Below are 71,633 nucleotides of genomic sequence, written 5' to 3'. Positions count from 1 at the left end.
ATATCTGATAGGGGGCTGATATCCAAAATATATAGGGAACTCATACAACTCAACAGCCAAAAAAAAAAAATTCCCACCCAAATAATCCAATTAAAAAATGGGCAGGGACTTCCCTGGTGGTGCAGTGGTTGACTCCGCACTCCCAATGCAGGGGGTCTGGGTTCGATCCCTGGTCAGGGAACTAGATCCCACATGCATGCCGCAACTAAGAGTTCACATGCCACAAATAAGGAGCTCATGTGCCACAACCAAGGAGCTGGAGAGCCACAACTAAGGAGCCTGGGAGCTGCAACTAAGGAGCATGCCTGCCACAACTAAGACCCAGTGCAACCAAATAAATAAGTAAATAAATATATTTTTTTAAATGGGCAAAGGGTCAGAATAGATGAATAGACATTTTTCCAAAAGATATTCACATGGCCAACAGGTACCTGAAAAGGTGCACAGCATGACTAATCATCAGGAAAATGCATTTCAAAACTAAAATGAGATATCACCTCACACCTGTTAGAATAGCTATTACCAAAAAGACAGGAGCTAAGTGCTGGTGAAAATGTGGGAAAGAGGGAACTCTTGCTCACTGTTGATGGGAATGTAAATTGGTGAAGCCACTATGGAAAACAGTATGGCAATTCCTCAAAAAATTAAAAATAGAACAACTATATGATCCAACAGTTCTACTTTTGGATATATACCTGAAGAAAATGAAATCACTATGTTTGAAACTGAGCAGGACCCTACAGGGTCTTCCTGGGGAAAGACACCAACCTGTGTCCTCCATCTCTTATTTAAAAAAAAAAAAAACTTTAGCCTCCTAGGCCTTCCAAAGAGCAAATATAATCAGAAATACAGAAACAAAGGAAAGCAATCAAGCAAGAGAAAATAATAATAGTTTAACTATAAAACAAAGTCAATGACCTTTAATTTCTCCTCAGAAGCTATAGATAATATCCTGATCCAGATCTTTGAGTTGTTTTTCAGATATTAAAACCCCCACAAGATGGAAGAAGTTGACTGCTTGCTGAGCACTAGCATGTAACCCCCAGATGAGCTGGAGTGTGAAGATTGATAATGCTGACCTCTGTAACCTCATCTGATTGCCTCACCACCCACCAATAAGAAAATTGTCTGTGAGCTGATCACACACTCCACAATCCTTTCCCTCACTTTGTCTTTTAAAACTCTTCCCTAGGGACTTCCCTGGCAGTCCAGTGGTTAAGACTCCGTGCTTCCATTTCAGGAGGCACGAGTTCGATCCCTGGTCAGGGATCTAAGATCCCACATGCTGTGTGATGCGGGAAAGAAAGGAAGAGAGAGAGAGAAAGAAAGAAGGGAAGAAAGAAAGGAAGGAAAGGAAGGAAGGAAGGAAGAAAAAAAAGAAAGAAAAAGCCGTTTCCTAAAAGCCATCAGGGAGTTCAGGTTTTCTGAGTATTAGCTGCTTGTTCTCCTTGCTTGTCACCCTGCAATAAATGTTGTACTTTTCTTCACCAAAACCCCGTGTCAGTAGATTGGCTTTGCTGCAGGCAAATAGACCCAAGTTTGGTTTGGTAACGTCTTAAAGAGATATCTGCACATCCACATTCATTAGAGCATTATTTACATTAGCAAGGACATGGAAACAACCTAAGTGTTCATCAATGGATGAATGGATAAAGAAATTATTATACACACAAGTGCACGTGCATGCGCACATGCACGCACACACACACACAGAATGGAATATTATTCAGCCATTAAAAAGGAACTCCTGGGCTTCCCTGGTGGCTCAGTGGTTGAGAGTCCGCCTGCCGATGCAGGGGACGTGGGTTCGTGCCCCGGTCCAGGAAGATCCCACATGCCGTGGAGCAGCTGGGCCCGTGAGCCATGGCTGCTCAGCCTGCACGTCCGGAGCCTGTGCTCCGCAACGGGAGAGGCCACAACAGTGAGAGGCCCGTGTACCGCAAAAAAAAAAAAAAAGGAACTCCTGGTTGCCATATGATCCAGCAATCCCACTCCTAGGCATCTATCTAGACAAAACTATAATTCAAAAAGATACATGTGGGCTTCCCTGGTGGCACAGTGGTTGAGAGTCCACCTGCCAATGCAAGGGACGCGGGTTCGTGCCCCAGTCCGGGAAGATCCCACATGCCGCGGAGAGGCTGGGCCCGTGAGCCATGGCTGCTGAGCCTGCGTGTCCGGAGCCTGTGCTCTGCAACGGGAGAGGCCAGAACAGTGAGAGGCCTGCCTACTGCAAAAAAAAAAAAAAAAAGATACATGTATCCCAATGTTCATTGAAACACTATTTACAATAACCAAGACATGGAAACAACCTAAATGTCCACCAAAAGATGAACGGATAAAGAAGATGTGGTGCATATATACAATGGAATTACTATTCAGCCATAAAGAATGAAATACTGCCATTTGCAGCAACATGGATGGACCCAGAGATTATCATACTAAGTGAAGGAAGTCAGAAAAAGGATGACAAATACCATATGATATCACTTATATGTGGAATCTAAAATATGACACAAATGAACCTAACGATGAAACAGAAACAGATTCACACACAGAGAGAACAGACTTGTGGTTGCCAAGGGGGAAGGGGGAGGGGGAAGAGAAGGATTGGGAGTTTGGGATTAACAGATGCAAACTATTATATACAGAATGGATAAACAACAAGCTCCTACTATATAGCACAAGGAACTATATTCAATATCCTCTGATAAACCATAGTGGAAAAGAATATATGTGTATAACTGAATCACTTTGCTGTATAGCAGAAATTAACATTGTAAATTAACTATACTTCAATAAAATAAATTTTAAAAAAGAGAGAGAGAGATGCCAGAGACGTTACTTTCTCTCCCTACCAGGTGAGGTCACAGTGAGAAGGTGGCCATCTACAAGCCAGAAAGGGACAGCTATCACCAGAAACCGACCATCGACCATGCTAGCATCCTGATCTTGAACTTCCATCCTCCAGAACTGTGAGAAATAAATTTCTGTTTCTCTGGAGGACCCTGACGGATGCAGCCATCTCAGCTTTTTGAGGATTTACTAAGTGTCAGTCACTAATTCTACAGGGGAAAATGGAGTGAGAGTCTGAGCCACCCCAGAGAAGTGCCACACCCAGTGAGGTAGTGGGCAAACGTCAATGGGATCCCAATTAAAGGACTTGAAGTATTCTCCAAGGCCCAGATATTAGAAAAGGAGAGACGGTTCTCTGTTTTACTTAACATGCCATATTAGACATGTGATTGAGAACTGATTATTACTCTGGGCTTTAGTCATGTGTTAGTAAAAAGGTATTACATTTTGTCTTGAGGAATAAATTGAAATACATGCACAATGAACAGTAAATTTTGTCTGTGATGTTTATGTAGGTATACTGATCCAGGTGTGCCAGACTGACATTATGCAGTAGATACCTGTGACAAAAACATTTACTGTTCACCGATGATCCCACCCACATTTCCCTGCTGCCTTTCAGTTAGACAGGTCATGTGACTAGTCCCGGCCAATGGGTTGTGAGTAGAAATGACTGTGTCAAACCCTAGACCACAACAGAGAAAAAGGAAAGTGAGTTCTCCATGCCCTTTCTTCCCGCATGGCAACAATGGGAGCCCTCTTGTTTCTCATGTTACAGCCACAAGATGTTGGTGTGTGAGCCGTGCAGTGTCTACGTGGAGCGAACCTCCCACAGATCTTCAATGGACATTAAATGTAAGCAAGTGGGAAACGTAGTTGTATTAATCCATTGAGATTTGAGGGTTGTAATATGTTACTGCGTCATAGCCCAGTCCATCTTGACCAAATACAACTGTGGATGTCACTAGGTGTAGAGATGCAAATCCCTGGAGTCACCTTTGGAAGTAGACCATGGCTTATAGAAAACAGGTTGGGGAAGCCTCTTCAGGAGTGAACGTTTAAATGCTAATTAGACTGGGGATGAGGTTGCACAGCCTTCCAGCTGGTTTTACCTAAATCATGACTAGTCACTCCTTAGGCAATTTTCTGGAATGGTATATGAGAGTAACAGAGAAAAGTTTCTCATATATCTTGTGAAGTCTATGGGTGGGACTGATGTACTCCATGTTAATACTGAAGCCCAGTTGCAGATATAATTATGAACATCATGTGAGGGCATACATTATGGAATAATAAGTCAATTGTAAGCAAAAGTTGACGTGACCATAGTTGTTCTTATTGGCTGACAGACAGAAGTGTCTGGATCACAATGCCAACTTATCCCTTTAAGAAACTTCTTGAGCAGATGAGACACACTGCTAAAGAATCTTTGAAAATGAGACAGACTTTAATGTTGTAAGTGACCCCAGATGAAAATTTGAGTGGCAGAGGTTTTTTTTTGACACCTCAATCTCTTTATGATGGCAATAATTGGCATGAGTCCCTGCCTTGGTTGCATTCTGGGGTCATGCACAGGAGAGCGGGAATATGTTCCACTGGACTGAAAGTCTTGTTGGTGATGGGTGCTCCCAGGCTAGAGCATCCCAACAGAGAGCCTGTAGCAAATGGCTATGCAAGATAGGAATCAAAGGCGGGAGAGAGAAAAGGTCTCTGTGGGAGTCATCAAACGTCATGCTGGGAAAGGTTGCCTCTGATCAGAAACAAGATGTGAAAACTTGGTTTGTAATGATCCCAAAGCTGTCAGCAGCAATGAGGCAGTGGGAAAAAGCCTGAGAAAGCCACCTTTGGCTTGCGGACCTGGAGGGAGAGTGATGTTGGAAGCCTTAGCAGATTATTGCAAATGACATCAGTAATGTGAAGAAACTGATGGGCCACTAGGGGCAGGGGTGGGAAGATACCTGGACAAACTGTCACTGCTAGAGTGTGGTGGAGGCTGCTTCAAGCCCTGGTATGAAATCTAGTGCGTAGGGCGGGCCACCAAAACCTGGGGAAATAGGCACCCCCAGCAAGGTGGCACACTCCTACTGCTAGTTTACAGTAATTACTCCTGCAGAACAATTCTAAATTCATGAAGATATTGCTCATTATGTTTAGAATTTGTAATCACTAGCCATCCCTCCCAATGGATTCCATTTAATGGAATCACATGGGAAGGCATGAATTGCTTGAGAGTATCAGTTCTGAAATGAGCAGCAAGTGTACTGGAAAGGCCACCGTTGTCCACTTAAAACAGAGGCTGTGAACAAGGGCCTCAGAGATACTGGTATCGTGGTGAAGGAGAATTAATGACAACAAAACAGAAAGTGATAAGAAAAAGGTCAAAATGTGTCAGTAGGTGTGCCCTCTAAGACTTATACGTAGAGTGGCAAACAGAATTATCTAAACTATTTAAGGTGAAGTTTGGTGGATCTCTTGCTGTTGGATTCTGATCTCCTTCAGTAGCCTGGTGGCATAGTGGAGAGGGTTCATTGTGGAGGACTGGGCTTTAGTACCCTGAATAAAATCAAAAAAAGGAATAAGCTATTCAAATGTAACTGCAGACCTCCACGATATTGTGCACCAGAGGGAAAAATATTAATGCTTATTGATGAGAGTTTTGTACTGCGAAATTAAATACAGTTAAATACTACCTGTAATATGGGTAGTATTAGTACATTTATAGTATGACTTTATTTCCTGATGTAATAAGCCTTATGAGTCATGTACTTTTTCCAAGTTCTGTTTGCACAACAAAGTTCGGGCTGTATTTGAGATGTAGTGGCCAACTAAAGCAGGCACCGTTGATGCCCTATCTAATATCCCCTAGACTCACTTCTGAGTTCACCTGCAGCTGTGGTAAAGAGCTTCCAGTGTGATTGCAGCTCCCCATTCCAAGTGCCTGCTTCTCTGCCTGAGAGCTGTCTGAAGCATCAGGGGAATTTGCTGAGACACACACAGGAGCAACTCAAAGGATAAGACAGTTAATGTTCCAGAAACAGGGTTTCCCTGGTGGCGCAGTGGTTAAGAATCCACCTGCCAATGCAGGGGACACGGGTTCAATCCCTGGTCCAGGAATAGCAACTAAGCCCATGCGCCACAAACTACTGAGCCTGCGCTGCAGAGCCCATGAGCCACAACTACTGAGCCCACGTGCCACAACTAGTGAAGCCGGCGCACCTAGAGGCCACGCTCCGCAACAAGAGAAGCCACCGCAGTGAGAAGCCCGTGCACTGCAGTGAAGAGTAGCTCCCGCTCGCTGCAACTAGAGAAAGCTTGCACACAGCAACGAAGACCCAACACAGCCAAAAATAAATAAATAAACATTTGGGGAAAAAAAAAGTTCCAGAAACAATTCCTGAGAGTTGGGGAAGGGAGAATGCTGGATTACTGCCCCAGCCTCCCAGCCTGCAGTGGAACAATTCTGAGATGCCCTCTACACAGTCTCTCAGAGAGTAATCAGAACAGTTAAGCCCTGGGACTTCCCTGGTGGCACAGTGGATAAGACTCCGTGCTCCCAGTGCAGGGGGGCCCAGGTTCGATCCCTGGTCAGGGAACAAGATCCCACATGCATGCCACAACTAAGGAGCCTGCAAGCCACAACTAAGGAGCCCATGTGCTGCAACTAAGAAGCCCGCCTGCTGCAAGTAACACCCTGTGCAACCAAATAAATTTATAAAAAGAACAATTGAGCCCTAATCATGCACTGTGCTAATCTGCTCATTAATGCACTGTTTCTTAGCCTTTCTACCTTCCCTGTCTCATTTTCCCCACACCCACATGTGCTTCCTGGGATCACCTGGACCCAAGTCCCTGTATCAGGGTCTGTATTAGTCAGGTTTCTCCGGAGAAATAGAACCAGTAGGATAGATAGATCAATCTATTTCTCTATATCCATATCTATAACTCCACGTCTATAGCTATATATCTATATCGACATCCACATCTATATCTATGTATCTATATAGAAAGATTATAAGGAAATAGCTCACGTGATTATGGAGGCTAGCAAGTCTAAAATCTGCAGAGCAAATGTTGCAGTTCAAGGCCAAAAGCAGGCAGGCTGCTACAGGCCCAGGAAGAGTCAATACGCCAGTGCAATGGCTGTCGGGCAGGAGAATTCTCCATTACTCAGGGGAAGGTCAACGTTTTGTTATATTCAGGACTTCAGCTGAATAGATGAGGCCCACCCACAACATAGAGGGCAATCTGCTTTACTCAGTCTACTAGTTTATATGTTAATTTTATCCCAAAATACCCTCACAAAATACTCAGGATAACATTTAACCAAATATCTGGGCATCCTGTGGTCCAGTCTAGTTGACACACAAAATTAACCATTACAGGGTCCGATTTGGGGGAAATCCAAACCAAGGCACCAAGCATAGCTCATCAATTTGGAGAAGTGCCCCTTGTAACGAGAGTAGAAACCTCTAAGGAGAGTGTTTTATGTGGACCATACACCTCAGGAACCATACGTGCACTCTCTGACCCCTTGTCCACATTCCAACACATAGGCTTCTGGCCCACATTAAGGAGGCATTTTGGCCAGAAGGGAAAACCAGACCTGGTGTTGCTGTCCATGAATTTGAGACAGAAAGACTCCTGGTCCAGGATGGAATGAAAGCTTTGCTGTGTGGACTCTGCCTGACAATTGCCCTAATATTCAGTTACATTTTGTCCCTCTCTGGACCAGGCACTTAGTCCCACTAATAGGGTGGTCCACCGATTGCTTACACCACCTACCTACACCATCTTGCGTTGCTCCTGGTTGAGCCCAAAGCAAGCGCCAGTAGCTTAACCGGCCCCCATTGGTGTTGCTGTCCGTGGTCCTGACTGAAGGAACAAGCCTCTGCGTTGACACCTGTTTTGCTGTCCATGGTGCTGCCTAATGATTTTTTTAAAATAAATTTATTTTATTTATTTATTTTTGGCTGCGTTGGGTCTTCATTACTGTGCACGGGCTTTCTCTAGTTGCGGTGAGTGGGGGTTACTCTTCACTGTGGTGCGCCTGCTTCTCATTGCAGTGGCTTCTCTTGCTGCAGAGCATGGGCTCTAGGTGTGTGGGCTTCAGTAGTTGTGGCACCCAGGCTCCGTAGTTGTGGCTCATGGACTCTACAGCGCAGCCTCAGTAGTTGTGGCACACAGGCTTTGTTGTTTCATGACAATGTGGGATCTTCCCAGACCAGGGCTCGAACCCATGTCCCCTGCAGTGGCAGGCGGATTCTTAACCAGTGTGCCACCAGGGAAGTCCAATGATTCTTTTTTTATGCTCAGGTAAGATGCTGCATATTGAAAGGGCAGGTTTTTGAAACATAGACTAGAATTCAATGATAAACATAAGATTTTGGCTCTTGCTGATGTGTGTTATAGGATTTAGTGCTCTGGTGTATGTGTCCCCATTCAAACTGAAGAATCAGTATTTTCTTGCTGCCCCATATTCCCAGAACAGGTTCTAGGATTTAGCACAGTTGATGGGAAAGAGCAGAGCTAAATAGAGAGCAACCAGGGCTGAAGCTTGCAGGCTATTAACCACATCAGGGGAGTCACGATCCTTTGGAAACCCCTGGTTTGGAATTTTCCTCTTTTTGACTTCCTATGTCCAACCTAGCAGAAAGTCTTGTGGATTCTATCTTCTAAATAGCTCTTAGATTAGGCTACTTCATCTCACCTCTGCCAACACTTCCGACAATGATGACCATCACCACTACTACCATCACTACCTTCACTCTTCTAATTACCATTATTTCTTGCTGGGATCATCCCTTTAGGATAAAAATTTCAAAGTGGAATAACTAAGTGGAAGTATAGGTACGTTGTTTAAGGGTTTGATAGAATATCTGTACCAAGGTGCATTTCCACCAACCTTGTAAAAGAGGGCCAGAGCCACTTTCAGGTGGCAAAAGAGCTATCGGCAATACATTTCAATTAAAGATTGACCAAAAGAAATACATTAAAAAACTAAACAGGGAGTTCCCTGGTGGTCTAGCGGTTAGAATTCGGCACTTTCACTGCCGTGACCTGGGTTCAATCCCTGGCGGGGAAACTGAGATCCTGCAAGCCAAAATTAATTAATTAATCAATCAATTAAGTAAGTAAAAAACATAAAAAAGCTAATGCTTACAGAGCACGGCTGGGCAAGTGTATGTGGTGCTTTAAAACAAACCTGCTTTAAAAGATCACAAAAACAAAAACAAAAACAAACCTTTTGTGGTACGTTCTGTTTTCAGATGGAATAATGAGACACAGGTCAAGAAACTTGCCCAAGTTCAGACAAGACCCTCGGAGAAGGTCAGGTAAGCTTTCTGAGACCACACAGCAAGCCAGTGGCGCAGCAAATACTGTAGCCGATGTTTGTCTCCCCCTCTCCTGCCAAGAACTGCCAGGGGTCCCTGAGAAAGCAGAAGATGGGGAAGAGGGAAGGGAGAAGGCTGCGTCTGCGCGCGTGCTGGGAAGCGGGGGCTTCCAGGGCTGAAGGGTCGCCATAGCGGGTGTGATGCAATCACGCCCGTGCTGCGTCAAAGGGCGGCTCCAGGGATGCGGGGACTGCAGTAGAGCTGGTCCCCACCGCCGTCCACCTCGCCCCTGCCGCCCACCGCGGCTAACCCGGCAGGCAACCGCTGCCGCTGGCCTTCGTCCAGCGTCAGGACCACCGCCCCGGAGCCACCAGCGACCCCGACAACATCTCTCAGCCACCGGCGACCCTGACAACTGCCCCCAGGTACCGGCGGTCCCTGACAACCACTCCGAGCCACCGGTAACCCCTGACAACCGCCGCCAGCCGCCCCCCCCTCCCCGGGCGCCCGGGGGGCGCCATGAAGTCGGCGGTGAGCACGCGCGGTGGGGTGTCTGGCGGCCGCGGGGGTGGCTGCTGGGGCGGGGGGCGAGGAGGCGGGGGGCGAGGAGGCGGAGGAGGAGGCGGGGGCAAAGGAGGAGGCGGGGGCAAAGGAGCAGGAGGCGATGGCGGCGGCCAGGGGGGCAAGGGCGGCTTCGGAGCGCGGACGCGCGGCTTCGGAGGCGGCAGGGGCCGGGGGCGCGGTGGCGGAGACGGCAGGGACCGCGGAGGCGGCGGGCAGCGGCGTGGCGTGGCCAAGAGCAAGAACCGCCGCAGGAAGGGGGTCACCACGGTATCCGTGGAACCGCACCGGCACGAGGGGGTCTTCATCTACCGCGGAGCGGAGGACGCTCTGGTCACACTGAACATGGTGCCCGGCCAGTCAGTGTACGGCGAGCGGCGGGTCACGGTGACCGAGGGCGGCGTGAAACAGGAGTACCGCACGTGGAACCCCTTCCGCTCCAAACTGGCCGCGGCCATACTGGGCGGGGTCGACCAGATTCACATCAAGCCCAAGTCCAAAGTGCTCTACCTGGGGGCCGCCTCGGGGACCACCGTCTCCCACGTCTCCGACATCATCGGCCCTGATGGCCTAGTCTACGCGGTCGAGTTCTCCCACCGCGCCGGCCGCGATCTGGTCAACGTGGCCAAGAAGAGAACCAACATCATCCCAGTCCTCGAAGACGCCCGGCACCCCCTCAAGTACCGCATGCTCATCGGGATGGTGGACGTGATCTTTGCTGATGTGGCCCAGCCAGACCAGTCCCGCATCGTGGCTCTGAATGCCCACACCTTCCTGCGCAACGGGGGCCACTTCCTCATTTCCATCAAGGCCAATTGCATCGACTCCACCGCCTCGGCAGAGGCGGTGTTTGCTTCTGAGGTGAGGAAGTTGCAGCAGGAGAATTTGAAGCCTCAAGAGCAGCTGACCCTGGAGCCCTATGAGAGGGACCACGCTGTGGTCGTCGGGGTCTATCGGCCCCTTCCCAAGAGCGCCAACAAGTAGCAACCCAGCTCGGGCTGTCCCTGAGATAATGCCTGAGACTGTGCTGTGTTCAGTGTTACTATATGTGTGTTTTCTTTGTGCACCGCTTTTCTATTAAATGGCATAAAGAAACAGTACCCAGGTGTATCAGTGAGGCCAGACTCAGTTATCCCCAAATCTCCAAATCCCTCCCCGCAAACTCTAAAATAGCCAAGATAACAGGTGATAGGGGTCCATCAGGGATCAGCCTGGGGACTGTGCTTACTCCAATCACTCAGGGTCCTGACTCTTTGGGGCCCCTCTTCACTCGACACAGGGGCAGGGAAAGAGAGCTGGGAAAATAATGAGCTTATAAAATCCCCTTTGGAACTGAGGGGACAGTTCTTACACATTGACCATGTCACGTGACCAAGCCTGACTCCAGGGAGTAGCATTGGATATTGATGGACAGTAGTATAGTCTAACACACCCAATCTGCCTGACTCCAAGCCAGAGTCCTAACCATAATATATATTTAGTACTTTACTCTTCAAGGAAGCCCTTTTGCATTCCCTAGTCTGTGTAATCAGCACACCAGCCCCAAGATGGCTTTGTTACCATTACCCTTTTACAGGGGAAGCCACAGAGCTTCTGAAGGTAAAGTGGTTGCACAGCCAGTAAGGAGGTAGAACTTAACTGCCAGGCTTTGCGCCTCTAAATTCACTGCCATTTCCTGTACACTAATGGGATCTTACCTCTCCCCGACATGGCCCACGCTGAACAGACCACAAGTCCTAACACAAGGACACACACATAGAGCAGGGCCCTCTGGCTTCTCTGTGTCCTTTCTCTGCCTCCCTGTGCCACCCTTTTCTTAGATTTCAAAATAACAAAACAAGGCAGGGAGGTAGGATGTGAGTCCACCTCAAAAAGTATTCCCACCACAAGGCATAACACACCCAAAGTGGCATCACCAAGTGTCTCAGAAATAACCAGAAAAATGACTCCCAGAAACTATCTGTCTCTGAAGGGCATTTCCTGCAGGCCCTGAATCCCAGTCCATTCAATTCTGGCTCTCAAAAGCAGCCCAAAGGGAGCAGGAGAGTGAACAATCCCAGGAGAGCTGGCAATGTTCCAAAACCAAGACTCAAAAAGGCCTTTCATTTATTCATTCACTCATCCACTCAAGAAATCCCCATTGCCAATTGCCAACGTCATCGACATTGCATCCGGGAATGATTGCTCCCTAATCCGTCATTTGGAGAGTGGGTCTACCTTCCTGAAGATGTGCTTGGATAGAGGTTATGGTTAGTTTACGTTTTCTGAGGGCATACTTCCTTCATACAATAAGAAGATAAGTCAGATTTCTAAAGGGCAGCCACCCCTTCTACTACTCCTCTCCCTTTCCCACAATGCACACACAAAAGCTATTCCATACAGTGCAGGGGGAGAGCTACAGTTCAGATTTGCTGGCCAGACTGACTCAGGAAGAAGAGGGTGAACGGACTAAATGTCTGCAAAACCCTGAACCAGGCATTTCCACAAACAATGTGAGATCTTCATTAAAACCCTGCAAAGCGAGGATCATTATTTCTATTTAACAGAGGAGGAAACTGCAGTTCAGAGAGATGACATGACTTGCTTAAGATCCCCCAGTAAGTCTCACAGCCAGAAACCAAACCCACAGGAGTCTGACTCCAAAATCTATGGCCTTTCCACTGAGGTCTATGCTGGCTCCCTTACTTTGAAAAGCCCTCTCTCCAGTCCTAGGCTAATTGATTCATTGCTGGGATGAAAGCCTGAGGCTAGGAATGGACTCCCAGGAAACAGGATGATTCCTTCTGGAATCTTAAAGGGTCCAGTCCTTCCTTAGAGGCAGATCAGTCTCAATAAGGAGCTCTTGGAGCCTCCTTACAAGGTGTCTGTCCCTCCAGATCTGGGAAATGGCAGGGAAAACTTGGCCTCTTTCCTTGGTGTGAGCATTCCTACATACAGAGAAAATTTATAGTCAACGTTTGAAGCTGCTTGAAGTGGGAACGTCAGTAGAGACATGGCATGAAAAAAAACCTCCTGAAGAATGTCTCTGAGCTGCAGACGGGTTCCCGGGCCAATGGAACAACATGGTAAGTCCCAGGAGAAACATAGGAATAAGGACTAAGGGAACATAGGAGGGAAGCTGAAACCTGGTTTTGGAGGATGGGGGGGTGAAGTATGGGACTGTAGTTCCAGTGGGCAGTGAGGTTCAGGACATACGTAGCAGTGACACCCGGCACCTGACCTGCTTGGGTTCCCAGAGGCATTAAATTGGGGTCCCTAGGCGTCTTAGACTGCTGCGGCTACCCTAACAAAATACCAGTCTGCATGCCTTAGGCAATAGACATTTACCTTCTCACAGTCCTGGAGCCTGGAAGTCCAGGGTCAGGGTACCAGCAGGGTTGGTTTCTGGTGAAGCCTCTCTCCTTGGCTTGTTAATGGCTGCCTTCTCCCTGGGTCCACACATGGCCTTTTCTCTGCGTGCACAAGGAGAGGGAGAGAGACTGAGAGAGAGGGGAGGAGAGAGAGATCGCTGGTCTCTTCCTCTTCTTAGAAGCACTCCAGCCCTCTCAAATTACAGCCCCACCCTTATGACCTCCCGGAACCTTAATTACCTCCTTAGAGGCCCTATCTCCAATACAGTCACATTTGAGAGTTAGAGCTTCAACATTTTGATTTGGGGGAATACAATTCAGCCCATAACACTAGGGCTGGATGGGAACTTTCAGCTAAAATGCCCATCTTGCTGGCTTTTGGAAAGCAACGTGCAACTGAAGTTCCTGCACAAAGCTCTGAGTGTTATCCCTTTCTCCCAACTTTCCTCTTATTGTCAGTGTAAAATACCCGAGAATTACCAGTTAACATAGAGGCCGTGGGTTGGAGCAGGCGGTGGGTGGGGTGAGGAGTGATGGGGAGGGAACTTAGTTGAGCTTCTAAGAGAATTGGTTCAACCTGGGAATTGGTTCAGCTGGGTGGAATTTGCTGCTGAGTTTCAGAGAATCAGCAGCCTGACAAGAGCCACGGTTGAGCCCAGCCCAGCAGGTGCAGTGAGGCTGGAGGCCGATGCTCAAAGACAGGGTGAGGTGGACCCTGACTCAAAGAGAGTCAGCAGGAACCAGTGGGAAGAACACACAGACCCCACCTACCGCCTACCCTCACCGTGATGTCCCTCAGCCTCCTCCACCCCGACGCCCCTTGGGATAAGGGGAGGAAGAATGGGGAGGGAAAAGAAAACAAAAGGGCCTTTTTTTTTTTTTTTTTTTTCCGGTACGCGGGCCTCTCACTGTTGCGGCCTCTCCCGTTGCGGAGCACAGGCTCCGGACGCGCAGGCTCAGCGGCCACGGCTCACGGGCCCAGCCGCTCCGCAGCATGTGGGATCTTCCCGGACCGGGGCACAAACCCGTGTCCCCTGCCTCGGCAGGCGGACTCTCAACCACTGCGCCACCAGGGAAGCCCAAAAGGGACTGTTTTAAACCGGAAGAAACCAACTTCTTTTCAACAGGCAATTTCCCTCCCAGCTGCAGTCCTGCTACCAAGCAAGATGCTTTAACCACATCGGAGCCGCAGTGAGTATGTTTGGACTCTGCAACACTCGTATTTGTCAAGCACTTATGATGTCCCAGGCATAGAGATAAGCATTTATTTGATTGCAAAAAGTGTTGTTCTTAAATTAATAACGGGAACAAACTTAGCAGAAGATACTGAAAGATAAATGTTCAGGTTAACATTTGCTGTAAAATGCACACCGGTGTCAGAGCTGCCGGAAATGTCTGTGTGGCCTGGAGCGAGAGAGCACGTGAGACCCCTGGCCAGTGCCCTGCCCCTTTCTCTTCCCACCGCTGGTTCTGCCCCACCTCCTGAAGGGGCTCACACGCATGTCTGTAGACTCCCAGCCCTCAAATCCAAGATCCGACCCCCTGCTCTTCAAACAGCCTCCTTTAAGCCCCTTGGGACTGGAGTTGTAAACTGGGAGCGTGGTACCTTCTTGGGAGGACTGGCCTGGGGAAGATTGCTGGAAGCGGACTTGGGCTGTTCAGGCTGGGTGCCCGGTGCCCAGTGCAGGATCTAGAAGGTGGTGGCGTGGGCTTCTGGGGGCACGGCCCTCGGCCCGTATGGACCCCTTGCCCCATGGGGCAAGGTGCAGGCAGAGGAAGGCCAGAGCGCAGCCCTGTACGTGTGGGACCCAGGGCAGGGGCCCTGGCTGACCAGGTCTGAGAGTGGCCCCTTGGCCCGTCCACTCAACCAAATCTCAGTGTTCCTCCTTAAGGAAGCCAGTCTAACTCTTCCAAGTAGTCTTCCTGGCTCTTGGGCTCACAGGAAATTCCTCTTGATTCACGTTCTGAGGGAGACAACATTTACCGCGCACGTAGTATGTTCCAGGTGCCTCCAGACACCTTGTTTCACTTAATTCCCATAACACCCCCTGGGAGGCAAGTGTTATCCTCCCTGATATCACAGATGAGGAAGCTGAGGCTCAGGAAAGTGACAGGAATCACCCAGGTGTGATGGAGCTGGAGAATGGACGATCTGGGATGTCCTGGAGCAGAACTGTACGTATTCATTCTCTAAATCAGTGAAATTAAAACCAGACGCTCTGGGGGAAGGCCTGGCATTGGTGTTTTCGGTAAGTCCCCCAGGTGATTCTAATGTGCATCCAGGGCTGACACCACTATTTAAAACCCCATACCACTCTTGCTGTTGATTGGGAAAGGCAGATTTAGGACAGTACTTTGAATAACTGGAAGATGACAGCTGAGCTTTTCTGCAGGGTCTCTGGGACAGCCCAGGATGCCCCCTGAGATTCCTAAGAGAAGGAGGGTTGAAATCTGTGACTGAAGACAAAGTTACTGGTATTCCTGCCTCTTTGGTCCCTGATTGAGCGCTGCCCACGGATCTTGTTTGTAAGGAGCTCAGCTGAGCTGGGAGAGAGAGCTGAGCTGCCAGGTGTGGGAGGAGCTCAAGAGGCAAGGAGCCAAAAATGAGAGTTCAGTCTTTAATCATATACTGTGATGGAATAAGCAAAAGGCTAAAACTGGAGAAAGTGCCAACTCCCCTGTTCCATATTCTCACATGGAAAGGCGCCCCAGCCGAGGGTCGGGGGATCAGAGCTCCTTGGGGATGTCTTACTGCTGAAGGCACCCTTGAAAATAAGGCTCCAACATTTTACAGACCCTGAGGCTGCTGGTGAGGGGACAAACAGGGAAGGCTCTGGGTGGAAAAGTCTTCAAGGTTCTCCCTTCCCCCACAAGGAGGCAGAAGTCCTCAGATCAAAACCTATGGAGGACTTCCTTGGTTGTCCAGTGGTAAGACTCAGTGCTTCCCCTGCAGGGGGCACGGGTTTCCCTGGTTGGGGAACTAAGATCCTGCATGCCGCACGCAGCCAAACACACACACACACAAAACAAACCTGTGGAATGAAGGTGACGGGTAGGAATGTAAATTTACCTGCTGAGGGCCCTGAGTCCTTGACTGCAAAGCCCCTTCAGAAACCGAAGTGCGCTGGCTGTGCCCCAGGTCTGGTGTGAGGAGGGTGGCTTCCCCTAGTCCCACCAGCTGTGCCGTCTGAAGCCTTCCTAATCGCCTGTGGTCAGGCCTGAGAAATCAGTCACACGTGATTTTTTTTTTTTTTTAGAGAGCTTTTTTTCTCTTTTTTAAAATTTATTTATTGGCTGCATTGGGTCTTCGTTGCTGCATGCGGGCTTTCTCTAGTTGCGGCGAGCGGGGGCTACTCTTTGCTGCAGAGCACGTGCTCTAGGCACCCAGGCTTCAGTATTGGTGGCTCGTGGGCTCTAGAGCGCAGGCTCAGTAGTTGTGGTGCACGGGCTTAGTTGCTCCGCAGCATGTGGGATCTTCCCGGACCAGGGCTGGAGCCTGTGTCCCCTGCATTGGCAGGTGGACATTCCCTGCACCACCAGGGAAGCCCCCCATGTGTTTCGTATGTAAGTTGTCAAATGGAAACAGCCTCCAGTACATGCTACTAACACCACTTTCCTACTTCTCCTAAGGCCACACATCCATTGGCACATGACCTACCTTCCACGTTGTCAGGTGACTGAAGCTTCACTTCTCCATAACATGAATTGCCATCCTTCCATCCTCTGATGACAGTTTTTTTGCCACCTGCTGCCAGTCCCTAATCCAGGGCCTCATTATTTAGGTTTCTATTCTTCAGCGGCATCCACTGCTGGTACTAACGTCTATATCAGTTGGGATGGGTGTATCAGATGGGTTAGGCGGTGGTAACAAACTCCCAAAGTCTGTGCCTAAATGAACAGTTTGTTTTCTTCCTCACACTATACTACCTTCATTATTTTGTGGGTGGTTGAGGAAGAGGGGCCTCTGTTAATTTTAGTCATTTAGGGATCCAGGCTAACAGAGTAGCCACCATCTTGAATGCTGCTGGCTGTCAAGAGGGAAAAGATGGCTCCGGAAAGTCTCAGGTGATTAAGTGCTCTAGCCATGACATGGTAGTTCCAACCACAGCTCACTCACTAGTTGGCCAGAACCAGTCATATGAACCTTTTCAACCACGAGGGAGCCTGGAAGTACAATCCTACTGTGTTGGAAAGGTGGAATAAAGATCTCTGCTGAACAACATTAATGATGAACACAAGAAGATCATATGTAGGGTAAGAAATTTTCCTCAGGGACTTCCCTTGCAGTCCAGTGATTAGGGATCTGTACTTACACTGCAGGGGGCACAGATTCAACCCCTGGTTGGGGAGCTAAGATCCTACATGCCAAGTGGGGAAGGAAGGGAGGGAGGGAGGGAAGAAAGAAACAAATTTGCCTGAGATCATATGCCTAGTGACTAAGAGCAGAATTTGAAACCATGCTCCAGAATACTTGCTTTTAATCACTACTCTACACTGCCTCCCAAGCCATTAGCAAATATTTTTTTTTTCCTATTTTTGGCCACGCCACGCGGCTTGTGGGACCTTAGTTCTCTGATCAGGGGTTGAACCCGCGCCCCCTGCACTGGCAGCGCTGAGTCTTAACCACTGGACCACCAGGGAAGTCCAGCAAATAGATTTTTACGTCATTGTCATGTAACTTAATTGTTATGCTTTGAGAATGTGGCCTTATTTTTTGAAATTTATTGACTTATTCTATGATCTTGTACATGATCAATTTTTGTACATACGCCATGTGTGCTTGAGAATAACGTGCACCCTCTCATTGCTGGATGCAGAATTCAATGTATGTCCATTAGGTCAAGCTTAACCATGGTGTTCAAACCTATTTTGCCGATTTTCTGTTTGCTTGAACTATCAATACTTGAGTGAGGTGTTGAAATCTCTCACTGTGATGACAATTTCATGCCTTAAAGTTTCATCACTTGTAGATTTATTTTCTATTTATTTAGCTATTTTATTACTTGCATATATATTTTAAACTGTGATGTCTTCTTGGTTCACTTTATGATTACATAATGACCCCATTCCTAATGATGACTTTTGTTTTCAAGTTTATTTTGCTTAATATAGCTACGTAAGTTTCCTTTTGGTTAGTGTTTGCCTGACCTTTTTTTACCCTTCTGATTTCAAACCTTCCAGGTCCTTTTACTCTAACGTCTATTACAAAAAGCATATAGGTGTTGTTTTCCTTTTAAACCAATCTCCTTTAATTGGCAAACTTAAGTCTACTTTCTTGGATTCTCAATGCCCAAACTTGGCTCTTGGTGTGTGAAAGATCCTAGGACATCTCTAATCTGAAGTTTGCTCTTAGACTAAGAGGTTTCTTTTTTTTTTTTTTTTTTTTGCAGTATGCGGGCCTCTCACTGTTGTGGCCTCTCCCGTTGCAGAGCACAGGCTCAGCGGCCATGGCTCACGGGCCTAGCTGCTCCGCGGCATGTGGGATCCTCCTGGACCGGGGCACAAACCCGTGTCCCCTGCATCGGCAGGCGGACTCTCAACCACTGCGCCACCACGGAAGCCCTTTTTTTTTTTTAATTAAAACATTTTTTCCAGCTTTATTATGATATGTCTAAGATTCAAGATAGCCTTCCTTTATTCACAGCACTGGGAAAATGTCAGACAAAAGCAGTATTATGGAAAGGAACCCAGGAAAAAACACAATGTCAGTAATTTAGTTTTCTTAAGTGTCTAGAATTGGTTGAACTATAAATTTCATAATTAGAGTCAGGAGAGCAAATAGGGTATGTTGACAGAAGTGTGAGTGGCTATTGTGTCCACCATTCTAGAGGCCATTAGGAACATTTGTGATTCATGGGAAGAGGTCAAAATATCAACATCAACAGGAGTTTGGAAGAAGTTGGTTCCCATCTTTATGGATGACTTTGAGGGGTTCAGGACTTCAATGAAGGAAGTAACTGCAGATGTGATGGAAAATAGCAAGAGAACTAGAATTAGAAGTGGAGCCTGAAGATGTGACTGAATTGCTGCAATCTCATGATAAAATGTTAATGGATGGGGAGAGAGTGGTTTCTTGAGATGGAATCTACACCTGGTGAAGATTATTCAAACAACAAAGCATTTAGAATATTACTTAAACTTAGTTGATAAAACACTGGCATGGTTTGAGAGGACCGACTCCAATTTCAAAAGAAGTTTCACTGTGGGTAAAGTGCTACCAAACAGCACTGACGCTACAGAGAAATCACTGTGAAAGGAAGACTCAATTAATGCAGTTAACTTCATTGTTGTCTAATTTTAAGAAATTTCCACAGCTACCCCAGCCTTCAGGAACCACCACCCTGATCAGTCAGCAGCCATCAACATGGAGGCAAGACATTCCACCAGCAAGAGATTACGACTCCCTGAAAGCTCAGATCATGATGGTTAGCATTTTTCAGCAATATTTTAAAATGAAGGTATGTACATTTTTTGACATAATGATATTGCACACTTAATAGACTACAGTATGGTATAAACCTCTTACATGCACTGGGAAAACAAAAAAACTCACATCACTCGCTTTATTGCAGTGGCCTGGAACAAGCCCGAAATATCTGAGGTATGCCTGTAGTAGTTCTAGAAAGCCTTAAAGCTGGGAGGGATGGAGGACTGGGAAATGAAAAAAAGGGTATTACTGTATGAGCCCACTTACAATGACAACTGTAGAAAAAATAAATTGAATCTAGTGACAGAAAGCATTGGTTGACAGGGGCTGGGGCTGGGAAGGGACAGCCTAGGGCGGAGGCCAAGGGAACTTTTTGGAATGATGGAAATATCTTAGAAGGGTGGTTACCTGGGTGTATAAACATATTTACTTAAATATACCATTAAATATTATTATACTTAAAACCATACCTCAATAAAGTTGATTACAAAAAATAAAGAGGTCCAAAGCCAAAAGTAAACAAAAATCAGTAGTAGCAGTTACAAATTCACTGAAATCTGTTTTTTTCTTTTTTTTTGAGGCATTAAACAGATGTCCTGAAAACCGCCAAGAGGTGTTCTAGGAAATCTGAAAACACAAGGTATCAGGATTCTTTATTCAAATTGTTAAAATATGATACCTAAAACCAAAACAAAACAAAAACAAAAACCTACGTAACACATATTCACTTAACTTTTTCAAGTTCAGGGCCTTGAATTTCCTGAATGGCATGTTTAATATATGATAAAAGTTGGATTTTCCCCCACCAAAGAAGTTGGAGGTAACAGACTCCAAACTCTAGCTAGAGAAAAATAAGCAAATTGAGCTCTTCAGTCCAAAAGAACATGCCTTCATGGTATTGATGATTTTTGTTACTGTTTCTAGAAACTGCAAAGGTCACTTTTATAGCCCTGGCTGGAGGTGTGCACTTATTTACCTCAATGTAAGTAAGTGTACTGGTGTATCGTTGACCTCTGGGAAAAGCAACATTAAATACCAATTTTTTATGTAAAGAAGGAGGTATAATCCCAGAGATGAGGAGTCAGGTTTTCCAAGTTTATTTTAGAAAACAGAAACAAAAACAAAACTTAAAAACTCTCAAAATCAGAAGCATAGGAATATCTTAAAATAGTTTATAAAGCTTTTTGCATAGGAGATCAAGACTTCAGGTGCAGAAACATTAACAATGTTTGTTCGATACCCAATACACTCCACTGAGGAACGTGTCAATAGAAAAGAGACGTCTTCCTTTCAAAATGTATACACCAGCTCTGTGTATAGAAGTCAGTATAAGCCCTTTTCTTTCCCTCCTGAAATACCCGAACTGATCTCCCTGTGCTACGCGGCTGCTTCCCACTAGCTAACTATAAATTTATTTTGAATGACGCACTTAAACTACGCATGTAGCCTGCAACTACGGTTGACCCTTGGACAACCTGGGGAGTTTGGGGGCCTGATCCTCCGCACAGTTGAAAATCCACGTATAACTTAAGAGCTGGCCCTCTGCGTCCGGTTCGGTTCCTCTGCACCTGCGGGTTCAACCAATCTCGGATCACGTAGTACTGCAGTATTTACTACAGAAAAAAATCTGCATGTATGTGGACCCGTACAGTGCAACCCGTGTAGCTCAAGGGTCAACTGTACTTTTGCTCTTCAGTAGCTTATTTCCAGTCGCTTGCAATGCACTTGGAGAGCTAAAGTATAGCTCAATCTAGTATTTCCACACCAAACTTGTAATCTTTCCCTTAGTCACTTAACACTTTTTTCATCCTACTGAAAAATTTTTTTAAAACAAAGGATATGTACCTTCACAAGTTACCTGGCCTTCATGTTTTCAACCATTCCTATATGCCTGGAGTCTAGCCAATCAGTTTGAAAACACAGAAATCAATTTTCCAACTTAATTCCTCACATATTACAGAACACCATAGAAGCTTTTACAAGAACAACACTAAGAGATGTTGTCTATTAAAAGCAAAGAAATGAAGTTTTGGTTTAGAGAAAAGCGTGTGTGACATAACCCTTAACAAACTGTGGTAAGAAAGTACTGCACGTGTTCCGGCATCTCTGCTGGGAGCGCATCTAAGGGCCACTCTGCTGTCAACATCCATTTTTGGCATAGGACACCAAGGCCACGGTTCAAGGAAAAGCAAAGCTCTTCACATGTTAATAAACGTAAGGCTTAAATTTCAGGAAGGTTTGCATTGCATCTCTGCTAAACTAACATTTGTGCTTTCTAAGGCTGGGGAGAGGAAAGTGGGGAAAAACTTCAATTACATCTTATAAAGGGAGACTAGATAGATAAACACACTTCCTCTACAATTAATTCACTCAATAAGTATTTTTTACTGAATGCCTTCTCTGTGCCAGGTACTGGGAATACAGAGGTGAGCAAGAATTCACGATGTCCTTTCTCTCAGTTTACATTCTACTGTAGTTGATTTAATTAAACCCTTATATTTATTTGAAGTGGAAATGTGGGAATACAATATATAAACAATAAAAAGATAACACAGTAAACAACTTAAGAGAATTTATTTGCAAAGTAGGAGATAAAAATCATGATTTTAACATTTATTTAGAATATGAACAAAACTAGAAAAAGTTAAAACTACAGAAAAGAAGGTAGAGAGTACTGAAGTTGGCTCAGTGGCCACATAATACAAACAAGCGAAACCCAAGTTTCCTTCATGCAAATAAGCCATAAGGAAAAGAGAACAGGAATGTTTATAGAACAGACCACAACAAGTATTTTAAAAATTTACATAAGAAACTGTACATAAATGAAAAAATAAATTAGACAATTTACAAGAAATGTTTTATAGGTTATAATAGGCTATAACTTAGTTTATTATGAATAAAATTTGTAGCACATCATACATTTTTACATCACAGATTCAGTGTTAGAATAATTCCAACATGACAGAGCTCAGACTTGGCAAGAACACTGCAACAGATAGAGTAAGGCAACTTAAACGGAAATGGCTTGTATAAGTAAAATTAACACAAACATCTTCTAGGTATGATCTGATCTGTAACTGGGCAGAATTAAGACAAATGCCACTCAATTTCGGTTAAAAAGTCAAAGTTTCATTGTAGTTCAAATAAAAAGTCAAAGCATACAATGTATTAAAAAAATGATAAAACCATCTTAACCTGACTTACATCCATGTTCCATTAATTGTATTTAGGACAAGGAGACCAGAATATTAATGTTAGGTCTATAAAGTTATCTTTTGTTTCTAAATGTAAACTAAAAAGGGCACCTCAGAAAAAAAGTGGCAGATTTCAAAATGGCTTAATACTCGTGACAACTATCAACTGTGCCAGGTATGAGATCCGTATGATTCAGAGACACAACATAAAGCTAAAATAATCTCAAACTATCTGCATTATTTATGTACATTTTACAAATTATACAAAACTGAAATGTTTTCTTTGAAAGCTACTGGAACTGTAGGTACTGCCATGTATGAAAGATGTTGAGAAATAGAAAAAAAATCAGCACTATCTTAGACTTGAAATATAGTTGCACATTTATACAATTCAAAACCTTGGATTTTAACTTTATTCACTCCTTTGAAAAATACATTTCTCATTAGTTCTTTTAAACACAAAATTACTGGCCGCTATAGCAAAAAGACTGAAAATCTAAAAAGAGAAACAGTCTTTTGACTACACAAAGAGACAGACTGTAAAGAATTTGGTTTTTTTCTTAAGGAAAAAAAAACTGATTTCCTCTCAAACACATCATTCAGTACAAACTGTAGTACCTGAAGTCCCAACATCAACTCACTGCTACATTTATTAAGCTGGAAATATCAGACACATGTACAACCTGATTATTCTCAGGCAATCCTAAGGATAAAGGTTTTTAGGTCTTTATCGTACTTGATGTAGATGACTACAATCCATGATATTTCAACTCACTTAGAGATAATTAAAATTGTGTTTTATAAATCCCACTATGAATTGTGTTTGACAAAGGCAATAATTCTAGGAGGGGTTTATCCCACATCTATCCCAACTCACAATGATCAGAAATAAGAAACAGCTTAAAGAAAAGGGCTATTAAAAAAATCCCAAATAAATCTAACATTCAAACATCCATAAATTTAGTGGTATGTTTCTTTTTGTACAACGGAAAAGTTATAATAATGCCCATATAATTTTGAAGTTATAGCACAATAAAAATTCCAGATAGCTTTACAGATTAAAGCGCACGCGCACACACACACACCCTTGATATTACTTTAAGGTATATCTACTACTTGGCCATTACAGGCAATAACAAAACATTATGAGAGAATAACTACTACCATTCTATGGTGAGAATCCAAAAGCTAGTACCTCTCAACATGTATCAACACAAATAAAATGAACTCTAAAACATGATGCCACATATCTGAACAAATTGTTTTTGTCACTTCAAATGCTGCCATGAATGGAGCAACTAACTGTCTTTTGGGACAGTCTGCTTTTCATGGAACCCTTGTTTTCAATAGGCTATTAAAATACCTCAAAGGAAGAAAAATAATTACTCACTTTTTGGGGTCTTTGCTCATCAGTTACTAGGCTCAGTAGAAATATAAAGCTACGGTCTCAAATATTGAAAACAGGCAGTAATATAGATAAAGAACATTACTTTCTGAGATTATCTGATGACAGAAACAAAGTTGGCTGAATTCCTTCTCTATTAGAATAGAACACCCTAAAATAAACAAACTTATTGGGAAAATAGGACATCATTGACATTTCATGGCAAATCATCATGTTAAATAAGGTCAAAGAGTATTATGACAAAAATGCAGTACGTTTCTAATATTTTGTTTATACATACCACAAAACAGTAAGTTAAATGCAAAATAACACATACTCATTTTTCTGGTGATCATCCAGTTTTTACATGGCTTTAGAAGAGGGAAAGTTTCTAAACTACATTCTCAAGTGCAACAGACTAAAAAGCATAAAGTGCTCAATAGAGAAAAAACAAAATATTAAAATATGAAACATTTTGCATATAACAAGCAGAGTGGTTATAAAGGACATTTGGAAACTACTGCCTTGCTAAGCTTTCCACCCAAAAATGCGACCTGAGAAATCAAGGCAAGATGCCTTGATTCAAGGCCAGATGGACTGCTCTTAGAAGGCAAGATACCGCTGGACATAGAGGAAAACCTTTTCCCTTTGAGCTGCCTCATTTTTCTTACGGAAGTGGACTTTCAGGAACTGGTACTGAGAATACAACCATCACATCTGCACGCAAAGGTAAAAAACTCAGGAATCTTCACAGTCTAATATTTGGCAAACAATCTGAACCTCTAGAAGGACTGTCAAGACGCCACATATATTACTGGCAATAGCGCTAACTTTACCTAAACTAAGAGTCCACCTATTTAAACTATAGTAGCTGAGCAAGGAACGCCCTGGTCAATAGGCAAGGAAGTCTACTAGTACTTTGTCTTTGGAGAAGTCAGGGTGTAGAACTGAAGGCCATTAGTTCTCAAAGTCTCTCTGGTTAAAAGGCAGTCTTCTGGGGGTACGGATGGCGGTAGTGGTGGTGGAAAGTTCTAGACCTTGTGTTCTTTACCAAGCGCCCAAGCAAACCGATAGTGATCCTTGCATTTGAAAATGTTATTTTAAAAAATGAAATTAAATCCACAAGTTATAAACAAGATTCTCCTTGTGTGTACAGAACTCAATGAAGAATTAAAAAGGTTTCTTTTTAGTCCTTTACAATTGGCTTCTCAAAGTTCAATTAGATAAGGTGTGTGTGTGGGGTAAGTCTCTGGAATCATCAAATTTACTGCAGTGAAGGAAATATACATTTTGAAGACTGATGAGGATGCTTAGGATGTGTCTTGGGCAACTTTATTAGTATCATTAGAAAAATGATACCTACTATAATGAGATGGCAGGATGCAATGTAAGATGTTTTTTGGAATGGTCAGAAATACAGCTTGTCTGAATAAAATAAACTAGGCCAAATGAGGTATTTCTTATCCCTCTTTACGTATTTAAAAAATAAGGTTCTCACATGTTCCTTCTCTAACATTATTTAAAAAGTCCAGATTCAAATTTAAGTTTTAATGAATACATGGTAGTGTTCATTTTTAAGAGCTAGTTCTAGAAACTACACTAATACAGTAACCACTACCCAAACGTGGCTGAGAACCTGAAATGTGGTTAGTCTAAATTGAGTTGTGCTCTAAGTGTAAAATACATACTGATTTTGAAGACTAAGTAGCAACAATCCCCTAACCCAAAAAAACCCCTAAATAACTTTTTATAATGATTACATGTTGAAATGATAACACAGATATACTGGGTTAAATAGAAATATATAATTTAAATGAATTTCTGTCTGCTAGAAAACGCAAAATTAATGTTGCTCACATTTATTTCTATTAGCACTGTTTAAGAACATAAGAGCTTTTGAGGCATTAAGCTGATTGGGATTAGAACCAAACCTATTTACCACTCTATGCTTATACAAGCATTTTCCTGGGATCATAATAAAAAACTAGAATCTTGGCAGCCTTCATCACAATTCTGTGTTCTTATTAGAAAAACTTATTAGAATTACTCCAGTAATTCTAGATTGTACAAGAGAAAAGCCAAGAGCTTTTCTCACAGTGGTGAGATAGTTGCTCACTTTATATGCATTTTAGCAGGTAACTTCAGTTTCAAAAGACAAAAAGTATGAATCATAGTCCCAAATTAACCAAAGTTTGATCAAATTAACTTGTATATACGTTTACCATTCCATTTGCTTCTTGACGACAGCCCCAAACCTATAACTGCTAACGTACAGTTTGCCACAGGTATAAAACTTGAAGTTATCATTTAAAAGCAAAACCTTCTTGTACAGATGCCCAATCATGCAATTCTAAAATAAATTAAAAAGATAGCTTTTGGCTGAAATATCTAATCACGAAAATGGAAACATTTAGTAAGAAAATGTTTAAACACTAGGTTTTCAAAATGACCACTGACTGACATGAATTCAAAGATCTAAATATTCTACATTCTAAAAATTACCTTCACATGCTTTTCCCTCTGAACATAACTACAGGGAGAAATATCTTTATCAAGCACCACCTCTTGAGATTCAATTGAAAATTGTTCTCTACGGAGCAAAACTGTCATGTAAAAAGACAGCGTAATACCTCTTTCCTCCTGTAATATAAGTTTTAAGCTCTTCAAAGTACATCCAGATTTACTGTAATTTAAGGAGGTGAACAGTTTTTCCCAATTTTCCCCAAGTCAACTTCCTAAACCATAAGTAACAGTCTCAAAAAACTTTGCTGAACTACTGGGCCTCCAAAATGTTACTGCCAAAGTGAAAGTCTGAAAAAATTTATAACATTATAAAAAATGACTTCAAAATATAGAATAAATTCCAAGGCAAAAGGATTTACAAATTTTGGAACTATAATGCTTTTATTACCAGAATGTACGAAACATTGATCCTTTTATAATTCTGCAATACTGCCTCAGATTCCCAGTTTCAAAACAACTCGTCTTTTAAATTTCCATAACATCTATTTAGAACAAATGATTTTTTCTACTGTTCACAGTAGAAGAAAGTCTTTAGCTTTGATGGTTCAGACCTAATTAAACAGAAATGGCTAACTTTGGGCCTAAGATAAATGTGGTATAGAGAGAAGAGCACAGAACCCTACCAATATACATAAACCATACTCCATTCAAATAGTCCTGGGACCTCACTGAACGGACTTTCAAATAAGTAATTAAGCCTCCAATTAAAAAACATTTTAGGGGCTTCCCTGGTGGCGCAGTGGTTGAGAGTCTGCCTGCCGATGCAGGGGACACGGGTTCGTACCCCGGTCTGGGAAGATCCCACATGCCGCGGAGTGGCTGGGCCCGTGAGCCATGGCCGTTGAGCCTGCGCATCCAGAGCCTGTGCTCCACAACGGGAGAGGCCACCAACAGTGAGAGGCCCACATACCGCAAAAAAAAAAAAAAAAAAAAAAAATTTAAATGTACTATCTAATAAACTCAAAATACAAAAAATGCAGTTATCACCAATTATGTGCATTTTCTAGGATTCATTTTAAAATTCAGGCTAATGTTTAACAACAGTATTTCAATTAAATTATGGCATTTGAAAAAGGTTATACTTCTGGGGAAAGAGCACATAAACATGCTTTTTGGGAGAAGGTATGTTTGGAAAACAACAGTAATGAATAATTAATATTGCTTTAACATTTCTAAAATCATATAAAAATGATCATCTTTGATTGCCATTTCAGTAAGTTTCGATACAGGGTATGTTACTGTCCACTTACTAGTAACCAAAACACACATAGAACAGACTTGTAACAAATATTCAGAATCAATTCTTTTCATGAGATAAACATTTCTGAGACTTAAAGATTCATGTTTGAACATACAGTACTGCAATGTTGGCTACATAAAATAAAATAAATAGAAAATCTTTTTCAGAGGAAGCTCATTAATCAGAGGCTGTATTGCATTTAAGGATTTAACACTGGCTATATACAGAAGGGAAAGCATTTCACTTAGAAATACTTCACATTATTGGAGCTCTCTTTTTAATATGGCAACATATAGCAGCTTACCATTCTGATACTTAAAAATCAACAGGAATAGTGCTACTCTTTCATCCTTTGGTTCCCAGTGACAAATAATGCAGTAATAACACCTCTGGTTTTCAGTTCCTCTTGAATGACATTGATTAACAGAGAGAAACCCGATGCTTTAGCTGAAATTTGGCAGCCCAAGAAGTGCACCAACTGCTCCAAAATATCCCTGCATAATTTAAAAGCAATTATTAATGTAGTGCAGCTTCTAAATGAACATGTAATATTAACCACTATTAAGAACACACTTAAGAACATCAATTCAGAAAGCTACCAATTTGTGTCGTCAGTTATTGTAAAAAAAAATTTTTTTAACTGTATTCTCAATATATACTTTTTTTTTGTAATGGAATTCCATGTTTAATTGCTCAGTATTTCAATCAACAGTCTACTTGAAACAATCAATGAAGTAAGTTTTCTCGTAGTATATAGTCTTCATACATTACAAATATTGGGTTGACCAATAAGTTTGTTCAGGGTTTTCCTTAAGATGTTGCAGAAAAACCTGCACAAACTTTCTGGCCAACCCAATACATATATATGTATGTGTTTTTGTATTATAATTGAAGCTAAGCATTTTCTAGTTAATTATAAGATATATACCTTTGAAATACATATTTTTTTTATAAAGAGTGGCTGTTAGACACTAAAGCTTCTAGGACTATTGTTGCAGTTCTGGCTCCCCTCCCCTTTCCTGAAGAAAATTCCTTTGGCTCTGCCTGCCGTTCCCACAGCAGAGGACATGCCAGGTGGAGCTGCACAAGAGTACACATTCTGACCGCTACAGCGAAAGCAGTGACAATGACACATGGAAGCTCATAAGAGCAAAACAAGTACTCAGAATCTGTATTATTAAAATGCTTAATAAAATATTCACCTGACCACAAACAAAATAATTCAAGGTAAGTTTACTTAATCCAAAACATTTTGTGAACTGATACTTGCTCCGATCAGAATTTAACTGGATATCGTGATCGAATAGGAAAAAAAAATCTCAAAGAATAAACTCCTAAATGTTAACAGTGGTTACCACTGGAGGTGGGGGTGAGGCTGTGGTGGGAGGATTAAGGAGATTTTTCATTGCTAAATCATATATATTTTTATTGTTCATATTTAACATTTGTTCTCTCAGGGGAGGAAAAAAGAAGAAAGAGGGAATTCCCTGGCGGTCCAGTGGTTAGCACTCTGTGCTCTCACTGACAAGGGCCCGGGTTCGACCCCTGGTTGGGGAGCTACTACTAATATCCCACGTGAGGCACGGCCAAAAAACAACAATAAAAAACAAAAGAAACAAAAGAAAACAATTTAACAAAACAAACCCACTAAGTACACAAGCAGCCCCAGTATTTAACGAGCTCACAGACCTGATACTGCTCTCTCTTTTTCAGAAGAACTGTGGGATTCTCATCTTAAAGGGATGTCTGCCAGGTTACAAAAACGCCCACCCCCTAACTCAAACTGAAGTGAGGGCATCAATATACTATTTACGTAAATCACAGTTTTATACTTCACTTATGAAGTACCAGGCAAGGAACAATATATGAAACTGCGTTTAAAAGCATGCTACTAAAATTCACAACGCTTTACTTTCATATCATACCTCATGCTCTAGAAACAATGCTTTCAGTTGACCTTTTGACCAATAATCCAGTGCATATGCCAGAAGTTTCATCGAGAGAGTATTGACACGTAAAAAGTTTCCAACAAAGACAACTCTGTTTATTTTCTAAAAGAAAAGAACAAAGAAAATGACTTGAAAAAAGAAATATCAAGTAGATTTTACAATACAATACAGTTTATGAGATCTCTACTTACAAATATAAACAACTACTACCTTTTTTTAGTGCCTACTACATTCCTGGTATATGCCTTCATAATCCTGAATATTTAAAAATTAGTTTAGGACATGTCACTACACTTGTCAAAACCCATAGAATGTACACTAAGAGTGACCCCAAATGTAAACTATGGACTCTGAGTGATGATGTGTCAGTGTAGGCTCATCGATTTTAACAAATGTACCAAACTGGTGCTGGATATTGACAGTAAGGGAGGCTGTGCGTCTGGGGGGGGTCAGTGAACTTTGTACCTTACACTCAATTTTGCTGTGAACCTACAACTGCCCTAAAAAATAACATCTAATTTAAAAAGAAAAGTTCTGGAAAGACCCTAGTTAAATGATTATAGATAGACTTGTTTTTGAAAATGGCCAGTAAGTAATACATTTAGCAAAGAAAGTAATTTGGAGAAATATTACTGATGAGATAAAAGGAGACAAACCAAGGAAAAGTATCTTAAACATGTTTAGGATTAAAAACAAGCTGTAAACTTGGTCAGCATGTTGCAGTTTATGCTCAGTAATGACACAGAAACCGTGGACTTTTATCTATAGCACTGGAGAGCAAAACTGACTGGGATACTGGCATGCCCACCCAACCCCTAGGGCTTCCAGATGGAGGAACTAATATTTGTTTTGAATCTCCAAAAAACCTATTTCTACTCTCACAATAATATAAGTACTTCTGAGTATACATTTTTGCACACTGAGTTTGAATAGCGTAAACTATGGCCTTAATTACTGTTAATTGGCCAGTGAAAATCTGGACCTACAGGGATAACAAAAAAGACCCCAGATTACTGTCTGCCCCCGCAAAGCGAAATATTTCCCAAACCTAGGCTAAAATGCCTGCGAGTGGCTCCCTCAACTAACTTACTACACTGTTATTAAGAAACCTAAAAGACAGTATTCTAATTTTGAATTTAGAGTAATTCAGAGGATTAATTCGAGTCTTTGCACAGTTGTTCTCTCTGCTGGAGCCTCCCTTTCCCCAAATATCTGCACCCGTGATTCTCTCACCTCCATCAAATCTTTGCCTAAGAGTCATATTTTCAACAAAGCCTTCCTTTAACTACCCAGTTACTCAGTAATTTGTCCTCTGCCACTCTCTGGTCTACTCTCAATTCTCTTTATTTTGTTTAATTTTCTCCTTTTTAAAAATAGCATTTATCACCTAATACGGAATAATTTACTTGTTTACTACATCACTAGAATGGCTGTAAGCTCCACAAAGTCAGGGATCTTTGTTTTCTTCACTAATTTATCTCAAGTGCTCAGAACAATACCTGGCACATGGTACTCTGTAAATATTTACTCAATGAATAAACGAATGAGTGAACAAATGAAGAATTCCTTTAAAAGATTCCTTTAAAGAATTCCTTTAAAAAGTAAAATTCCCAACACATTGATATTTATAAAAATTAAATGGGCAAATACCTCTATTACACAAAGGCAAAACTGTATATACAGTCTTCTTCAAATAAAAATAACCCAATTATGAGGTAAATCTAGCAGTACATGCTTTTTATAAGTATACATCATTCAAATTTCATGTGAAGAATGGTCTCAGTGCCTTCATAGCCCTGTACAATGCTGCTTGATCCATATGCAACAAGGCAGCACTGTAAAGAAGCCGAGGGCAGTAAGAAAACTTCCAAGTACTTCACTAATCAAAGGTAACACTAGCAGGAAAAAAAAAAAACCCACCCACTTTCAATAGTAAGTTACCTCAAAACGTCTTATTGTTTATATAGAATTTTTGATTTACAACTTCAAGATATTTAGGTTATATATTTCTGAAAAGGTTTCTGGATAAATATGAAATAAATGTAAATTATCTCTTTGTCCTATTTCCGAATTATCTGCTACTTTCTTTAAAGGTAGTATCACAATTGGATAGGTAACATATATATTAATGAATCTTGGGATTTAATGGATTAAGAGATCTCGATCCTATGAGGCCTCCTTAAGGAATACGAAGAAGCCTGCTAACATGTATATAAAACTCCAACTCACATTTTTCATATAATTAAACAATTTTTTTTACCTCATTAACAGCACACATTCGTGCCACAGAACCAATGTTATTGGTGATAGTAACTAATGTAGCTCTTGCTAGATCTTCTTTACTAACAGATTCTCGCTTCTCCTTATAAATCATATTCCCAAAACTGCAGAGAAATGAAAAACAAACAAAATCAAATCTGCTGATAACAACATTTCATACATTTTGAGAATACAGCCTACAGATAAATCTACACATGTATAAAATAAGGTATACATGTACAAGGTTACTTACTGACCCAATGAACTGCACGTAGGAAAATACTGGGAACACCCAAACATCTATCAATCTATGATACATTGATACAATGAAATACCATGAAGCTGTTAATTAAAAAAAAAAGGAGGGGGGGGAGAAAGGAAGGAGGGAGAGAGGGAGGAAAGGAAGGAAAAAGAAGAAGACAGAGGGTAGGGAGGGAAAGAGGGAAAGGATGAGGGAAGGAAGAGGGGAAAAAGAGAGAGCGAGAGAGGGAGGGGGGGCAGGCAAACAGACTAGGATATACTGCTGTTGTAGACTATAGAGTCCTCCCTCTTATCCATGGGGGATTGGTTCCAGGACCTTCCTTGGACACCAAAATCTCTAGATGCTCAGGTCCCTTGTATAAAATGATGTAGTATTTGCATATAACCTATGTATGTACTTGAAATCATCTCCAGATTACTTAATAACACTTAATACAATGTAAATACTACGTAAATAGTTGCCTGTGTGCAGCAAATTCAAGTTTTGCTTTTTGCAACTTTCTGGAATTATTATTTTTCCAAATATTTTCGATCCAAGGATGGTTGACTCTGTAGATGCGGAACCATGGATAAGGAGACCCGACTGTATACAGTATACTGTATACTATATAATGGTATATATATGTTACCTTCTAAAAGTTACCTTCTGTAAGGGGAGGATAAGGATATTTATTTGTATTTGCATAGAGAAACACTGGAAGGATACTCAAGAACTAATAAAAAGTTTCCTATAGTGCGTTCAGGGGAGACTTCTTGATGTATATTTAATTTTAAAACGACATCAATGTTCAAAACTTAGAACTAAACTGGGTCAGAGGAAGCCCCTTACAACTTCCTGATACACTGCTTTCTAAACCCTAAATAAGCACCTTTAATTACAATGTAAATGTTAACCTTACCTAGATGCTACGGCCCAGCCAGGCAGACCAAACCTGTCATAATCTCCTCCGTAAATATCACGGACCAGCTTGTCAGCTTGGGTGCTGTCGCCTTTGGATGCCATTTCAAGAGCCTCTTCAAAACTCTCACAGCCGGTCAACAAACTACATAAACCAAGGAAGGTACCCCCTCCAAGGCTAAAGAAAATAAAGAAACTTAGTAAGTTGCATTTACACACTGTATTCGTTCTCCAAAGTAAAAGCATGGAGCACTCATTTATTCAATAAACACATGGATAGATATTGCTAAACCTAAGAAAAACAGCAAAACCAGATTTGTCAGATCAAAGAATAAACCAAAGGAAAAAAATGCTGTCGTGTAAACAACATGACACAGAAGACCTTTTGTATCTTCTACTATCTTCACCTGATACCTTACACTTTGTAACTGCTAAAAATAAATGTTTTTGTGTGCATGAAAAAGGAGTGCTAGAAGTTAACACCGTACAAATTAAAAGGAGAAAAATTGTAATTCTAAATGGTTTCCAGGAAATAATTTTGTGAAAGGCCTATTTACTTAGCCTGATAAGGCTGAAATCAACTCAATGTGCTACATTAACATTTACATGACTCTGATATGAATACAGTGAGGACATTTATGTCAGGCTGGTCATCATGTTAAAGACAGAAATTAACCTGGTTCTATTATTCTTTTGGATATGCTCATAAAATGAAATTATGCCACTCTAGCCCCTAAAATCAAAACCTTTGCTCCCTAGTCTCACCTAAATTTCTAACAGGTTCTATTCCTGAATCACTGTTGGAATTTAGTTAACAGACTGAATTTCTGTCTTTTTGAATTGATTGAAGTAGGTAGTACTTCCCTGTAATTCTTTGGCATAGAGAGTTTCAACGGAGGTAGACTTTCGGCCGCCACAGAAATAAAGTACTAATTAAATTTAAGTATTATTCAAATAGGAGTACTACATTAAAATGAGTTTTTTTCGGGACTTCCCTGGCAGTCCAATGGTTAAGAGTCTGTGCTCCCAACACAAGGAGCACAGGTTTGATCCCTGGTTTGGGAACTAAGATCCCACATGCTGCACAGCGTGGCCAGAGTTTTTTTCACAAATCAATCTAATTTAAAGCATCCTAAAATCTTTCTTCCTCAATTAAATAAATAGGAGCCTCCAGCTTCCTTAAAAGGTGATAAAGTACATACTGGAATCATAAGGAAAAATTTTAAATCTCATTTCACATTCATATTCCAGGTATTAAAGAAAAGAGTTCATGTTAAATTCATCCTATATGAATTAATTACAATGTTGCCAAATACTCCACTTAAATATGAATCAAATAAGAATGTTTCAAGCTCTAGGCTTAAATATATCTATATAAAAATGAGAAAAATGCTTTGGAAAATAAAAATGTTATTGGAATTATTCCAGATAAAAATTCACTCTTTTCATTATGGAAATTTTGATGCCAAATGATGCTAACCAAATATAAACATTTAATGATTTTAGTTTGAGTCTACACACATGCCTTATAAAAAAGTATTATCTGCAACACTTTAACTTATACTTACACATCTACGTTTTTAGCTGTTGCACAATACACATTAGTTTTTTGATGAAGCTAGCATTAATATATAGATTTCACAATTTCTGTGTAGAAAACAACATGAATGCTGCCTTAAGAACAAAAAGGTTACTACCTTGTCCCAGTCACTCGTTTATAGTTGTCTTTGGAATGGACTGCTAAAATACTGACTCCCGAACCAATGTTTACTACCAGCAGTGGATAGGGATCATCCAGGTTGAAAGGCATCTTTTGGCATCTCTCAGGTTCTGAGGCATTAGCAAAATAATAGCACTCTGCTTGTCCATTGAAACTGACAGAATCTATATACAGCAAGCCCTTTACAAGGCAGTCAAGTTCATCCAGTTTGTGCAGGTGGAGGTTTCCAATCTGTAAAAAAACACCAAAGTGAGTTTTGTAAAGTGAACAAAGGAAAGCATTCAAAATACTTGACTCGACGATACCATATAATTTCCATGTACTTTACAAAACTCCAAAATCATTTACAACCCACACGTTTTCACTTGTTTTCTTTTGTGTCAAAATATCTTAGGGACTTCATTTAGTCCTGCGGTTCTCAGTGGTGGTGGTATTACTTCTAGAGGCGTTTTGGAAATCTGTGGGGACTTTTTAGTTTTCACAAAGATGGGGAGAAGGGGAGAATCAAACTAACATTTACTGGGCAGGGACTTGGGGTGCCAGACATCCGCAATGGGTGGGGCAGTTGTGCAAAAAAAAAAGTTAACCCTTTCCTGCATTACCTTTGAACATTATGACAGACATTTTTGTAGGCAGCAGTAGGAAAATTTGTTTATAATTATCTGAGCCTATGTAAACACAAAGTATTTTATCTATATGTGTATAGACACAAGGTATTCTTTTTTTTTTTTTTTTTTTTTGTGGTACGCGGGCCTCTCACTGTTGTAGCCTCTCCTGTTGCAGAGCACAGGCTCCGGACGCGCAGGCTCAGCGGCCATGGCTCACGGGCCCAGCCGCTCCGCAGCACGTGGGATCTTCCCGGACCGGGGCACGAACCCGTGTCCCCTGCATCGGCAGGCGGACTCTCAAACACTGCGCCACCAGGGAAGCCCACAAGGTATTCTTTACGTGGTTTTAATACACACTAAATCTGCTAGGAATGCAACCACCACATAAACTGAGGAAGTGTTGTACTTTTTACTGTTTGGAACTTTTTGTGTTGTTTAGCATCTTTGAAAGTTATGTCACAACAGCAATACCACTTATGGTATTTGATTCTCCAATAAAACATACCTTATCAATCTTAGCAGTTGTGGCTTTAGAAATTAAGTTCAATCTATGTACATACAAGCATCTAAATCTGACTACTTCATTATGCCCTCTTGTGTGATCATACCAGAGAATCTACCTACTGATAATATAAATACCTTAATTTCCTGTCTTTATATTATAGTTTGGGTACTAATGTGAAATTATTAAATTCATTTCAGATTAGTAAAGGTATATTATAAAATATTTACTATAAAAGATCTCAGCTTAGATAAGCTTTTCAATTCTCTAAGGACTTATTAGGTATCACTCCCCCTTGTGTTCCCATGGCACCTCTTTTCATAGCAATAGTATTAATTATAATGCATTGTACTTCTTAATTATAATGCACTGAACTTACTGTTCACTTAAATGTGTGATCTAGGATACGGCACTCTTTGAGAGCTAAGTGTGTCTTATTCCTAGCTGATTTCTCAGTGCCTAGCACAATACCTAACACAAACTAGATGTTCAAATATTAGCTTAATAAATGATTGAGCACCAACAAAAACAAATATTATAAAACTTCATCACTAGAAAATATCAATATTTCTTAAAAAAAACTTAGAACTCCGTAATTTGAATACCAGTATCTCCAAACAATGGCCAGGTGAGAACTGCCAAATTCACTGAAGTCTGCTTTTACTGTAGCTTTGTAGCAGTTCCTAAATTTAGCAGGTTTTACCCCATATTATGTACGATAGGCCCAACTCTGGCCAGTTTTTACTCATTGTATAAAGGTGTTTAAATGCTCCAATCAAAAGTAAGTCATGAATACATACTTCCCCTGTATCAGCAGGGGGAACTAGTCTAAGAAACATACCAGACAGAAAACGAGCCTCATACTTTAAAAACGGAAGAGAATGGGTATCGATTTTTGCCTGTGAGTGAAATACCTACTGTGCGAAAATCTTTTTCAAACTTGTAAGCACCACCTCCTGTAGCACATAGCACCGTGTGTAATGTTGAGAAGTTTTTATCTCTTCCCATTTGGATAAAAGTAGGCAGGTCCTGGGTTGGAAATCTGATAAAGTGCAAGTTCCCTCTCCGGCCAAAAAGTGTTAAATCTTTCAGTTCAAGGTGTACATCCCGAATACCAGTGGATCCATAGGCTACATTAGAAGTCAAATATTTCCGGATACTTTTTAAGCTCTCAACTTCTTCTTGTTCTTCCTCTGCTGTGATATCGATAGGTTCAAAATATGAGAGCTTTACCAGAGTTCCCCCGATGTCCATGCCAAACCATGGGAAAGCTATGGATAAAAAATAAATATCCTGATTTTAGAAAAGCAAATTAGGACCTAGTTAATTAGCCACAAGCTTCATTTACCCTGAATCATGCATTCAGTCAATAATCCTTTTTTTTTTTTTTTTTTTTCGGTAAGTGGGCCTCTTACTGTTGTGGCCTCTCCCGTTGCGGAGCACAGGCTCCGGATGCGCAGGCTCAGCGGCCATGGCTCACGGGCCCAGCCACTCTACGGCATGTGGGATCTTCCTGGACCGGGGCACGAACCCATGTCCCCTGCACAGGCAGGCGGACTCTCAACCACTGCGCCACCAGGGAAGCCCAGTCAATAATACTTTTGAGGTAAGACAAATCTATGTGAAACTCACCCTTTTCCCTTCAAAGTGTTATTCCGTGTATTTTCTAAAAACCCGTAACTCAGCATGCCTGGGGCTGGACCAGGGCCTTTTAATTCCTGGTCTGGTAGGCATTCCTTTTCATTTATTACATATTTGTCATGTGCCCCAGGAGATTAGGAAAAATTTGGACCAATCTGGTTTTAATAATAGGTCATCACCTACGGCTTGAAAATGTTTCTAAGATTTTAATGTAATAAAATTGGCCTATAATCACTTCAAGTAACCCAAGGGAAAAGTACCTCCTTAAAAAGAACTTTTTTTCTTTGCTCATTAAACTTACTAGGCTTCTGTAGTGCATGTGGTTAATAAAGTTAGCGGTTGATAACGTTGAAGGTCAATCTACTTGGAAACAGGCACATTTGGGGAGGTAGCGTCATCTGGGTTTGGGACTTGGTGCTCTCTCACTAACTGGGCTACATGACGTTGGAAAAGCCATTAACCTCTCAGACCTTAAGGTCTGTTTCTATTCTCTGGGATCTTAATCATGATGATAGAGACTCAAAAATAATTTAATACTTAAGATACATAGATTACGAAATGCCTAACATGTATTTAACAGTTTATTATGTATAAGCTGTCAAGGAAATTTAGTTCCCTCTAAAATCCTACTTTGTTTCTTATATATTCATATTTTACTTATTTGATATGTGTGTGCACCATTAGAAACCGGGAACATACGATTCAACAAGAAAAGGTTCTGTACATTTCTCTATACAGGCACAATGCTTTTGTCACCTATAGATCTGTATAAACAACTAAGATGCTGAAGAAACTAAATTTTCTCGATAGCTAGCAATGGAGGCCATCTTAAATAAGTAAAACACTTTTATTGATACATATATTTTTTTGGCCACGCCCTGTGGCTTGTGGGATCTTAGTTCCCTGAACTAGCGCCCTGCGCCCTGGGAGTGAAAGCGGGGGCTGCAAGGGAATTCCCAGTAACACACTTTTAAAATGAATGGGAGGCCATTCAAGACTCACCTCACATCTAGCCTGTTAGATACGTCTATGTCTGTTCTCTTAGGGGTATCTGCTCTTAAAGGAAGAGTAACTGGAGATGGTATATTGCAGACCATGAATGTCTTGGTTACCTTAATATCCAAACTAGAACATTATAGGTCCCTTCTTTTGCACAGAGATCCTTTCAACTCGGCAGAGTTCTGAATTCATCTCCTTAGGCCAGAGAAATAATCACCATTCAAAAAGTATGGGAGAGGCAACAAGAACACAGAAGACACATATTCTTAATTATGATCCACTCCTTTCATTTAGCAAGTGATCTAATTTCCAGTGCATTAAAGCAAATACATATGCTTGTTATTTTGTCACTAACTAAAATGAGAAGGGGAGGGGGCACAAAACTCAAACTTTATTGATCTGTGATAAAAGTACAAAGTTATTAAGGACAACCAGTGGCCCACTAATACTTCCATGAGGTAAGAAAAATACCACTTTCCAAAGAAATCAGGCAAATATCTAAATCTATAGCTTTGTCGCTTCTGGCCAAGGGACAGGTTAAAAGTAGGTCACCAGTGCATAAGCATCCTACTTCTTCATACAGCCTAAACATTTCTCACTCTTTCGAGAATAAAACTCTCCACTGTCAAGGTGAGAAAAATGAACCAAAATACATTTAAAGAACAAAACATACCTTCCACAAATATAAGTACTTTGATGATGACAAATAAACATTACCTTCTACAGACTTTGAGCATTTCCCAGAATCTCTCATGATCTGTTTACGTGGCCTTCCAAAAAAATAGTAGTAGCTCCTATTCTATTTCTCACCTGAGCCTAAGAGAACTGCCAATAGTTCCCCATAAGTAACAAAAATATCCAGAACCAGCATAAGCAGAGTGCTACCAAGAAATTATCTTTCGTACTAGGTAGATTAGGTATGCAAAAGAAGAAACCCACATGCCTGATCACTTTTTTTTTTTTTTGGCGGTACGCGGGCCTCTCACTGTTGTGGCCTCTCCCGTTGCGGAGCACAGGCTCCAGACGCGCAGGCTCAGCGGCCATGGCTCACGGGCCCAGCCGCTCCGCGGCATGTGGGATCTTCCCCGACCGGGGCACGAACCCGTGTCCCCTGCGTCGGCAGGCGGACTCTCAAACCACTGCGCCACCAGGGAAGCCCCCTGATCACCTTTTTAGCCACAAGGGCAGACGGTTAATTTCTAACAAACTGCATTATAAAAGTTTGGTGTCTTGTTAAGTGTTGGTAAGAGGTAGCGGAGAAACTTTAAGGAGCTATTTCATTGCTATTGGCCCCATGCAGATTTTAGCCCAAAGGGATCCTATGCCAAACTAGAATTTAATTGCTCTTGAGCAGAAAGAGAAACCAAATGCTGAAAATGTTCAGAAACATTGGTGGATTATTTTAAGGAACAAAATTCTAAAATGATGAGCATGTGCAATGGTATCTTGAACCAGATACGGTTCAAGTTCCTGAATAAAAGACATTTCCCTCTTCCCAATAATCATTCCGAATAAAAATGTTGTTTTAAAACAGACTAAGAGGGGCTTCCCTGGTGGCGCAGTGGTTGAGAGTCCGCCTGCCGATGCAGGGGACACGGGTTCGTGCCCCGGTCTGGGAAGATCCCACATGCCGCGGAGCGGCTAGGCCCGTGAGCCATGGCTGCTGGGCCTGCGCGTCTGGAGCCTGTGCTCCGCAACGGGAGAGGCCACAGCACTGAGAGGCCTGGGTACAGCCAAAACAAAAAACAAAAAACAAAAACAGACTAAGAAAATAAACCATACTCACACCTTCAGTATTGTACTTCCTCAGAAGAGCTTCAGAAGACTTTTCCCCCCTTTGGTAAATTAGTTACATCAAACTATCACTATCACCTCCAACTGCACCTTACTATCCGCTGGAAGTGATCATTCTTAAGTAATGACTCAATTTACAAACAGGCCAATCAAATTACATAGAAGCAAACGGCACACATATGCTACATACTTCTCTCTGGTCTTGACAAAAACTTCACATACCTTACTGCTTGGGTTAGCAAAGCAGGCACCCAAACCTACACTGCACCAAATGAAAAAATATATATATATGTATATAAAAAAAATCTTTTATTATCACCCTGTTAATCATGTTACATGCTCTACAGGTAAGCAGAATAGAGGCTGACCCTTACCTTAAAAAATCATGTCAGCTGAGGTACGCCACTGTTTAGAGTCTTACTATTATTTAAGTAGCGTGAAAAACACAAGTAAAGGTAATGCAAACATTGCCACTGTTTTGGTTCTAGCAAAAAACTTTCATTAATGTTTGACTTCATTCTTCCCCTGGAGTTGAATTAACACATAATTTCAAATCCTCCTCTTTTAGTTATACAATTTAGAGGGTGAAACCAATTGCTTTTCTTATTTTCTGGTTAAATACAGGCATTTGGTTTATAGGCTGGTATATACTAGTGATGTATCAAAAAGCAATGTTTTCTAACACTTGGGTGAGTAACTGTAAGAAAATGTGTGAAGCCAAAGTCACTTGGTTAACTAGTATGAGATACAGTTTTTAGTTACTAGTGCTGCTCTAAGGATTAAATGATGCAATGCATGTAAAGATAGTGCCTTTCATACAAAGTGCTCACTAAATTTATGATTATAAAAAAAAAGAAACCCTACGCAAGAACTCAAAAACAAGTGTGTCTTTAGCTAAACTGAGTGGTTTGAAACATCAGAAATAATAATTTCCAGTTATATATATATATATTTCCATGACAGTTCATAGTTGAAATACTTTCTTTCCCACACACAAAAGAACAAGATGTTCTTTATTTTTACTGTAAAGAGCTGAGTAGACAGTAAAGTCATCTTTTACATAGAGGAAACTGGAAATGTTATTTCAGACCCCTAAATCATATTAATTGACTGGTTTTTCAGCATAAACTCTATTTAACATTAATGGCCTCACAATGTACCACAATATATTAATAAGCAAATTACTTCTAAAAAATAGGTGTTCTTTTATTTCTCAACCTAAAGTTTATTTTATAAACTCTTAATTATCATCTTTGCTAGATATGAAACACCTTTGCCAGAGATGGTATTCACACCTGATTATAAGTTTGCCCAAATCTAAGTCATCAAATCGCTGTCATGGCAAACATAAAATAATACCATAAGGGTCAGAATATGAGCTTGTCATTGTTAAACTCATTTTACTAAATGGACATTCTAACACAAGCAGAGAAAACCTGTGTGTTGAGGGAAGATGTCCAACTGTTCTACATTACTGCATCTGTTCAAGATTATTTAATTCAGCAAATGTAAAGTAAAATAGTAGTATTTCTATATTACTCTCTCATTTGAAGACTTCACATCACTATTTCATAGACTCCTGAACGAGAACTCTTCAGCTATCGCTGTTTTTTTTTTTTAAATCATTGTTTAAAAAGATGTTTTAACTGGCAGATAAAACTACCAGATCAGAAAGGTTTGTGCTTCTCTAAGTATTTAGACTACGCCCTACAGGTGCAAAAGAAAGAACACAGGACTATGAGTCAGGTGACTTAGGGCCCTGAACCTCAGTTAGCAGAGTTGGTTGGTGCAGCCTTGGAAAATTTACTCTGGGGCTCAGTAAGTTCAGTTTTCCTCACCAGTAAAATGAGAACCAAATTATCTCACATTTAAATAACAATTATCAGTTTTTGGAGTGCTTTGGTATGTTGCCTCTCCGTGGAGGTTTTCAAGACCGGACAGGCGGGAAAAGGCTGTATCAGTGCTCCCGTTCTACAGCAAGAGATTTCCTAGAACTGTTGGGAGGATGACACAACACTGCAAAATGGCAAAACACCAATACAATTCTAAGACAGAAGCATGCATCCCGCATTCCTAGTCGCTCTGGAAGAATGAACTTCAAGTATGACAATCACAACGGCTGAGTGATTAAATAAGCCATTCACAGGAGTAAAAGGTTTTAAAAAGGCTAAAAATAAAAGGAAGCAAATAAAAGTTGATCTCTCTTTAAGTATGGAAAGTTTGGGTTTTTTTTTTTTTTAAGTATAGGCTATATATATAGTCGTAGAAAAATGTCTACGGGTAGTCACCAAAATATTAACAGTGGTTAGCTCTGAGTGGCGGGAATACGGATGACTTTGATCTTTTTATCTCTGTTTTTTAAAAAACAAACATGAACTAGTTGTTATTCGAAACAAGTCACGGCACTTACCCACCGGTAGGTTACATGCCGTGTTTAAAAGCTCTAATTATAACAACAGAGACAACTCCCAGGAACCCACCGGGATTTCAAGGACACAAGCAGAAAGCTCAGAAATCAGTTTAAAAAATTAAAAAAAAAAAGAGTGGTAAATGTCCCCGCGCAACTTGACATCTGTGACCACCCATTTTCAACTTGACTTCAGAGGAAGCTGGTAACTCTGGTCTTGCCTGCCAAACCCCAGAACAAAAATTCCCCCTTGCACCTCCCAGCTCTCGAGGAGGAAAGGCTAGGGGGCGGCAAGCGTTCGTCAACCGAGCGTAGGGGGATGGGGAGGGAGCCTCGAACCGGGTGCTGCAAAGGTCCCTCCGCCCCCATCCCGTGCTGGGCGACGGCTGGGAGCGACCGGCTTCGAACAAGGCCACCACAATAAGGGGCTTCCCGACGTGGCCCAACTTGCTCTCCCAACCCGACGAGCCCAAGCCCCCATCTTACAGGGTTTCTTGGCATCCTTGATCTTCATGGCGTCGGCCTGAGGGGCGAGAGGCAGCCTCGGGTACGGCGCGCAGAGGGTTGCGGCGGCGACTCCGGAGGTAGCTGGGCCGCGCGGGGAGGCCCGGCCAGTTCCTCCCCTCAGGCCGGGCGGGGCGGGCCAAGGGAGGAGCGGGGGCGCCTGAGACGAGGCCCCGGCCCAGGGGGCGGCCCCCCCACCCCCGCGAGGGGCGGCCGGGACCGAGCGAGCAGGGGAAGGCCGCCGGCCTCGCCGCTCCGGGGCCCCCCGCCGCCGCTCCAAACAAAAGGCCCCGATCCCCCGAGCCGCCGCCGCCGCCACCGCACTGAGAAGCTGCCCGCCCAGGCGGCGCCCACGTGACGCGAGTGCCCCCTCTCCCCGCTCTCCGCCCGGCTGCTGGGGATTGTAGTTCCCCGGGTCGCGAGGCCCAGCTCTCAGGCTGCAGTCTTACAGATGGACTACAAAACCCAGGATGCATCGCGGGCTCTCCTCCGGGGCCCCTCCGCTTCCGGAGATGGCCTCAGAGTGGACACAGAGAGAAGGGGGCGGGGCCTTAATCACGCCAGCGACGGGGCTACCAATGGTGGCTGATGTGGGCGGGCTCCCGAACCCTAGAGCTGAAGCGTCGCACAGCCGCCGAGAGAGAAGGGGAAGGGAAGTCTTTGATGGTACTATCATGGCAGTTCTGCAAGTCGCAGACTTCCTTTGGAGGCAGAAAACCTGGTCAGTGTGCCAGGGAAAGCGGTAAATACAGGGCTCTAGAGCCGCTCTTTAGACAGACCAGTGAATGCATTTGTAAATTAAAGTCATTCACGAAGGAATCCCCTGGCTTAATAGAGACACCGCGAATGCTGGAATTGGAATGATGATGATAGTAATGGCAATAGCAATAATAGGTAACATTTATTGAATGCTTACCATGTCCCAGGCACTCTGCTGAGCTCTTTTGGAGAATTATTTGATTTAACTAAGTAACTTTGTGAAGTGCGTGCAATTATTATCTATCACTCATTTTGAAGATGGGACAGGAACTGAGAAGTTAAGTCACTTGCGGAACACATGCCCTTTGCCGCGGTTCCTTGGTTCCCTTAGGGGCCCTGTAGCCCAGCTCCCTCCTTCCAGAGGGGAAATTGATCCCCAGAAAAGAAAATTAGGTGCTACAGTTCTCACTCCTTTCCCTGTGCCTGCTAGATTCTGAGTTCTGTAGCTGGAATGGGAAGGGACAGCACTGGGAGCTCTTCTGGCCTCCCTCCCCCAGTTAGCTGACCAGGAATTTAGTGACTTTGGCAGTAGATGGTTTGAGAGTTGGCAATGGAGGATTGAGCCTTATTGCACCTTCTTTGTGGAGGATATGACAAGGCTTGTGAATAAGAACCGGAAGGGACACAAACGATCATTTAGGGAGCATGAACAAAGAGCTAGCACGATACAAGTGCTAGCTTGAAATATAATGATTGAAATATAATGATTAAGAGCTTAAACTTGAATTCACATCTTGGTTCTGCGATTTGGTTATAAATTTGGGCAAATTACTTCATCTCTCTGATTCTCATTGGGAATGATGATGCCTACATCTCATGGGATTGAGATGAAGATTGAGTTGAAAGAAGGCATATAAAGTGATCAGTAAGTGATGACTATGTTTTTATTGCCATCCTTATCCTTACTGTAAAGATAAGGGAGAAAGATTAAGTATCTAGACTGTTTGTCCAAGGTAATTATTTAGGATTGGACCCGAGGTCTGATTGGTGCTTTGTGGTTCCTTATCTTTCGTTATTTTGATCTCAGTTTCCACATTTGTTATTTAGAAATATATTTTTATTTATATTTTTTATAGAAACATTCTTCTGAGCTCCCAGATATGTGACCTGATAACTTAGAACCCTGAGTGGTAGACTTAACCTTCTTTTCCTCTTTCTTTCCCCAAGTCATTCCATCCCACACAGAACACTTGATATTCTTGAATGGTCCTGTTTTCCCACATTTTTCTGGAGTGAGAGCCATGACTTCTGATTTACATGGCTTCAAAGAGTGTTCACTATCTCATATGATTCACCCACTGCTTAAGTCTCGTGTGCAACCCTGTTGTCTACCAACAGATATCTTTCAGTTGTTTCCTGCCTCATTTGGTAGCATCTGCTTGGAAGTCAAAGGGGAAGTGATACCTGTGCCTTGTAATAGGCTGGCCATGAACCAAGAGGAAAGTGAGCTGGAAATGAGAGCCATAGGAATTTGGGTACGTTTTTTGTTTTTGTTTTTTTGGCCTCGGGGCACAGCTTGTGGGATCTTAGTTCCCTGACCAGGGATCGAACCTGGGCCCATAGCAGTGAAAGCGTGGAGTCCTAACCACCGCACTGCCACGCCAGGGAATTCCCTTGGGTAAGTTTTGGACACAGGCTTTTGCTGGTTTCTGTGGCCATACATGTATAACTTAGTTTAATTTAGCTTCAGTGTTAGTCTTACACCTGTGATGTCATGTGTGAGAAAACCACTGACCTTCAAATAGTGAGACTCCTAGCCTTAGATCAGTCATGGAATTTCTGTATGACCCTGGGAAAGTCCTTTCTCCGCTCTGGGCTCAAGTTACACATCTGTAAAATGAAACAGTTGTTTGAGATTTCTTCCATCTCTGACTTGAGGTTCATTAACCTATGTCTCTTTTTTAGGAGCAATAGGAGATGAGTTCAAGTTTTCCCCAGTGTTACTGAAACTGACAGGTCATCATGCTTCAGTTTCTGGCCAGAATCTTTCTTCTGCAGATATAGCCCCTGTTGGCTATCAGCCCTGATCCCCCCCTCCAGCACTGTCTGGCTAACTGCATTGTCTCTCTTCCCTAGCATGTCCTCAGAATCCTTCCTGGCAGAGTGAGTGCAGGAGCTGCAAAGAACCTCTAACGGGTCCAAGAGAAGCTCTTGATCTGAGCACTTCCTGTCTCAATATTTATTGTCTACCAAACACAGTTAATCCACCCCATCTTGCAGAGTGACAGAGGAGACCTGACACATGCTCATTTTGCTTTTACTGAGTGGGTCTCCGTGGAGACAGGTGGTAGATTGTACCTAATGATGACTATGAGGTCTCCTGGTATGAAGAAAACACACACACACAAACACACACACATTCTAGCTTCAAAGCCCAGACCAAGCTGGTAACAATGGGTTCTGTCTCTAATTAGGTGGTCAAGAACATGCTCCAGTCAGTCCTTGAATCCACAGAATCAAACCAGCCTCTCACCGTGGGGAGCATCATTAGTATGAGCGTCATCATCATCATCATCACCATCACCATCATGCTAGTGGAAACACAGTTCTATCCAACAAATACTAATTGAGTTTTGACTCTGTTCTGGACACTGGAATACGTGCCGGGGAAGAGAGAGGTAAGAAAGAGAGAAACAATAATTAAGTCGACAAATCAGTAAACGAGAACAGCCTGTGATAAGTGATGTGAAGGAAGTAACCAGATTGATGTGCTGGAGGGTGCCTGGGATTGCAGGAGAGGAAGAGGGCTGCACTTCCGTTTGGATGGTCAGAGAAGGCTTCTCTGAGGAGGCGGTGTATGAGCGGAGATCCCTGCAGATTGCTGGGGCGGACAGAGGTGTGGCTGGTACTGAAGGTCAGTTGGGTGGAGGGACAGAGCAGAGCATGAAGAGTAGAGAGCAAGGGGTAAAGTGATCGGACGGGGAGTTGCGGAGGTGGGTGTGCTGGGCCTTGAGGACCACTGGAAGATTTTAAGCAGGGGAGTGACATGATCTCTGATCTTAGAGGGCTACTCCGGCTGCTTCGTGAAAAAATGGGTGGATTGGAGAGGTCCCAGGACTTGTAAAGACTAGTCACCTCGGGCTCCCCCCACTCCGTCCTGGCCCACATACCTACCATCAGTTGCCAAGTGTGTGCTGGGAGCACTCCGGGAACTGTGCGAGGGCTTGAATCCGTGTGGTGGCAGCAGAGAGAGAGAGAGAACTGCTCAGATGCAGAACGTCATTTAAGAAACGCTTATGGAGCTCCTACAGTGCGCCAGGCACTGTTGTAGAGATGAGGGATAGGATGAAGAACAGGACAAAGCCCCCATCCTCTTGGAGCTTATATTCCAATGGGGACATAGTCAGCAAGCAAGTAGACTGACGTAGAGTATTATATTCAGTAGTATAAATTAGATAGTATATTTAGATAGCATAAATGCTTGTGAAGATAACAACGCAGAATGAGGGATCACAAGTGATGGGGTGTTTGAGATAGAGTGGTGGTTGAAGATGAATTAGATGAAGTGGATGGGGGGGAGGGAAAGGGAGGCTTGAAGGGTAAGTTGTAGGGTTTGGGCTTGAGCTCTAGGGTGTATGGTAGTGTCACTTACAAAGAAGGGGGGCATGGGGAATAAATAAGCGGGAAATCAAGGGTTCTGCCTTGGCCTTACTGATCCTCTAGGGCAGCGGTCTCCAACTTTGTTGGCACCAGGGATTGGTTTCGTGGAAGACAGTTTTTCCACAGTCGGGGCGGGGAGGGGGATGGTCCAGGTAGCAGATGAAGCTTTGCTCACTCAGCCACCGCTCACCTCCGGTTCCTAACAGGCCTCGGACCTGTACTGGTCCTTGGCCGAGGGGTTGGGGACCCCTGCTCTAGGGCCTTCCTCTCCTCAGATGCGGGACACAACGCATGCTTTGTTATAGCAGTCAGCTTGTTTCAATAGTTGACGGTTTGCATTTTAGAGGCACCCACAGCTTGGGTGTCACATACTCCGGCCCTGCCCAGGAATGAGTCCTGTCCGGTATTTCCCTGTGGCAACAGAGAAGAGCCTCTCTCTGGAGCTCTGCCCTGCCCGCTGATCCCCACCTCCTGGCTCAGTAACCTCAGCAAGTCCAGATGGGAGCCCGTCATCCTCCCACCCGCTCTTCTCTTGCCCGCTCACTTTCCTAAAGGCCCTGCCTCAGCTCGTGGTACCAGCACCCACCCCCTCGCCCAACACAGAAGGTTGGGAGTCATCCTGGCCTCCTCTCGCCCCCTCACAGTCCACATCCAGCCAGTCACCCGGTCCTCTTGTTGTTATCCTCACATCTGTTCCTTCCTGTCTAACCTCACTGCTCTCGCCTGAGCACCAGCCTCTGCATTTGACATTTATACTCTTAAAGGTCCTTCCTGCCTCTTGGCTGACTTTATCCCATCTGCCCTCCTTACTGATGCCAGAGTGAGTTTTCTCAAAAGCAAACCAGACTGTATCATTTCCAGGGCTTAGAACCATGCCTCTCCCGCAGTATTGTCTTCAGGATAAAATCCCATCCTAGGACATAAGACCCATCGTGATTGGATGCTGGGAACCTCTTTAGCTGTATCTCTTGCCTCTCTGCACCCTTCATTATATGCTCTGATAAGACAGAACTGCTTATAGTAAACTGAGTACATGCTACTGCCCATTGCTGTTACCTCTTGTGCACGTGTAAGCCTCTCTTCTTGAGTTCCCATTGAAAGCCCATTTATACTTTAAAACCCAACCCAGAAATCCCCTCCTCTGGAAAGACTTCCTTTCCTCTGTGCTACTTCTGGTCCCTGTACATGCTTCTATGTTTACCACTCATTGCATCATAACATAGCGGTCCATTTACTCACCTGTCTCCTTCAATACCAGATGAACTCTTTGAGGGCTAGGGTTGTGACTTATTCTGCTTGGTATCTGCAAGTCTAGCATGGGGTCTGATCCAGGAAGTTGGCTCACAAATGATTAAATTGGATGAGTTTGGGTTCAAGTCCTTCAGATGCAACCTGGAAACTCATCCTTCTAGAAACTTCCAGAACCAATAATTACTGACAACAAAGGCAATTTAGTAGGAGTGAATCACTGTACTTTATGGGCGTAACACTGAAGAGCATAGCACCCGGGAACCATTGTGTATTTCCTAACACCATGTTTAATCAGGGACAGCTCTAATTATAGATGGACCTCTTCCTGGCCCTGGGACGCCTACACAAGTGTATTTATTTATCAAGGCTTTGACCAAATTAGAGCAGAGTGCAATGGTTAAAAGCTAGACATCACAATCCAGCAGAACTAGGTCCCGATCTCTGATTGATTGTGAAGATTTGGAGTGGTAATTTTTCCTCTCTGTGTCTTGGTTTCCTCATCTCTAAAATGAGGATAAAAATGGCTCCCATGCCTTCAGCCTTTGTGAAGACGAAATGACTTCCTGCATCTAAAGTGCTTGATACAGTCGCTGGCCATGACAGCTGTGGTGGTGACTCCTGCAGAGACAAAGCATTCGTGCTGATATTCAAGCCGCCATTTAAATGTCTCTTCTGCTCTCACTAGCGTATGCAAGCAGACTAGATTCGGGTGCCTGTTTGACATCTTAGAAAACTTTAGGACTTTTGTTCATAGCATTCATCATGACACTGTTTGCGTCATATTTCGTCTGACTTCCTGACTCAGCTCAGAAAGATCCCAGAGAGGACAAGGACTGTGTTTTTTAATCCTTAACTCTTAGCACAGTTCCTGACACAGAGAAAGCTCTCATTGAGTATTTGAATGACTGAGCAAATCTTTCTTATTAGCATGCTATCTTGGCATGGGGTGTGTGTGTGTGTGTGTGTGTGTGTGCGTGTGCGTGTATGTGTTTGGGGGGGCTATTTGGTGAGGTTAGAGGTGAAAGCACGGATAGAAAGCCCATGGTGATGGAGAATGGGGGCAGATTCTGGTTAAGGAGCTCTGCACCACTATAATAAGAGATTAAGAGCACATAAGGACAGGCCCCGGCATCACAGGATTTTTAAGGCTGTCACTGCCTTAGGCTGTGAGGCCAGTGTGTATAATAAAAATAGTTTGCACAGTTCTGCTTTGGAAATCAGGACTCTGACTGAGAGCTTAGCCAACTAGCCAGCAAGAATAGCTTCCTGGAGCTTGGAGCCTCATGAAAATTCCAAAACTGGGGAATAATTAAAAAAAAAAATAGGTTTGTTTGCTGGCTTTGCAAACTGCATTTAAAAAAAAAAAACAAAAAACCTTCTCAATATTCTCTTCATCTGCAATACAAATTATCAGACACTTCCTGTGCACCAGCCCACAGAAGAGAGGAAGAAGGAGCCAGGAATAAAACAGGTGCTTCATAGGAAGTCATTGGCTAAGGCATGACGAGGAGTAAGGAGTGCGGTGTGGCCGCCAGACTAATGCTAATCTAAGTGCGGGGCACAGGTGAGTGCCGACACCACCTGTTTGTGATTCGCTCCCAATTCGATAGGGAGCTTGCCACAGAATGTAATACATCAGCGACATCACTAGGCACACTGTTTGCAGTTCAGCCGCTACTTTTTTCATAGCAAGATATGCTCAATGAAAGTAGCATTGTATTCTTCCCTGTTTTGGTGCAATCCGTCACTGCCTTAGGCTTGGACCAGTAACAGATAGTTCTCTGACCAGCTGCTTTGAGCAGCACTGGTCTAGAGCATGGACTTCAAAATCAGTCAGACTCAGCTCTGCTGCTTAAGCGAGTCTCCTAAGCTGCCTGAGCTTTGGATTCCAAGTCTGCAAAATGGAGAGTCATTCATTCAAAACAGATTTTGAGCACACACTGTATACTAGGCACTGTTCTGTGAGTTGAGGATATTGCAGTGACCCTGGCTGATAGGATGCCTGCTTTCATGGGGCCTACAGATAAAGAAGTGAGATAATTACAGCTTATGATAAGTGCTGTTAAGAAAGTCAACTGACTCTTTGATGTGTGTGTAACAGATTGGATGGTTAGGGAGGTTTAAGAAGGAATCAGCTGTGCAAAGAACTCAAGAAAGAGTGCTCTAAGCAGAGGCGAGAGCAAGTGCAAAGGCTCTGAGGCATGCTGGGGGAAACAAGAAGATGGCCAGCGTGTCTGGAGTGGAATGAGGGAGGGGAGGTAGAGCGTGGGGAGAGGTGAGCTCAGAGAGGATCCAGTTCATGCAAGGCTTAGTAGGACACAGGGAAGAGTTTGGATTCCATTCTAGAAACAATGGGATACCATTGGAGGGTTTTAAACCGGACCATAAAGGTTTTTTTCTGAACCATGTTAAAGAGTTTGGACTTTGTTCAAAGAACAACAGGGACCCACCAAAGATTTAAAAGCCTGAGAGTGTCAGGATTAGAACAGCATTTTATTAACTTTACTTGGGCTGTGGTAAAGATAGCAGTTAGGTGGTACTAGAGGCAAAGAGACCAGCTAGGGGAAGACATTCTGGTAGTGGAATGAGTGAAGAAGTGTAAGAATGACCAAATTAACATCCTTCACTGGATCGCAAGCTTCCTTATGTCATGAGCCTCACCGCCTCTTGCTTTGGATGTTCTGTGGCATGAACTTTAGGTCTTTGTGAAAGTCAGTTTTTAATTAACATTCAACCAGCTGAATTGACTAGCTAACATAAAATCAAGCTAGATCCTCCATCCACTCTTCAGAAACTGACTGCTTGTGTACAGTGCTGGTCTTGTCTGTGGTATAGAAGTCTATATCTCCTTTACCTTGTTCTCCTCTCACCTGTTTACCTTCATACCCACTGATGCTCAAGTCTAGGTGAGCCTATTTGCAACAGCAACTGTACTAGAGCGATTTCCATCTGGAACCAAACAAATGCCTAAGCCCTATTTGGAATGCGTATTTCCACAGCCATCCAGCCAGTGTTGCACAAGGCAAACTGGCACTTGGTCAGCCTTCTTAAAAGAACTCTTAGTGCTCTTACATGAGAGGTGGGCTGTTCATCACCAGAGACCTTGCCAGCCATCATGTTGGCAACAATGATGAGAGCTGTTTATTGAGCAACTACCGGGCACTGGGCTAAGGGATTTACGTTTATTCTCTGATTTTAAACCTCACAACAACCTTATGTGATAGATGTTCTTAACTAACTCTATTTTAATGAGAAAGGAACTGGCAATCAGAGAGGCTAGGTAACTTATCTAATGTCATACAACTCATCGGATGCCGACCAGGATTTGAACGTAGTTCTTGCTGATTCCAAAGCCTTGTGTCATTTTAATAGTAAATTTTAATTTATTTTTTTATTTTAGTGACTCCTTATAATTTTTAAAGTTATTTATGCTCATTGTCACACATTCAAACAATTTGAGAGTATATGAACTACTGAAAGTATTTGTTCTGGTTATCGATTGCTGTGTAACAAATCACTCCAAAGCTTAGTGGCTTCAAAACATTCATTTAATTATTACCTCACGTGGTTCTGGGGCCTGACTGGGCTCAGCTAGTTGTGTCTCTCTCAGTGTCTGTCATCTGGTTGTGGTCGGATATCAGCTAGGGCTGGAGTCATCTTAAATCTTTTCTTACCCTCAGGTCTGGCCCCTGAGGCTGACTGGGATCTCCCTGGGACTATCTGCTAGAACACATACACTTGGCCTCTCCCTGTGGCCTGGGCTCCCTCAAAAGTGTGGTAGGTGGGATCCAAAAGGAAACGGAAGGAAGTAGAAGCTGCTCATTTCTAAAGGCCTGGGTCAGAAACGGGCACAGGGCCACTTATGCTATTTTCTACGGATCAAGCCAAGATTGAGGGGAAGGAGACATTCCATGAATGTCAAAGAATTTGGACGCCATATTTAAAAACTGCCACAGTCTGCTTCTGACCACAAATTATTTCTTTTCCTCTTTCAGCAAAATGAACTTGTTCCATCGCGAGACGCTCCCAAACTTCTCATACCATCAGGTTCAGGTTTGAAGTCCAGGATCTCGTCTTTGGTATCATTTCCAGGTATGACTGGAGGTGTCTTGAGTGTGGTTTCTTAGTTACAGCTCTTCAAGAATGAGTCTTATTTTTTTTTATGAATTAAAAAAAATTATTTATTTATTTTTGGCTGCATTGGGTCTTCGCTGCTGGGTGCGGGCTTTCTCTAGTTGTGGCGAGCAGGGGCTACTCTTCGTTGCGGTGCGCGGGCTTCTCATTGCAGTGGCTCCTCTTGTTGTGGAGCACGGGCTCTAGGCGCACGGGCTTCAGTAGTTGTGGCATGCAGGCTCAGTAGTTGTGGCTCATGGGCTTAGTTGCTCTGTGGCATGTGGGATCTTCCCAGACCAGGGCTCGAACCCGTGTCCCCTGCATTGGCAAGCGTATTCTTAACCACTGCACCACCAGGGAAGCCCAAGAATGAGTCTTGATCTGAGTATCTGTGAAGTAAAAAGATAACTTATCTGTCTTCCATACCTAACATCCAGCTGTGGGCTAGGCATCTGAATGCTGCAGTAGATGTATTGTTGGTTCCTTGATTAGGGTCCAGTTCTATTCAACGTTTCTCTGCAGCTCTCCCTGTTACCCACAAACTGGGTTTACCTCTTGGTGGATGTGGAAGCCAAATGACACAACCAAGTCAAAGAGCAGGAGAAGGGAGGATTTATTACTTTCAGTAAGCAAGGAGAACACCTGGGATCTTCCCCAAAGCAAAACTGGGGAAGTTTTAAGCTAAGGGTATATACATATTCATGAGGGGGCTTGAGCAGAGAATGCAGCCTAGAATTGGGGCAAAGGTTGACAGAGCTCAAGCTTGAGTTGATTGAAATCACGAGGGTCAGGAAAGGTCAATATCATCATTCCTTAGGTTCTGACCAGCCTGGCGTCTTAGCATGCAGTTACCATGCTCCATCTGGGTGGGGGGCCTTAGTTCCTACAGAACTCAAAGCTATGTATCAGATTGTTATGTATCTCCTTCTCTTTTCGTTCAACCTGATTCTAAAAAACTTTGAGGATTTTTATGATTTTTACTGGAGTTCCTTGCATGGTGAAAAAAACCATTACAAATCTTTTGGGCTCCTGTAAGTCCTTTTCTACCTTGGATGCCTTTTCAGACCACTGTGGGACCGTGCCCTTAAGAATCTTAGAAATCCTGTTGTTTATGGAGATAGGAAGGCACACCCTTAAGCTCTTTAGAAGGATTTTGTCTGTTTGGAATGGTTAATGAGGTACCTTCTTAAACCTCTCTGAGCTCTTAACAAAAGATGCAATGCTCATCCTTTGCTGGAAAGCCATTTTAATTTGTGAATAGTTTGCCCTCTGGAGAAGCTGGGAGTGAGAAGTAGTTTTATTTTCAAACCCAGAAAACACTGGCTTTTACATAACCTCTACGTTCTGCTTGAAAACCAAAAAAGTTCCTTTTTTTAGCTTCTCTCTCTTCTTTGCATTTCATTAGAGGCAGGTTGGTCAGATCATCATGTTTATGAGGTATGTTTCCTACCTTTTGGCATTACAGCAGACAACAGTGTCACCAAACTTTCTGAAACCGTGCACCTCAGATTGGGACCTGAACCCACACAGCCGGGACTTGAACCCGGCCAAAACCCACAGTCTTCCAACTGAGATCACACACCTGGTTTCAGGGCTTAATGAAGCTCAGGTTCTTGATGTCTCATCGAAGAAAGAATTCAGCGAGAGACAGAGTGATATGTAAGAAGTGGATTTATTTAGAGAGAAACACACTCCCCAGAGAGAGTGTGGGCCATCTCAGAAGGTGAGAAAGGCACCAGGGTATGGGGGTTGTCAGTTTTTATAGGGGTGGGTAATTTCATAGGCTAATGAGTGGGAGGAGCATTCCAGCTATTTCAGAAAGGGGCAGGGATTTCCAGGAATTGGGCCACCGCCCACTTTTTGATCCTTATGGTTGGTCTTGGAACTGTCATGGCGCCTGTGGGTGTGTCATTTAGCTGGCTGATGTGAGCGTATACTGAAGCTCAAGGTCTAGTGGAAGTTGATGTGTCCGCCATCTTGCACCCATTTGGTTCTAATCAGTTTATATCATGTCCTCGGGCTGTGTCATTCTTTCAAAGGTTGTGCCCTGCCTTCCTCCCTCCTGTTTCATCTCCCCCACCCACAAGGGTCCCCTTTTGCTCATGGTCCTCAGGCTTGACAAGGCTCATTTAGTCAGTTCTCTGTCAGAGCCTCTCATGAAGTTGTAGTTGTCTGGCTGCGGCCAGAGTCATCTTGAAGAATGGCCCAGGCTACACCCATCTAATCCCTCCTCTGGGAATTATCACTGGGGTATTGACAGAGGAAGCCAGTTAACTAAGGGCAGCCAAGCTGAGAGACATGGGGACTTTTAGAGTCAAAGTGGGGCTGAGCATAGTATATTACTAGACCATATGCAAGACGGTTAAGAAGAAAGTCATCTGTTGGGAGAGAAAACAGAGGCAGAAATGACAGAGAGCACTGGGCACTCTGATTCCCGGTGGCTTTCTAAGCCCGTACGTTCTGTCTGGGCTTTGTTTCCATAATACCTTGTGCATTCTCACCATAAACTTCCACTTTGACTTGATTTTGAAACAGGAGGGAAGGAGGCAGGGGACAACCTTTCAAAGAATGACATAGGCCGAGGACAATGTTTCCACGTGTTGCCAAAAGGGCCCCAGGCGGGTAGGGGTGGGCAAAATCGATCCCAGTTGCAAATCCCCACTTTAGATAAAAAGCAGACATTTTTGCATAAAACTGCAGACCCCAACGGTTGACCTCTGCATCTGACTTCCCAATCCATCTGACTCCTTTCCCCTGGGTTTTTGCCTCCAAAACTAAACGGCATCAGGAGGAAGTAGGTACCAATGCCAATTTTATAATGTTGACACTGAAGAACGGAAAAGCTGCAGAGCCCCCTCCTCCCTTCCTCTCTGAGGCCCAGCCCAGTCCTGCCTGTTTAATTACCTCCAGTGATTTCACCATTAACTAGGTCTGCTGACCCACCCTGGTGTGAGGAACAACAGTCTTGACCAGATTTGATAGTGCAGAGAAATGGGAACCTTTCACCTTTCATGTGGGCCCCAGCTTGGGTTGAGGGTCATGGAACACATTTGGCATTGGCATTGGCATTGTCTGAGGGTGAGGAAGGGATTCCGTTTCCACCGGTTGCTCTACAGTATCACAGTGGGTAATGGGCATAGCAGTCTGATTAGTGTAGAAACTCAATTTGCATGGCAAGAATATGATTTATGCATAGAACTATAAAAATAGCTTACTTTTCCAAAAAGGCCTTTGTTTATACTTTACATAAGTTTGAGGAAGAATCAGTTGTCCTTGCTAAATATTATGGTGATGATGATAATGATTTCGTCTGGAGTAGTGACTTTCTCCTGGCCCTCTGCTATCAGCCTGTGGGGCAGGATGCGCCTGGCTCTCTGATCCTCTGTCTTACTACTTTTTTGTTTTTGGCTGCATTGGGTCTTCATTGCTGCACGCGAGCGTTCTCTTGTTGTGGTGAGCAGGGGCTACTCTTTGTTGCCGTGTGTGAGATTCTCATTGCAGTGGCTTCTCTTGTCATGGAGCATGGGCTCTAGGTGGGCGGACTTAAGTAGTTGCACCACGTGGGCTCAGTAGTTGCAGCATGCAGGCCCGAGAGTGCGCAAGCTTCAGTAGTTGCGGCCCGTGGGCTCAGTAGTTGTGGCTCTCAGGCTGTAGCGCGCAGGCTCAGTAGCTGTGGTGCATGGGCTTAGTTGCCCTGCAGCATGTGGCATCTTCCCGGACCAAGGATCGAACCTGTGTCCCTTGCATTGGCAGGCAGATTCTTAACCACTGTGCCACCAGGGAAGTCCTTTCTTACTACTTTCTCTCTTGCTCATTTACCAGCCTTCTGCTGTTCCTTGACTACCAAGCTCCTACAAAGCCTTTTTTTGTTTTTAATTGAAATATAGAATATAGTTGATTTACAACGTTATATTAGTTTCAGGTATACAGCAAAGTGAGAGATTGGTTCAAGTTGGTGGAGTAGAAGGACATGTGCTCACTCCCTCTTGCGAGAGCACTGGAATCACAACTAACTGGTGAACAATCATTGATAGGAAGACACTGGAACTCACCAAAAAAAATACCCCACATCCAAAGACAAAGGAGAAGCCACAGTGAGACGGTAGGAGGGGCGCAATCACAATCAAATCAAATCCCATAACTGCTGGGTGGGTGACCCACAAACTGGAGAACACTTATACCACAGAAGTCCACCCACTGGACTGGAGGTTCTGAGCCCCACGTCGGGCTTCCCGACCTGGGGGTCCAGCAATGGGAAGAGGAATTCCTAGAGAATCAGACTTTGAAGGCTAGCAGGATTTGATTGCAGGACTTCGACAGGACTGGGGGAAATGGGGACTCCACTCTTGGAGGGCACACACAAAGTAGTGTGTGCATCGGGACCCTGGGTAAAGAGCGGTGACCCCATAGGAGACTGAACCAGACCTACCTGCTAGTGTTGGAGGGGCTCCTGCAGAGGTGGGGTGTGGCTATGGCTCATTGTGGGGACAAGGACACTGGCAGCAGAAGTTCTGGGTAGTACTCCTTGACGTGAGCCCTCCCAGAGTCCACCATTAGCCCCACCAAAGAGTGGGTAGGCTCCAGTGCTGGGTCACCTCAGGCCAAACAACCAACAGGGAGGGAACCCAGCCCCACCCATCAGCAGACAAGCAGATTAAAGTTTTACTGAGCTCTGCCCACCAGAGCAACACCCAGCTCTACCCACCACCAGTCCCTCCCATCAGGAAGCTTGCACAAGCCTCTTAGATAACCTCATCTACTAGAGAGCAGACAGCAGAAGCAAGAAGAGCTACAATTCTGCAGCCTGTGGAATGAAAACCACATTCACAGAAAGATAGGCAACATGAAAAGGCAGAGGGCTATGTACCAGATGAAGAAACAAGATAAAACCCCAGAAAAACAACTGAGTGAAGTGGAGATAGGCAACCTTCCAGAAAAAGAATTCAGAATAATGATAGTGAAGATGATCCAGGACCTCTGAAAAAGAATGGAGGCAAAGATCGAGAAGATGCAAGAAATGTTTAACAAAGACCTAGAAGAATTAAAGAACAAACAGAGATAAACAATACAATAACTGAAATGAAAAATACACTAAAAGGAATCAATAGCAGAATAACTGAGGCAGAAAAATGGCTAAGTGACCTGGAAGACAGAATGGTGGAATTCACTGCCACAGAACAGAATAAAGAAAAAAGAATGAAAAGAAATGAAAACAGCCTAAGAGACCTCTGGGACAACATTAAATGCCACAACATTTGCATTATAGTGGTCCCAAAAGGAGAAGAGAGAGAGAAACGACCAGAGAAAATATTTGCAGAGATTATAGTCGAAAACTTCCCTAACATGGTAAAGGAAAGAGCCACCCAAGTCCAGGAAGCGCAGAGTCCCAGGCAAGATAAACGCAAGAGAAACACGCCTAGACACATAATAATCAAATTGACAAAAATTAAAAACAAAGAAAAATTATTGAAAGCAGCAAGGGAAAAATGACAAATAACATACAAGGGAACTCCCATAAGGTTAACAGCTGATTTCTCAGCAGAAACTCTACAAGCCAGAAGAGAGTGGCATGATATATTTAAAGTGATGAAAGGGAAGAACCTACAACCAAGGTTACTTTACCTGGCAAGGATCTCATTCAGATTCGACGGAGAAATCAAAAGCTTGACAGGCAAGCAAAAGCTAAGAGAATTCAGCACCACCAAACCAGCTCTACAACAAATGCTAAAGGAACTTCTCTAAATGGGAAACACAAGAGAAGAAAAGGACCTACAAAAACAAACCCATAACAATTAAGAAAGTGGTAAAAGGAACATACATATCAATAATTACCTTAGGGCTTCCCTGGTGGCGCAGTGGTTGAGAGTCTGCCTGCCGATGCAGGGGGACACAGGTTCATGCCCTGGTCTGGGAAGATCCCACATGCCGCGGAGCAGCTGGGCCTGTGAGCCATGGCCGCTGGGCCTGCACGTCCAGAGCCTGTGCTCCGCAACGGGAGAGGGCACAACAGTGAGAGGCCCGCATAAAAAAAAAACACACACACACACACACACACACACACACACACACACACACACACGAAAATTGAAATCATATCAAGCATCTTTTCTGACCACAACGCTATGAGATTAGAAATCAATTACAGGGAAAAAAGCCGTAAAAAACACAAACAAATGGAGGCTAAACAATACATTATTAAATAACCAAGAGATCACTGGAGAAATCAAAGAGGAAATAAAAAAATACCTAGAGACAAATTATAATGAAAACCCGACGATCCAAAACCTATGGGATGCAGCAAAAGGAGTTCTAAGAGGGAAGTTTACAGCAATACAAGCCTACCTCAAGAAACAAGAAAAATCTCGAATAAATTACCTAACCTTACACCTAAAGGAACTAGAGAAAGAAGAACAAACAAAACCCAAAGTTAGTAGAAGGAAAGAAATCATAAAGATCAGAGCAGAAAGAAATGAAATAGAAACAAAGACAACAGTAGCAAAGATCAATAAAACTAAAAGCTGGTTCTTTGAGAAGATCAACAAAATTGATAAACCTCTAGCCAGACTCAAGAAAAAACGGGAGAGAACTCAAATCAATAAAATTTGGAATGAAAAAGGAGAAGTTACAACAGACACTGCAGAAATACAAAGCATCCTAAGAGACTACTACAAGCAACTCTATGCCAATAAAATGGACAACCTGGAAGAAATGGACAAATTCTTAGAAAGGTATAACCGTCCAAGACTGAACCAGGAAGAAATAGAAAATATGAACAGACCAATCACAATTAATGAAATTGAAAATGTGATTAAAAATCTTCCAGCAAACAAAAATCCAGGCCAGATGGCTTCACAGGTGAATTCTATCAAACATTTAGAGAAGAGCCAACACCCATCCTTCTCAAACTCTTCCAAAAAACTGCAGAGGAAGGAACACTCCCAAACTCATTCTATGAGGCCGCCATCACCCTGATACCAAAACCAGAGAAATATACTACAAAAAAAGAAAATTACAGACCAATATCACTGATGAATATAGATGCAAAAACCCTCAACCAAATACCAGCAAACAGAATCCAACAACACATTAAAAGGATCATACACCATGATCAAGTGGGATTTATCCCAGGGATGCAAGGATTCTTCAATATACGCAAATCAATCAATGTGATACACCATATTAACAAATTGAAGACTAAAAACCATATGATCATCTCAATAGTTGCAGAAAAAGCTTTTGACAAAATTCAACACCCATTTATGATAAAAACTCTCCAGAAAGTGGGCATAGAGGGAGCCTACCTCAACATAATAAAGGCCATATACAGCAAAGCATATATATATAATAAATATGAATATATATATGATTCTTTTCCCATATAGGTTATTACAAAATATTGAGTATAGGCTTCTGTGCTATACAGTAGGTCTTTGTTGTTTATCTATTTATTTTTAAATTTCTTTTTTTATTGAATACAGTGGAATTATAATGTATTAATTTCTGTTGTACAGCTAACTCAGTTATACACATATATACATTCTTTTTAAAAATATTTATTTATTTATTTGGCTGCGCCCAGTCTTAGTTGCGGAATGCAGGATCTTTAGTTGTGGCAACAGGCTCTTCGTTGAGGCATGTGGGATCTAGTTCCCTGACCAGGGATTGAACCCAAGCCCCCACCCCGCCCCCCGCATTGGGAGCGTGGAGTATTAGCCACTGGACCACCAGGGAAGTGCCTATACATTCTTTTCTATTATGGTTTATCTCAGGATATTGAATACAGTTCCCTGTGCTATACTGTAGGACCTTGTTGTTTTCCTTCAGGGCCTTTGCATTTGATGTTCCCTTTTCCTAGAACATGCTCTATTTTAGCTCGAGCCGTCATAAAATACCACAGTCTGGGTAGCTCAAACAGAAACTTATGTCTCACAAGTCTGGAGACTGGGAAGTCTAAGGTTAAGCTGCTGACAAGGTAGGTTTCATTCTGAGGCCTCTTCTCTGGGCTTGTAGGTGGCCTCCATCTCACTGTGTGCTCACATGGGCTTTCTTCCAAGCGTGTGTACAGAGGGGCAGGGAGAGCAAGCTCTCTGGTGTTTCTTCTTACAAGGACACTAATCCTATTGTATCAGAGCCCCATCCTTATGATCTCATTTCACCTTCGTTGCTTCCCTAGTGGCCTTATTTCCAAATACAGCCACACTAGGGGTTAGGGCTTCAATCTGGATTTTGGGGGGATGCAAACATTTGGTCCATAACACTCCTCCATTGGCTTTGTCCCTACCTTGATTTAGCTCTTGGCTATCTATGACATATCTTCCCCCCTTTTCCCTGTCACTTTCTGTCCTTCTCTTTGTTTTTCTTCCTAGAACTTAGCACTACCTAAATGATTTTACATTTAAAAGAATTGTGTTTCTTGTCTGTCCCTACTTCATAGATTTGTTCAGGATTAAGTGAGCTAGCTTTAATAAGGTATTCACTCAACAAATGTTTATTGAGTGTCTATAATGTGCAAGGTCTTGAACTAGGTTCTAGGGTTGCAGTGGTCAAGAAAAGCACACACACACTCCTGCCTTCAAGTTGCTTACAGTCTGGTAGGAACATTTATGGAATACTTACTATGTACCAGGTATGGTGCTAAGAGTTTTGCTTAGATGATTTTGTTTGATTGTCATAAAAATCCCATGACATAGGTCCTATTGTCGCGTTGATTTTATGGAAGGGACAACTAAGGTCCTAAATGGATGAGCTACTTTTTCAGGGTCAATTCAGCTGGTTGGAGTGGGGTCTTGCAATCTGACACCATAGCTGATGCTCTTGGCCACGTGTTAAACTGTACGTGGAAGGCTCAGTGCAGCACAGAGCATGTTCAAGGGGATGAACAAAGTCATGTTTGGCTGTAACCTCAGTGTTGAAAAGAATTCAATACTGATTATTCCCAGTAACCATCAGAATAACCCACAGGTGCACTTCACTGTAAACAAATTTGGATATAAAAACTTGCATAGGGCTTCCCTGGTGGCGCAGTGGTTGGGAGTCCGCCTGCCAATGCAGGGGACGTGGGTTCGTGCCCCGGTCCGGGAGGATCCCACATGCCGCGGAGCGGCTGGGCCCGTGAGCCATGGCCACTGGGACTGCGCGTCCGGATCCTGTGCTCTGCAACGGGAGAGGCCACAGCAGTGAGAGGCCCGCGTACCGCAAAAACAAAAAACAAAACAAAAAAACCTTGCACATACAAGATTGATATTCTGAGGCATTATCAAGAATGTTATAAAAAGCATTGCCATGGGATTCCTTTACTTTAGAGTGTGTTATTGAAAACACAATGGGGGCTTTGGAGGCAGGCAGACCTGGGTTCAAATCCTTGCTCTGTCACTTATTGCCCTTGGAAGCTTGGGTAGGTTCTGAGACTCAGTTTTCTTATCTGTAAAATGGGGATAATATGTACTTCATAGCGTTTTAAAATATTCCTGCAAATAGAGGATACTTAATAAATGGTAGCTAGTTTTTATTATAGTATCTTTTTCACAGTGCATTTAAATGCTAACTTGACTTTTTTTTAAAGGTTACTAACCTGTACAGAAGCATCTGTATTATATAAAGTGAGTGGTGTAAACTGATTGCTTGGAAACAGATCCTTCTCCATCAGTTTCCCTGAGCACCTCGAAATAATTCTATTAGTCCCCAATTCCTTTTCCCCTGAAAGGAGGGTCTTTGGGACTGGCAGTTCTCCAAGGTTCTGGGAGGTCAACAGAATCAGGTCCCTTGGCATACCATGTGTCTCCTTTCTCTTTGCCTCTGGTTTCAACAGGATGGAGTCTGGGTCAGTGTCAGTGGGTTGGGGAAGGAAGAAGTAAGAAGAGATAAAAAGGAAAAGTTTGAACTTGAACCCAAGTCAAGTCATACCCAGCTCTCATTGGAACCCGAGAAACCATCTTCCTCCTTTGGATAGGACAAAAAGACTTAGAATCTCACTGTCATTGGGCTTGTCAGACCACATGGGACTGCATAAACCATGCTTTTGGCTGTGAGTGTTTGGAAGGCATCTGTGGGTTTTGCCTGCCCAACATCTATTCTCATTTCTTGTAAAAATAACTTGACTTTTTTTCCTTTGAGAAACTAACCTTCTCCTGGTCTCAGTCCCTCTTCCAGGTCCAGGTAGGTGTGTAGGCAGGCCTGGCAATCAACATGTCTCATTCCTCTGACCACAATGGTTGGTTCAAGGATGACAATATGATCCAAATCTGGGCCAGCAGGTCTCAATTTTGATGCTTTTATTGGCCTTCTTTTCCCCCAGGGATGGTAAGCTCTGGGGATGTAAGCATGCTCCTGCCTCAACCCTCTAGAGAGAGCTTACTGCAGAGTGGAGCCAATGTGACAGGAGACCCCCATGCTCATAATGTCATTTGAGTTCCTCCCTGTCAGGCTTGGATCTTCAGGTACTTGAGCCAATAAATCCAGTGTCTCCATTTTTTTTTTTTTTCTTAAATCAGGTTGACTTGGGTTTTTGACACTTGGAATCAAGAGAGTCCTGAGTCATGGATCTGACTTTGTTGGGCTGGAGTGAGTGGAAGAGGCACCCAGGATGTGAGGGGGTCTGGAAGCCATGCCCTAGCGGGAGCTCTTAGGGAGACCAGCAGTGTTCGTCCCCATCTGGAGGGGCTGTCTCTGGGCTGCTTGTCTTATTTCGTCTGGTTAGGTGTGTTCTCAGGGCAGAACTAGACCAAAGAGAGGTGGTTATGGAGGAACAGATGGTGAGGACATGATTTCCAAATTGCTGGAGAAATATAGTTGGAAATTCCTAGTATAGAAGTGAGAGCCTTGTCACTAGAGCTGTCTGATTCCAGGAGGCTGGACTGACCCTGCCAGTAATGCTAAGCGGGTTTGGGGTGGGGGGTGGGGAACAGATTTGGACTGAATTTGAGTTCCATCTCTATTTTGGGAGTTTCTGATTGAATGCAGAATGTTTGGAAATATCGTTCAGCCTGGAATACATGTCAGTAGGAACTTGCAGTGTTTGTATTCTATCTTTATTTTTATAATAATCCTATGTTACTTTTGTAAGCAGAAGAAAACAATAAAAGAAAATTTTAAGGAGAAAAAAAGGTGTGCCCTTGTAAGGACCATGTCTTTTGCACCCCTCTGGCTCCAGTGCTAGCACCGGGGCGGCAGAAGCTGGCTAGCCTGGTGACGGAAAGCAAAGGCCCTGGAGCCTAACCCTGGGGCTGACACTTGTTGGATGAGTGACCTTGGGCTTCACCCCATGAGGCTATGTCCTGTCTGTAACATGGGGATCCTGTTACCTGCTGCCTAGGGTTGACCTGTGGACTGACCATAAGGTGTGGGAAGCACCTGTCTGACACGTGGATTGTGCTCAGTAAACAGTAGCTGTTATTATCAGAGAACCTCAGCGATCACCCTGCTGACACCATTTCAGAGAGGAGCTCAGGGTGAGATACAAGGAGGAGACACTATGACAGTTGCAGAGACTGGATTCTGCTCTGGCCACAGGACACAATGAATGCCTTGTCTCTTGCTGCTTCTGTGTTTTTTTTGGCGGGGGGAGTTCTCGTTTTTTCTTTCCTGGATAAGTTGCATGTGTCTTATGTCAGGGTCCTAGAAGCCAAGTCTGGGACAGGAATAGGGGCATTGTTCAAGTGATTTATTGGAGTCAGTGCTCTCAGGAAAAGGAGAGTGAGCAGGGCCAGCTGTGTAATTTGTGGGATCCAGAGCAAAATGAAAATGGGGGGGCCCTTCGTTCAAAACAAAAAGGGAAACGTGCTGTTGAAGATACTAACTTATAAAACCTTTTCCTGGGGGCTTCCCTGGTGGCACAGTGGTTGAGAATCTGCCTGCCAATGCAGAGGACACGGGTTCGAGCCCTGGTCTGGGAAGATCCCACATGCCGCAGAGCGACTGGGCCCGTGAGCCACAACTACTGAGCCTGCGCGACTGGAGCCTGTGCTCCGCAACAGGAGAGGCCACGACAGTGAGAGGCCCGTGCAGCGCGATGAAGAGTGGCCCCCGCTCGCCCCAACTAGAGAAAGCTCTCGCACAGAAACGAAGACCCAACGCAGCCAAATAAATAAATAAAATAAATTTAAAAAAAAAAAAAAAAAAAAACCTTTTCCTGGGACTTCCCTGGTGGCACAGTGGTTGAGAATCTGTCTGCCAATGCAGGGGACACTGGTTCAATCCCTGGTCCGGGAAGATCCTACACGCCGCGGAGCAACTAAGCCCGTGTGCCACAACTACTGAAGCCCATGTGCCTAGGGCCTGTGCTCCGCAACAAGAGAAGCCACCGCAGTGAGAAGCCCGCGCACTGCGATGAAGAGTAGCCCCCGCTCACCACAACTACAGAAAGCCCGTGTGCAGCAACGAAGACCCAACGTAACCAAAAAATAAATATAATAAATAAAATTGATTCTTTAACAAACAGACAAACAAAAACCTTTTGCTTTCTTCCATAATCTCTCTCTTAACCTGCCATGTTTGGGTTTTTTGGTTGTTTTTTTTTTCCGGTACGCGGGCCTCTCACTGTTGTGGCCTCTCCCGTTGCGGAGCACAGGCTCCGGACGCACAGGCTCAGCGGCCATGGCTCACGGGCCCAGCCGCTCCACGGCATGTGGGATATTCCTGGACCGGGGCACGAACCCGTGTCCCCTGCATTGACAGGCGGACTCTCAACCACTGCACCACCAGGGAAGCCCCATTTTTTTTTTTTTTTTTGATCTGGTATTTAATGTAGTTCTAAGTAAAGGAAAATGTAAAAGTTAAATTTAATAAATTTTACCATTCCTCTTTATCTTGTGCAATGCCAATTTAAATGCAAATATCAGAGTGTTTAACTTGGATGTGGAATCACCAAAATGACACAGTTTGTTTCTTTATGGCTCATCCCCAGAAGGTGCCTCCAGTCAGTCAGAAGAGACGAACACAAGCCAGACTCAGGAAGGCTGGAAGGAGGATGCATGAGGTATAAGGATGCGCTGAGCACCTGATGTGCCGTGTCCTGGCTGGGGAAGTTGTGCCGAGACTCTTCCCTTCTCACAGGCCACCTGCTCCAACCCTCAGTGGAAGGAAATCCTAAGGGCTCAGCAACCTCCGTGCTGGGATGTCTAGGTACCTGCATCGGGAATAGGTGAGAGGCTTGTTCTTGCCCAGTGCCAGCTGAGTGTGCCAAGGGCAGGGACGGCTGCCACCAAGCCCTGCCCCGGGAAGCCTGTGTGCCTGTCCCCACCTTCCCTGTGCCTGCTCTCAGGCCGCTGCCAGGAGTGGAGGGCCGCAGCAGTCACTGGAGGGGGCAGGGAGGGAGAGGCTGCGCAGAATGTGGGGTGTCAGGGGGTAAAGGAGAGGAGGAGGCAGTGGGAGATGGCACTGCCTCTGAGCCAAGCCTCCAAGTCCCTGTGTATCTCTCTTGTCTTAACTTACATAGGACTTCCTTTACAAAGCAGATTCAAAGAAACATTAAGAATTTCAAGATGGCAAGTGCAATTAAGAATTTCAAGATGGTGGGAATTCCCTGGTGGTCCAGTGGTTAGGACTCCGCGCTTTCACTGCCGAGGGCATGGGTTCTATCTCTTGTTGGGGAACTAAGAGACCGCAAGCTGCGCGGTGTGGCCAAAAAAAAGAAAAAGAAAAAAAAAGAGAATTTCAAGACGGAAAGCACAGAGCATTAAACCCCAAGCACAGGCCCCTTCTGAGCACTGGACCCAGTGTGACTGCCTCGGTCCCATGCTCATGAATATCTCTGACCTCATTCTTTTGCTCATCCATTCTTGATGTCTTTTAATTGGGTATATTAAGCAAAACCTAGCTGGCTGTCCTAATTTGTCCCCATGATTTCTATGTTTGATGAGCCCTCTGCCTGGGCCCCTGCAGGTCAAGCCCCCTGGCTGCTCTTCTGACCTTGTTGCCCTTTATGGTAATGGCACCATCTTGTTTCTTAGGGTTGAGTGCTTCCATCAGTCTTTGCTACTCTGGAATTTTATTCTCCAAGTTCTTCTGTGGAGCCCAGTTCTGTAACAGCCACTCTTGAGCTTCTCGTGATACCATTGCTCCCTCACCAACACTTTTCTTATCTTCGTGCTAAATGGAGAGTTCTCCAGGCCTTCCCAAGGAACGTGGGCAGCTTGTGGGTTTTCCTGTCATATACAGTAGGCACGTTCTAGTATGCCCACTCCTCTGAGCGCTTCTGTGCTTCCCTCCAGTTTGCAGTGGCAGTTCTGGCATCTCTACATTGTTCAGTTTGGATCATTGCTTTTTCGAATCTTTCGAGTACTGTTCCATCAGCATTTTGGAACCATCCTCTGGGGCCCTTGTCAGGGTGTTAAATCCTATATCACTGGAGAGGATCCCTCCACATCAACAAACTCTACTTACCCAGTTTATATCTCACCCCCCACACCTTCATCCATCACCCTCGGAATCTTCCACAGGCCAGTTTGGGCTTATGTATGTGGGCCAGGTCTGATATATAATCCCTTTCTTTCCTCAGCAGGCATTTCCTGAGTTGGTCCATGCTAAGGTTGTTCCCTGGTTATCAGTCTGGTGGCCAGGAAAGGAGGTGGGGCAAATCCCTAGGAGGGCACACGTTGCTTTGTAAAGCACCTGCTTCATTTTCCAGCAAGGTGGGGTGGCAGTGGGGCTCTGTCTTCCAGCAAGGGAACAGGACTCGTCTGCAGGCCCAGAGGGTTCAGGAGTATCTGGGTTTATCCCTTCAGATAGCCCCTCCCAAGAATCAGGATCCTCTTTCTCCCTTCTGGGGCTTTGTCTTTGGTGTAAAGGGATGCACCTAGCCGAGAACTGGCCTTCTTTGAAGTTCTGCCACTCTTACATTTCATTCCTGCACCTGCTCTGTGTGCCCTCCAGCTGCAGGAGATGCGAGTCTCTTTAAATGCTGCCACGCAGGCCCTCTGAAACTGTTGATCAGTGAGTCTGTCTTTTTCTCTCTTTAACAAATCAACAGTGCTGAGCAAGAGCCACCTGATTCAGAGGTCTGTTTGGTGACCACTTCCACCAGACCTCAGATGCTAGAGACACTGTATCATCGCAGCCCCTCCAACTTTATTTCATCCTGTTCACCGAAGATGAAAATCAGCAATCGCATGAAAGCGGCCTGCAGTTTGTTTCCTAGGACCACTTCTGGTACCAACTGTTTTGGATTGGTTTCACTAGAAGCAGAAGCTGAGATGGTGTTCATTGTTCAAGCAATGTTTTCTTCTTTTAATAAATTTATTTATTTGTTTGTTTGTTTGTTTGTTTTTGGCTGCCTTGGGTCTTCGTTGCTGCGCACAGGCTTTCTCTAGTTGCGACGAGCAGGGGCTACTGTTTGTTGCGGTCCATGGGCTTCTCATTGTGGTGGCTTCCCTTGTTGTGGAGCACAGGCTCTAGGCACGTGGGCTTCAGAAGTTGTGGCATGCAGGCTCAGTAGTTGTGGCGCACGGGCTTAGCTGCTCCGTGGCATGTGGGATCTTCCCTGGCCAGGGCTGGAACCCGTGTCCCCTGCATTGGCAGGCGGATTCTTAACCACTGCACCACCAGGGAAGTCCATTCAAGCAATTTTTTGAGGGAGTGAAAATGAAAGGGAATGAGGAAGCCAGACAAGGCTGGTGAAAAGCCCAGCAAGAATGTAGTCTCAGTGGGCGTCTACTTCAGCTGGATCTCCCTGGGGTGCTCTGAAGCACACACGGGATCACAGAGCTCTCCCCACCTTGAGGCAAGGCAACGTGCCTGTTAAATCCCCGGACCCGTCAGTCATTGTCCTCCTCTCCTCGCAGGGAGCACAGACTGTGTTGTTCTGTCCTCCTTCGCAGAAACCTGTCTCAGAGGGAAAGCAGATCCTAAGCTTTGGGGAAAGAAGCTCAAAGAAGAGGTCTGGCCTTTGGCCCAGTTTCTCTGGAAAATGATTTCAGGCTTGAAGACATTTTAATTCATTGTAATGTGTGTCATTGGCATGGGGACAATGAGGAGGCCTAGAAAATGCGGCTGTGCAGCCAGGTTTGCCTTCTGGGATCCTGTAGTTGGATAATGATGGACACCACAGGGACTGTGTTGCACAGGCCTTCATCTTTGTCTCCCCATGATTACTGGAATGTTCACTACAGGTTCACTAATTATGGACTGAGTGAAAGAATCGATATGAGACCTGAAGAACTTGGGATATAGGAACAGATTTTCTTTTTTTCAACCAGATGTTTCCAGTGGATGCGAGAGGCAGGGATGACCGGAAGGAGGGGGGTGAGGTTTAATGCCTACTCTTTGGAATAGGGCAGACCTGGGTTAGAATCCCAACTGAAACCATGTAACTCAGATTGGGACTTGAACGCACACACCGGGACTCAAACCGAGCCAAAACCCAGATTGGGACTTGAACCCATGGTCTTTTAACTGAGATCACACACCTGGTCTCAGGACTTAATGAAGCTCAGGTTCTTGATGTCTCATCGCAGAAAGAATTCAGTGAGAGACAAAGTGATAGGTAGGAAGTGGATTTATTTAGAGAGAAACACACTCCACAGACAGAGTGTGGGCCATCTCAGAAGGCGAGAGGCACCGAAATATGGCATGGTTGGTTTTTATGGGCTGGGTAATTTCATAGGCTAATGAGGGGGAGGATTATTCCAGCTATTCTGGGGAAGAGACAGAGATTTCCAGGAATTGGGCCACTGCCCACTTTTTGATCTCTGATGGTCGGCCTCAAAACTGTCATGGCACTGGTGGTTGTGTCACTTGGCTTATGCTAATATGTTACAATAAGCATATAGTGAGGCTCAAGGTCCACTGGAAGTCAAATCTTCCGCCATCTTGGATCTAGTTAGTTCTCACCAGTTTTTGTCATGGCCCATGGCTGTGTCATTCTTTTAAAGTTGTGCCCTGACCCCTTACCTCTTGTTTCACAACCATGACACTTCACAGCAGCGTGACCTTGAGCTTGGGGCTTGACCTCTCTGAGCCTCAGTTTCCTCTTCTGTTAAATGGGGATGGCACCTGTATCCACTTCATAGGGTTGATATGAGGATTAAATGAGACAATACAGGGAACAGACTGAGCACGGGGCATCTAGTGACGGCTTAGTAAATACTATTATTGACAGTGAAGCATTATCTGAACTTTTCTGGGTAGTGGGTGTTCTGGAGGCAGCATGATAGAGTAGAAGAAGCCAGGGCTTTGAACTCTGAGAGAATTCACTGCCATTTCTGACTGTCACTTCCTGGCTGTGTGACTGTGGGCAACTCACTTCCCCTCCCTGAGCCAAGGTTTCCTCATCTGCCAGGAAGGAGAAGTGTGCCTACAATGCAGAATTTCGGTGAAAAAAGCATCTAGCCCAGATTATGGCTCGCAGTTGGTACTCAGCTAATGCAGTTCTCTTTCTTCTTCTCATTTTACAACATAGTATTTAGCCCACACTGTTATTTTCTCACATGTGACTTGAGGCCAAAGTTGGTGATTAGATTTTTATTTATATTTATTTATTTATATTTATTTATTTTGGGCTGTGTTGGGTCTTCGGTGCCGTACATGGGCTTTCTCTAGTTGTGGTGAGTGGGGGCTACTCTTCGCTGCGGTGTGTGGGCTTCCCATTGGGTGGCTTCTCTTGTTGCAGAGCCAGGGCTCTAGGTGTGCAGGCTTCAGTAGTTGTGGCCCGCGGGCTCAGGAGTTGTGGCTTGCAGGCTGTAGAGTGCAGGCTCAGTAGTTGTGGCGCTCGGGCTTAGTTGCTCTGTGGCATGTGGGATCTTCCCGGACCCGGGATCGAACCTGTGTCCCCTGCATTGGCAGGCGGATTCTTAACCACTGCGCCACCAGGAAAGTCCTAGATTTTTAAAGTTTCTCAAGGGTAAGAAGGTAGGACGCAGAATGTGTGAGAGCATTAATTAAATGCTCACTTTAGAAGGCAAAATACTCCTGCATTTCAAGAAGCAGTTAAGGATTAATTGGAACAGAAATATGCAGGATCAAATAAGCCAAGACCACAAGCTCTGAGATGCCATTTTAACATCAGGAGATATAACCAGTCTTTAGGAGTGTCTGCTTCTCTTAGTGCTTAATTACCATGATGATGAAAGGGAGGATGATGATGGAGGCTAGTATTCATGGAGCGCTTACTCTTTCCTAGGTGTGGTGCTAAGTGCTTGACACATATTTCTTTTTTTTTTTTTTTTTTTTTTTTGCTGTACGTGGGCCTCTCACTGTTGTGGCCTCTCCCGTTGCGGAGCACAGGCTCCGGACGCGCAGGCTCAGCAGCCATGGCTCACGGGCCCAGCTGCTCCGCGGCATGTGGGATCTTCCCGGACCGGGGCACGAACCCATGTCCCCTGCATCGGCAGGCGGACTCCCAACCACTGCGCCACCAGGGAAGCCCCGACACATATTTCTTTTAATCTTTTTTTTTTTAGTGTACAATTAGAAAAATGTTCCTGTAAGTATCTGCACCTGAAACCATCACCATAAGATAGACAGCATGTTTATCAGCCCCCAAAAGTTTCTTTATGCCCCTTGGTAATCCCA

The 71,633-nt window shown here is 43.6% G+C and overlaps 3 protein-coding genes across 4 annotated transcripts; 2 read left to right on the top strand and 1 right to left on the bottom strand.

The window, feature by feature from the left end:
• Positions 1-9,704: 9,704 nt before the first annotated feature.
• FBLL1 (fibrillarin like 1) lies at positions 9,705-10,736 on the top strand (the record flags this gene model as incomplete). 2 transcript variants are annotated; one of them, XM_081230786.1, is made up of 2 exons in its annotated part: positions 9,705-9,836; positions 10,044-10,736. In XM_081230786.1, 2 exons carry the CDS (start codon positions 9,705-9,707, stop codon positions 10,728-10,730), a joined length of 819 nt encoding a protein of 272 aa, XP_081086912.1. In that variant the 3' UTR covers positions 10,731-10,736. The 2 variants fall into 2 exon arrangements, with proteins under 2 accessions (XP_081086912.1, XP_081086911.1); XM_081230785.1 differs by having other exon boundaries at positions 9,705-10,736.
• An 11,345-nt stretch (positions 10,737-22,081) lies between these two features.
• Positions 22,082-43,721, bottom strand: PANK3 (pantothenate kinase 3). Its single transcript, XM_081231711.1, has 7 exons — positions 43,389-43,721; positions 36,980-37,332; positions 34,929-35,182; positions 33,233-33,409; positions 32,074-32,197; positions 29,790-29,915; positions 22,082-28,358 (listed from the first exon to the last, which is right to left on the bottom strand). Exons 1-7 carry the CDS (start codon positions 43,414-43,416, stop codon positions 28,308-28,310), a joined length of 1,113 nt encoding a protein of 370 aa, XP_081087837.1. The 5' UTR covers positions 43,417-43,721; the 3' UTR covers positions 22,082-28,307.
• Positions 43,722-43,950: 229 nt separating this feature from the next.
• Positions 43,951-47,074, top strand: LOC308616579 (uncharacterized protein). Its single transcript, XM_081232896.1, has 3 exons — positions 43,951-44,127; positions 45,504-45,640; positions 46,580-47,074. The coding sequence occupies exons 1-3, from the start codon at positions 43,995-43,997 to the stop codon at positions 46,733-46,735; spliced, it is 426 nt and encodes a 141-aa protein (XP_081089022.1). The 5' UTR covers positions 43,951-43,994; the 3' UTR covers positions 46,736-47,074.
• The last annotated feature ends 24,559 nt before the right edge of the window (positions 47,075-71,633 follow it).

Source organism: Mesoplodon bidens (genome assembly GCF_964165515.1).
Source record: "Mesoplodon bidens genome assembly, chromosome: 4".
In the NCBI taxonomy this organism is placed as follows: Eukaryota; Metazoa; Chordata; class Mammalia; order Artiodactyla; family Ziphiidae; genus Mesoplodon; species Mesoplodon bidens.
The sequence above is the reverse complement of the archived record's forward strand: the minus strand, read 5'-3'. Positions and strand labels throughout refer to the sequence as shown.

Excerpts from the sequence above, each read along its gene's own strand:
- LOC308616579 (XM_081232896.1), top strand. The coding sequence starts at position 43,995 with ATGTGGGCGGGCTCCCGAACCCTAGAGCTGAAGCGTCGCACAGCCGCC. Across the intron at positions 44,128-45,503 it reads CTTTGGAGGCAGAAAACCTG|ATATCTTTCAGTTGTTTCCT; the intron begins GTCAGTGTGCCA and ends GTCTACCAACAG. Across the intron at positions 45,641-46,579 it reads TGAGAGCCATAGGAATTTGG|GTGGTCAAGAACATGCTCCA; the intron begins GTACGTTTTTTG and ends GTCTCTAATTAG.
- PANK3 (XM_081231711.1), bottom strand. The coding sequence starts at position 43,416 with ATGAAGATCAAGGATGCCAAGAAACCCT. Across the intron at positions 32,198-33,232 it reads GGCTGGGCCGTAGCATCTAG|TTTTGGGAATATGATTTATA; the intron begins GTAAGGTTAACA and ends ATTTCTCTGCAG. Across the intron at positions 28,359-29,789 it reads CATTGTTTCTAGAGCATGAG|GGATATTTTGGAGCAGTTGG; the intron begins GTATGATATGAA and ends TAAATTATGCAG.